The sequence below is a fragment of the Anolis sagrei genome, chromosome 7, assembly GCF_037176765.1.
Source record: "Anolis sagrei isolate rAnoSag1 chromosome 7, rAnoSag1.mat, whole genome shotgun sequence".
NCBI classification, from domain to species: Eukaryota; Metazoa; Chordata; class Lepidosauria; order Squamata; family Dactyloidae; genus Anolis; species Anolis sagrei.
In genome coordinates, this window is record NC_090027.1 from 39562018 (window position 1) to 39634106 (window position 72089).

Consider the following 72089-nt stretch of genomic DNA (forward strand, 5'->3'; position numbering starts at 1 on the left):
GAAAGAGAGAAGGAAGGAAAGACAAAAGGGAGAAAAGGGGGAAGGCAGGAAGGAAGGAAGGAAGGAAGGAAGGAAGGAAGGAAGGAAGGAAGGAAGGAAGGAAGGAAGGAAGGAAGGATAAAATGATGAGAAAGAGGAGGGCTTGAGAAAAGATCCCAAGGGCCTGCATCTGACCCAGGCCTGGGTTTGCCCATACCTGGTCTACACTAATGCAACTAAACTGCCATGCTTCAATGCTATAGATCCTTGGGACTTGTAGTTTACTAGGTCAAACCAAAGTACAAATCCCATCATTGAGCCATGGCAAAATGGTGCCAAACTGCATTAATTCTATGATGTAGATGCTTCCTTTGACTAACATCCCAATGGAGGTCTAAAGAAGCTTATATTCTAACAATTTAGCCCTTATGTTGTCCCATCTGCATCTACCCTGTGAAACTGCATTTCCCAAGATTCGTAGCATTGAGTTGAGGTAGTTAAAATGGTGTCAAATTGCATTCATTCCACAGTGTAGATGCACCCTACATCTCTATTTAAAGCAAGCCAAATGCTTACGTAGGGTTGGACTAAAGGGAGGGATCACACCGGGATGTGGTGAAGAGGAACATTTCCCGATTTTCCTGTTCTTGCTTATTTGCATGAATTAATTACACAACAGCCAATCTCTCGTTTGTGTAATTCTTCCTTCTTACTCAAAGAAGGGAAGAGGTGCAGAGAAAGGAAACTGGGATGGCAGGAATCATCAGGATTCAGGACTTTCCCTGCCAAATTGGGATGTTGGATTGTACATTTTTATATACGTTATGGAGTGTGCGTGTTGGGTAAGGATGCTGGGAGTTGCGGTCCACAAAGTCACATTCCCAAGCGGTGGCAAAATACAAGGACAGGTCCAACGATGCTCGGCGATACCTTCTTCCTCTTAGGTGCAATTTCAAAAATGCCCAGGAGCCAAAGACAAAGTTACAGTATAAATATAGTTTTTATTAATAATGTGTGAAATCCAACAGAAGGCCTTGCGTAAACCTTCGAAATGAACAGCAAAGACCAGCCACGTTTGCAACTCTCAAGGGCCCATCTATTGAAAACCCAGCATCCAGGGAAATACGAGAAGTTTTGAACCTAGACAATATGGCATAAGAGTTTGAATATAGGGCTATGGCTTAGGAGACAAGGGTTCAAATCACTGCCATTCAGCCTTGGAAACCTACTGTGTGACCTTGGAGGAGTCACACTCTCTCAGCCTCAGAGGAAGGCAAGGGTAAGCCTCCTCTGACCAAAGTTTACCAAGGAAGCAAATTCCTAAATGTGTGTTGCCCATTGAAAGCCCTCAAAGCTAGGAGGGGTTGGCTTATGTCCCTATATTATGGTGTTTGACATTTAAGAGCCCTTTGACCCCATATAGCAGCTGAAATTGAAACTGGAAACTGGCACAAACTCTTCCAAAGTTTTCTAGAAGCGAACCAGGGGCACCCAGAGGTGAAATCATATATATTTCCATATTGCACCCCCCCCTCTCTCTCTCTCTCTATATATGTATATACATATATACACACACATGTGTATATATATATATATATATATATATATATATATATATAGATACACACACACATACATACACACACATACATATATATACACACACATATACACATGTATATATTTATACATACACATACATACGTATATATATTAGGCATGGGCAATCCATGGTTCTAAATGGTTCTAAAGTACTTACAAAACTAAAGTTCTGGTAGTGAAAACTAGGGGGCGCTGGTGCTTTGCCTCTACAATGTTGCTAAAGGTCTGGTGGTGAAAATTTCAGAACTCTAACAAAACTTTCAAAATGTTATTATTTCCATATTGGCAATTTTTATGACAGAACCAATTAGGTACTTCCATTTATAATGAAATTTTGGAAGTTTTGTTAGAGTTCTGTAATTTTCACCATCAGAACTTTAACAACACTGTAGAAGCAAAGCACCAGTGCCCCCCGACTTTTCACCACCAGAACTTTAGTTTTGTAAGTACTTTAGAGCCATGGATTGCCCATGACTAATATATACATACACACACACGTACACACACGCACACACACACACACACACACATATACATACAGACAGAACCAATTAGGAACTTCCATTTATAATGAAATTTTGGAAGTTTTGTTAGAGTTCTGTAATTTTCCCCATCAGAATTTTAACAACACTGTAGAAGCAAAGCACCAGCGCCCCCTACTTTTCACCACCAAACTTTAGTTTTGTAAGTACTTTAGAGCCATGGATTGCCCATGACTAATACACACACACACACACACACACACACATACAGACAGAACCAATTAGGAACTTCAATTTATAATGAAATTTTGGAAGTTTTGTTAGAGTTCTGTAATTTTCACCATCAGAACTTTAACAACACTCTAGAAGCAAAGCACCAGCGTCCCCTACTTTTCACCACCAGAACTTTAGTTTTGTAAGTACTTTAGAGCCATGGATTGCCCATGACTAATATATACATACACACACACACACATACATATGTGTATATACACATATACATACACACGTATATATACACATGCACACACACACACACACACATATTGCACCACGATTCCACTTTAACTGCCATAGTTGTATCCCATGGATTTCTGAGATTTGTCGTTTGGGGAGATGCTACTGTTCCCTCACTGAGTGTTTCAAATGGCACTCCCTATACTACAAATCCCAAGGTCCCATGGCCTTCCCTATACTATAAATCCCAAGAATGGCAAAGTAGAATTATAGGGCTATATGACATCACAGAATGACATGATCCCCGAAGATGCTTCTTTTGTAAGAATCCGCATCAAGACTGATTTCAAAACCTGTCAGGTTGCCATCCTAAGCATAGCTACATAGTGAGTAAACCCCATTTGCACATGAGTAAGCGTATATATGTCATTGCCTTCTTCTTAGATTTCCCATTTCCAGTTTTCAAACAGGTTTGATGCTTTTCTGGCACAACCAATCCCCTTTGGCTGCTTACATGTATTAAAAGACACAATTTTCTTTCTCTGATACGATACACACAGTAGATCTAAATCCACCCACAATGCTAAACACTGAGAAGGAAAACCAGAGCTAGGTTTATTTCCAGACACTGAAATGACTGGGAGAGAAGAGCTGCAGGCAAAATTTGGAGGAAAACACACACAGATTTGTTCATGACTGATCCGCACAAAAGGTCAAAGAGAAACCCTTTGCTTATTGCATGACTTTGGAGGGAACGCAGGAAGGAGCAGAAGAATGGACCTTAACACACTTTGCCCCAGATCCCCGCCTCCTCTGTCTTAGCACCAATGGTTAGGATTGCAAATCCGCTTCTTAGATGCATGGAAGGAGAGTTTGTGTATGCAAACACACTCTTGAGAACGGACTCAATCTTGTATACATTCATACATAGGGGAAGAGAGGAACCCGGGCTTGGAAACTTGACTTTTGAATGGAGTATTGGGAGAATCCCTTACCAGCAACTTCCAAAAAGGTAACTTTTCTGGTTGACTGTAATTCAAGGAATTACAAGTTCTGGTTGAGTGTAATTCAAGGAAGAATACCTGGAGGAGCCATCGAGGGAGAGCACTTTGAAGAACTATCAGAGAAAACCATCAAGGCAGAGAACTTTGAAGAGCTATCCCCACCTGTACGAAGGGAAGCTGGAACCATCAAGGAAGACTACTTATAGGGACCATCATGGAAATAGGAACCATAATGAAAGACCACCTGTGGGAACTATAAAGGAAAACTACTTGTAGGAACATTCAAGGAAGGTCATCTGCAGGAACCATCAAGTTCTTAAGCCATCACTGAGTTATGCTCATTGGCTAGGACTTGGAAAGGTTGGGTTTTGGAGTGGGCTAGCTGGGAGATTATGGGAGTTGGACTTAAAAAACAATATGAGCCATGGAAGGGGTATTGCCTTAGAAAAATCACCTGTAGGAATCACAAAGGAAGACTACCTGTTGGCATAATCAATGACAACTACCTGAATGAACCATCAAGAAAATTCACCTGGAGGAACCATCAAGGAGGACTATCAGAGGAACCATCAGGAAAGACCACCTGAAGGAAATATCAAGCAGGGTAACCCAGAGGAACCATCAAAGAGGATTATTTGTAAGAACCATCAAGGACGTCCACCTTGAGGAACCATCAGGGAAGACCACATGAAGGAACCATCAAGGAGGATTATCTGTAGGAACCATCAAGGAATGTCCACCTGGAGGAACCATCAAGGAGGACTATCTGGAGGAACCATCAAGGAAGACCACATGAAGGAACCATCAAGAAGGACTATCTATAGGAATCATCAAGGAAGTCCACCTGGAGGAACCATCCAGGAGGACGACCTGGAGGAACCATCAGAGAAGACCACCTGGAGAAACCATCAAGGAGGACTGTCTGGAGAAACCATCAGAGAAGACCACCTGGAGAAACCATTAAGGAGGACTATCTGGAGGAACCATCAGAGAAGACCACCTGGAGGAGCCATCAAGGAGCCATCTGGAAGAACCATCATGGAAATCCCCTGGAGAGAAAAAACATCAAAGAAGACACCTGATGGAGGATTACTTAGAGGAACCATCAAGGAAGTCCACCTGTAGGAACCATCAAGGAGGATGGCTTGGAGGAACCATCAAGGAGGACTATCTGGAGGAACCATCAGGGAAGCTCATTTGGAGGAACCATCAAATTCCTAAGTCTTCCTTTAGTTATGCACATTGGTTAGAGCTTGAAAAAGTTGGATTTTTTGAGTGTGCTGGTTGGGGAATTCTAGAAGCTGGATTCCAAAACGAGGATGAGACACAGAAGGGCCACCACCTTGGGTCTTCTGTACAAATCCTTGCTCTAACAGGAACAAGATATCAGTGGTAGTGGCCAAGTAGCCTATGTCGATGTCCTGGCTAAAGGGAAAGAAATAAACTCCAGGTGAAGCATAGATTCCCCTGAGAAAATAGACTCAAAAATCTGCCCTCAATGTTCAACCATATTTGGTTACATGCGTTAAAACACAACTTGCTACCCTTTCCCGTATCTTTGGTTCTTAATCTGATGCCAGTGCTGATAAATGCTTCCATACAGTCATGGAGATAAAAGGCCAGACGTTTCCTTCTAATCCATGCATCTATGGCTGAAAAATCTTTGGTGGTCCTTCAGGTATTCCTTATTCTGAGACTACAGTTCCCATCATCCATGTTATAAGAGCTGGAGTCAAATACATTGAGAAAGGCAAAGGTTTCTGCCCTCTCTTGGTTTCTGAGACTACAGAGGAAGAATGCATTGGCGCTTGCAGGACTTTGGTTTCTATACAATGGGAACAACAGCAACCTCCCATAAGCATCAATGAGGCTAAAAATGGATACTTGCCCATCCTGTCCCTTAGGAAGAACCAAGTGCCGATTAGAATACTGCTTTAGGTCAAAAGACATCCAGATAGTCTCTAATCCTGGCAATGCTCAAAATACTGATTGAATTTGGTAATGATTGTATACAATATATCAGTTTCCATACCTTTTGTTTCCAAACCTACCCATCCATTTGAAATATATATATGTATTCATATATTATTCCTTGCTTAGCAGCAATTAAAAGTGCCATTTGGGAAAAGGTGAGACTGGAAATGTGCACAATGAAAGGCTTCCATGTCTCCGGGGCAGTGAATCCGCCCCAGGTTTTCCCTTTAGCTGTGAAAGGATCTCTCCAAGGTGCTGAAGCTATTTGGGGAAAAGAAGCCAGCAACTTAGAGAGTGCTTTTAAACTTCGGACTGGAACCCAAAGCGGATTCGTAGAGAACCCACCAGCTGCTGCTTTTTTTTGTTCGACCCATTAATAATTTCATGCGGTAATGCCACCAAGCAGAAAGAACACGTGCAAAACAATATTTTGTAATTCGGGTCACACTGAGCACTTCCACAGCAGCAAGTGTATTATTATTATTATTATTATTATTATTATTATTATTATTGGTTTTGGTCTTAGCTTTGGGTTCTCGAAAGGAACAACTGAATAACCCAAGGTCAGGCATGGGCAAACTTCGGCCCTCCAGGTGTTTTGGACTCCAACTCCCACAATTCCTAACAGCCTACCGGCTGTTAGGAATTGTGGGAGTTGGAGTCCAAAACACCTGGAGGGCCGAAGTTTGCCCATGCCTGCCCATGCCTGCCGAATCTCTCCTTGCTTCTACCTCATAAAATGCAAATAGCTGCTGCCTGTCTCCTCCTCGAAGGGCAGTTGTCCAAGCTGGCCCCAGTTACACTCTATGGCATTTCTGCAAAGATGAGAAACACTGGAGAGGCCACGAAATAAGGCAGCAGGGAGGAAAGAGCGAGGGCGCAGCAGTGATTGTCTCAGCACTCAAGGATTGCATCCCCATAAAGGACAAACGCCAAGCCTGACCTATGGCTTGGAGGTACCACAGAAAAATGTCAAAATCCCAGCTGCAAACCAGTTCTAGGAAAAGCTATGAAGCTAGCATGATGGAGCTCTTGTTTAAAACGATGTGACCCCTGATTTATTTCCTCTGAATCCTTAAAGCTCATGGGTGGACCAAATTGTGTCCATGGATCCAATAAAATAAATGATATGACATTGCCCACCTTGCCTTTAAATGGCACCAATTTGAGAAGAGCTTGGGAAACTTTGCAAGGGGACAAGATGGGAGTGAACATACCCAGGAATTGCTCTCTAGCAGAGGTGGGCAATGGGCTAATTTTATTGCCAGGACACCCCAAATGTCTTCCAGGTGGAATTGCCACCACATTTTTGGACCCTGAAGGCATTTTAGGCTGACTTTTGTATACTTCCATCATTTCAAACAGCCTAAAATGGCCTAAAGGTAAAGGTTTCCCCTGACATTAAGTCTAGTCGTGTCTGACAGTTGGGGTTGGTGCTCATCTCAATTTCTAAGGCGAAGAGCCAGCGTTATCCATGGACACCTCCAAGGTCATGTGGTCAGCATGACTGCATGGAGTGCTGTTACCTTTCCAAGGTAGTAATAGCCCCCAGTGGCGCAGTGGGTTAAACCCCTGTGCCGGCAGGATTGAAGATCGACAGGTCACAGGTTTGAATCCAGAGAGAGGCGGATGAGCTCCCTCTATCAGCTCCAGCTCCTCATGTGGGGACATGAGAGAAGCCTCCCACAAGGATGATAAAACATCAAAATCATCTGGGCGTCCCCTGGGCAACATCCTTGCAGACGGACAATTCTCTCATACCAGAAGCAACCTGGTTTCTCAAGTCACTCCTGACATGACAAAAAAACCAAAAAAAAACCCCTTCCCACAGAAGTGGTATCTATTGATCTACTCACATTTGCATGTTTTCGACCTGCTAGGTTGGCAGAAGCTGGGGCTAATAGCGGGAGCTCACCCTGCTTCCCGGATTTGAACCACCAACGTTTCAGTCAGCAAGTTCAGTAGTGGTTTAACCCACTGTGACTAGAAAGGCTGAAAATAGGGTGAAAATAGGTCATTCGAAGTCTCCAGAGGAATAAAGTGTTCCCTAACTCTCCTCTATGTCATTCATCTCAATTCTCATGATTGTCTTTCTCAAGCCTATACATGCCCAAGGGTTTGTTCAACCTGAGCTTACATTCTGCTCACGCTTTGGTTAGATTTCCATGCCAAGTATAAGTAAATTCGGCAGCCTATGTATAATTATTTGACTGATTTGCACCTCCCGTTTCCTTTTGCAGCATTTCTTTTACAGCTTTACACCACGATTTCCAATCCTCTGCTTTTGAGAATCATGCCCCTCTGCTTTCCCAATAAGCCAAAGAGGAGATTCTCAAGAAGTTGACGATGCCACATTCGGCACAACGTTCTGCGCTTTGGCAGAATCACGACCATCTCTGACGCACCACAGTCTGCAGCTCTCCAAAGTGCTACAATACATCTAAGCCCAGCTTCAACCTATATGCACAAACTCTGGAAAATATACTTTTCTGGGGATTGCAATTCCCAGAATCCCTTGGCCACTTTTTTTTTTTTGCAGTTTATGCTGGCTGTTAAATTATGCAGTTTTAAAATGAGAGTTTTCCAAGTTCTGGGGAGCTGACCTTTTTTGTCCTGCTTGCAATTCTCAATCCCACATTGAGTTTCTCCTACAAACACCAGAGAGTTTTGGGAAGGGAAATAAGGGGCAGGGAAGACCCAAAACGCCCTCCGCTCCCCTTCTACGGTTATGGTAAGCATTCAAAGCCTTGTGCAACACTCCTAATACGGCTCTCGGTTTCGTAATATTGAGACACATGCTACAAGTCAATGTCCGTGAAAGCGAGCAAGTCAAAAACGGCACTGGGGCAAACGGCGCTAGAAAACTGTGCTTTGTAGAGGATCTCTCCGCCCGTGCTTTCCCACCCGCCTATAGATCCTAGCGTCCTCCCCTCGCCCAAAAAACACTGTTATCCCTCTTTCCATCTTCTTCCCAATGGACCAGAAACCAAGCTTCCTTGTTGGTTAGCGTCCCTTTGAGACAATGTTCCGTGAAGACATAATGTGGATTTTTGCGGAGGTCGCAAGTTCCTTCCGACTGATATTGCTCCGGGAAGAAAGTTTTGACACGTTCCAGAATTGTACCAAAACACAGAGAGAAAGAGAAAGAGAGACCAATCTGCAATGCTTGGAAAAGTTAAAACTGTTTGGAGACATCTCCGTCAAGTCTTCTCAGCTGGTCGTCCTCTCCCCAAAGATCCGACGAGCCCCTTCTCTGCCCATTGTTTTCCGGGAAATGTTTTGTCGCCCATCCCACGGTGTCCGCCCAAAGTGTCCCCGAGTTCTCCTTCCTATCTTTCAGATTTCACCTTGTACTTGAGGGTGAGGTAGGCCAGAAGCCGGAGGCAGATGAAGAAGATCCCCAGGACAATGAAGTCTAGGTAGAGCTTGGCTTCCTCCACGTCCAGCTCCTTGAGGATCTTCATGGGGTCCTTGAAGGGACACTCGGGCAACTTGCACTCCAACTCTTCACGCTCCAAGGAGTAGATGGTGAGGATGACGCCTTCAAAGCCGTACCTGATTGGAAAGAACAGCCTCATCAGAGTTTGGAAACTTATTTTCAAAAAACCATCAATTCCTGTTATCTTGTAGAGTTGGCCCTCAGAATCCAAGGGTTCTGCATCCATGGATTCAGCCAACCATGGGTCATAAATGCTATTATATCATATGTATTGATTCTGTATAACAATGACCTATAGTCTAAGCTAGGGGTTCTCAAACTTTTTCTGCTGTGGAGCCCTTTTTGAAGCAAAAGTTTCTCATGGAGTACCAAGAAATATTTATATATTATACTAGCTGTCCCCTGCCATGCGTTGCTGTGGCCTAGTGTGTGATTATGTGCTTTGTGTGTGTATATATTTGTGTATATGTGTATATATGTGTGTATGTAGTTTTGCGCATTCATTGTAATGTATTTTTTTATTTTTTGGCTTTTAAAGTCTCTTCTGCTGTGTTTTTCAGTGTTTTATGAGTGATGGTCACTCGTTGGCCTGATACGTGTATTCTGTCCAAATTTGTATCAATTCGTCCAGTAGTTTTTGAGTTATGTTAATCCCACAAATGAACATTACATTTTTATTTATGTAGATTATATTACAAGCCATCCCCTGCCACGCGTTGCTGTGGGCCAGTCTGTGTATATGTGTTTTCTGTGTGTATATGTGTGTGCATATATTTGTGTATATGTGTATATATGTGTGTTTGAATATATATGTGTGTGTGTTTGGTTTTGTGCATGCGCTGTAATGTTTTCTTTGTTTTTTTGGCTTTTTAAGTCTCTTCTGCTGTGTTTTCCAGTGTTTTTATGAGTGATGGTCACTTGTTGGTCTGTTAGGGGTGTAGTGTCCAGTGTCAGTTTGTCCAGTGGTTTTTGAGTTATGTTAGTCCCACAAACTAACATTACAGTTTCATTTATATAGATATTATATTATATGTGTGTGATATGTGTGTGTGTGTGTCCGTCTATCTATCCATCTCTCTCTCTCTCTCTCTCTCTCTCTCTCTCTCTCTCTATCTCAATCAGGAATGGGCAAACTTCTTGACCAACATAAACTTAATAGTATTTCAATGAAAGACCCCAGGGGTCATCCAGTTCAACTCCCAAAAGCCATACAGGAAAAGCACAATCAAAACACTCCCAACAGATGGCCATCCAGCCTTTGTAGTAACAACAATAATAGTAATAATTACAACAATAACAACAGCAGCAGCAGAAACCCCAGGGGGCATCCAGTCCAACCTTCTGCTGCCATTTAGGCAAAGCACAATAAAAGCACCTCTAATAGATGGCAATTCAGGCTCAGAGCCCCAAAGGGTTCCATTCAGGTTAATAGTAATAATAATAATAATAATAAGAAGAAGAAGAAGAAGAAGAATAGCAGCCATCCAGCCAAGCCCCTTCCGCCATGCAGGAAAAGCACAATCAAAGCATCCTCCAACAGATGGTCACCCAGCCTTTGTTGTAATAATAATAATAATAATAATAATAATAATAATAATGGGATTTAAATACGGAACTGCAAAGACTGTTGCACAAGCCAGTCAATGTGGTCCCAGTGGTGATCGTCACACTGGGTGCAGTGCCTCAAGACCTTGGCCTGCACTTAAACACAATCGGCGCTGACAAAATTACCACCTGCCAGCTGCAAAAGGCCACCTTACTTGGATCTGCACGCATTATTCACTGATACATCACACAGTCCTAGACACTTAGGAAGTGTCCAATGTGTGACTGAATACAAAAGCCAGCACAGCGATCTTGTCTGCTGTGCACTAACCATGTTGTGTATCAAATAACAACAACAACAACAATAGTAAAAACCCATTGAGGAGCCCCTCAGTATGCTTCTCAGAGCCCCAAAGGGTTCCCTGGAGCACACTTTGAGAACTTCTGGTCTAAGCATTAAGAAGCCACTACTAAATTGATAGGCATGAATATTTTTCTGTAGAGGCTCACCATTTCACAGATCCTCAGGTTGTGATATGAGCCATTCATGCCATTTTACCATGTCCTGGTATATAATGGGAGTTGAGCAAGCATCCATAACTTTTGGTATTTGGAGAGGGGGTCTTGGAATGAAACACATATGGATTGTAGGAACCAATGGTATAGAAACAGAATCCCCCCTTTATGAGCCCATAAAAGCTCTGAAGTCATGTGGGGAGGTCTTTTTCTCTAATGGGGGAAATGTGTGTGTGAAAGAAAGATAGGTATAGATATAGATATATAGATAGATATTGGAGAGACACATGGGTAGAGTGCATGCCCTCCAATATTTCAAAACTGGAATATGTGGTCAAAAATGACAAACGGAAGGCATGAATAGCTATGACCAGCAGCACATAACACATCCTGACCAGTGCAGCAAATAGTAAAGTGAGCAAGAAAGCAGGAGATGCCCCACCTGACATAAGAGACGTAGGAACTCCACTGCAAATACGTTGGGATGGTCTTGAAGCTGACGAAGAAGCCAGAGAAGAGAAGGACCGGGATGGCGGTCACGGGACCCACGAATGTGGCCACCTGGGAGGGCAATCGCAATAAAGAGTCATGAAAACCCCATTCCAATAAGACCTGACTTTTGCAACCCAGGGGCCTCTGGGAGTCTTGGACTACATGTCCCACCATTGGTGGACACTGGGTTTCAGAAAGTTAGGTCAGGTGGACTTCAAGTTCTTTTTTAATTGTGTCAGAAGGGACTTGAGATAACTGCAAGTTGCTTCTGGTGTGAGAGAATTGGCCATCTGCAGGGACATTGCCCAGGGGATGCCCAGATGTGTTACAATCCTGTGGGAGGCTTCTCTCATGTCTTCATGTGGGAAGCTGGAGCTGACAGATGGGAGCTCACCCCATCTCGCGGATTCGAACCACCGACCCTCAGGTCATCAATTCAGCCAGCACCCATTGTGCCACAACAATAAATCATAGAATCATAGAATCATAGAATCATAGAATCAAAGAGTTGGAAGAGACCTCAAGGGCCATCCAGTCCAACCCCCTGCCAAGAAGCAGGAATATTGCATTCAAATCACCCCTGACAAATGGCCATCCAGCCTCTGCTTAAAAGCTTCCAAAGAAGGAGCCTCCACCACACTCCGGGGCAGAGAGTTCCACTGCTGAACGGCTCTCACAGTCAGGAAGTTCTTCCTAATGTTCAGATGGAATCTCCTCTCTTGTAGTTTGAAGCCATTGTTCCGCGTCCTAGTCTCCAAGGAAGCAGAAAACAAGCTTGCTCCCTCCTCCCTGTGGCTTCCTCTCACATATTTATACATGGCTATCATATCTCCTCTCAGCCTTCTCTTCTTCAGGCTAAACATGCCCAGTTCCCTAAGCCGCTCCTCATAGGGCTTGTTCTCCAGACCCTTGATCATTTTAGTCGCCCTCCTCTGGACACATTCCAGCTTGTCAATATCTCTCTTGAATTGTGGTGCCCAGAATTGGACACAATATTCCAGATGTGGTCTAACCAAAGCAGAATAGAGGGGTAGCATGACTTCCTTAGATCTAGACACTATGCTCCTATTGATGCAGGCCAAAATCCCATTGGCTTTTTTTGCCGCCACATCACATTGTTGGCTCATGTTTAACTTGTTGTCCACGAGGACTCCAAGATCTTTTTCACACGTACTGCTCTCGAGCCAGGCGTCACCCATTCTGTATCTTTGCATTTCATTTTTTCTGCCAAAGTGGAGTATCTTGCATTTGTCACTGTTGAACTTCATTTTGTTAGTTTTGGCCCATCTCTCTAATCTGTCAAGATCGTTTTGAATTCTGCTCCTGTCCTCTGGACTATTGGCTATCCCTCCCAATTTGGTGTCGTCTGCAAACTTGATGATCATGCCTTCTAGCCCTTCATCTAAGTCATTAATAAAGATGTTGAACAGGACCGGGCCCAGGACGGAACCCTGCGGCACTCCGCTCGTCACTTCTTTCCAAGATGAAGAGGAAGCATTAGTGAGCACTCTCTGTGTTCGTCCACTTAACCAATTACAGATCCACCTCACTGTAGTTTTGCCTAGCCCACATTGGACTAGTTTCCTTGCCAGAAGGTCATGGGGGACCTTGTCGAAGGCTTTACTGAAATCCAGGTACGCTACATCCACGGCATTCCCCTCATCTACCCAGCTTGTAGCTCTATCGAAGAAAGAGATCAGATTAGTCTGGCATGACTTGTTTTTGATAAATCCATGTTGACTATTAGCGATGACTGCATTTGTTTCTAAGTGTTTGCAGACCGCTTCCTTAACAATCTTTTCCAGAATTTTGCCCGGTATCGACGTGAGGCTGACCGGACGGTAGTTGTTTGGGTCGTCTTTTTTTCCCTTCTTGAAGATTGGGACCACATTGGCCCTCCTCCAATCTGCTGGAACTTCTCCCGTTCTCCAAGAACTCTCAAAGATGGTTGCCAATGGTTCCGAAATGACTTCCGCTAGTTCCTTCAATACTCTGGGGTGTAGTTGATCTGGCCCTGGGGACTTGAACTCATTAAGAGCGGCCAGGTATTCCTGGACGACTTCTTTCCCAATTTGGGGTTGGATGTCCTCCAATCCCTCACCCACTCCATCTTGCTGAGGTTGAAGACTCTCTTTTTGTGAGAAGACTGAGGCAAAGAAGGCATTAAGTAGTTCTGCCTTTTCCCTATCCCCTGTCAGCATTGCCCCATCTTCTCCTCGAAGAGGTCCTATCGCCTCCTTGTTTTTCCTTTTTCTACTGACATAAGAATAGAAGCCCTTTTTATTGTTTTTAATGTCCCTGGCAAGTCTGAGCTCGTTTTTTGCTTTAGCCTTGCGGACCTTTTCCCTACAGGTGTTGGCTATTTGTTTGAATTCTTCTTTGGTGATTTCTCCCTTTTTCCACTTCTTGTGCATGTCCCTTTTGTGTCTTAGCACAGTTAGAAGTTCTTTGGACATCCATTCTGGCTTCTTTGCACTTGTCCTATTTTTTCTCTTTGTTGGCACGGTTTGCAATTGCGCCTTGAGTATTTCACTCTTGAGAAATTCCCATCCATCCGTAGCTCCCTTGTCTTTTAGTATCTGTGTCCACGGAATGCTGCTCATCGTTTCCTTCATTTTTTGGAAATCAGCTCTCCTAAAGTCCAAAATGCGGGTTTGACTTGTCTTAGTTTCGGCCTTCCTTTGTACCTCAAATTGCAGGAGCACATGGTCACTTGCCCCTAAGGATCCTACCACTTCGACCGCATCGATCAGGTCCTCCGCATTTGTTAGGATGAGATCAAGAGTAGCCAATCCCCTTGTTGCCTCTTCTACCTTCTGGACCATGAAATTGTCTGCAAGGCAAGCGAGGAATTTGTTGGACCTTGTACTCTTGGCCGAGTTTGTTTTCCAGCAAATATCGGGATAGTTGAAATCGCCCATGACTACTACATCTCTTTTCTGTGCCTGTTTGGTCAACTGTTGGCAGAAGACTTCATCAAGATCTTCCTCCTGGCTTGGGGGTCTGTAGTAGACGCCTACAACGACATCTTTTTGAGTCCCAGTTCCCTTGATTCTTATCCAGATGATTTCAAGCTGGTTTCCTAGATTGCCGTCTTGAATTTCTTCTGCAGCATAAGAGTTTTTGACATATAAGGCTACTCCGCCTCCTCTCCCCTTTGTTCGGTTTCTGTGAAAGAGGTTATACCCCTCGATATCTACATTCCAGCGATAGGAGTCATCCCACCAGGTTTCAGTTATGGCTATGATATCATATTTGTGGTGTTGTGCTAGAAGTTGGAGTTCGTCTTGTTTATTTCCCATGCTCTGTGCATTAGTGTAAAGACATGTGAGCCCCTGGGATCTTCCCTTGAGCTGTTTAATTGGGATTATTGTGCTTTTGGTACTTGGTCCTTGTTGTGTTTGTGCAGCCCTCCGTTTAGCCTTCTGGCGATTCCCAGACATTATGGGTAAAGTAGTGTTCGCAAGGCTGTTGTCCCCCTCCCCCGGTGGACCTAGTTTAAAGTGCGTCTAATGAGGTTTGCGAGTCTGTGAGCAAAAAGGTGTTTTCCTACTTGTGTGAGATGCACCCCATCCCTTGCCAGTAGGCCATCCTCCTGGAAAAGCAGGAGGTTATAAATGACATTTATAACCCAGGAACAAAAATCATGTTAGATTGTGTTATTAGTGGTTCTTCAGACCATGTTTTTTCCTGTTCTAATGACTTTTCGTTGACTTTAGCAACCTCTCCAAAGTTCGGTATGGATTATAATGGTATCTGTAGGAACCCTGAATGCCCTTTCTCCACTTCCCTGGGTGCCTTACCTGCAAAGAGGTGGATGCCGCTCCAATCATGAGCCCCAAGGACTGGGCCACCAGAGCGGTGGAGGTGGCAAGTGCAGAGAAAAGGAGGAAGCGCGTGGCTTCAGGAGGTTGTCCCGTCATCCAGTAGACGATGCTGCAGTAGGTGATGGGGCAAATGACCTGCAAAAAGAATCAGAGGGGTAAGTCAGCATGGTATTGAAAGTACAGGGTGTCGCCTCCTCTTCCTCCCCTTCCTTCTCTAGGTACAGAGGTGAAGTATCCATTGGGCTATAAAGCCCAGTTTAGGTGGTTCAGTTCATCTTGGAGCAGGAATGCCCAACCACGAATCAAGGAACATGGAAGGCACTGCAGACTACTTCAACCAGAGAAGTCAGCCATAGCAAAGCACCTGATGAACCAGCCTGGACACAGCAGATTATTTGAGAACACAGAAATGCTGGACCACTCTCACAACCACCATGTCAGACTACATGGAGAAGCCATTGAAATCCACAAGCATGTGGACAATTTCAACAGAAAGGAAGAAGCCATGAAAATGAACAAAATCTGGCTCCCCGTAATAAAAAAAACTCCAAAATTATAACAGTAAATAAAAAACAAAACTCAGACTCCAGCCAGGAAACAATCAGGAACACCTGGCCACCTCTCAACAAGGAAATTTCCCAGGCAGTAACAAGCCACACCAAAAAAACTGCCAGACCATTAAATGCTAATCAAGTTGGCCAATTGAAACATTCATGCCTATGGGTTGTTGTAGGTTTTTTCGGGCTATATGGCCATGTTCTAGAGGCATTTTCTCCTGACGTTTCGCCTGCATCTATGGCAAGCATCCTCAGAGGTAGTGAGGTCTGTTGGAACTAGGAAAGTGGGTTTATATATCTGTGGAATGACCAGGGTGGGACAAAGAACTCTTGTCTGTTGGAGCTAGGTGGGAATATTTAAACTGACCACCTTGATTAGCATTTAATGGCTTGGAAGTGCCTGGGGGAATCTTTTTTTGTTGAGAGGTGATTTGATGTGCCTGATTGTTTACTCTCTGTTGTTTTGCTGTTGTAATTTTTGAGTTTTTTTTAATACTGGTAGACAGATTTTGTTCATTTTCATGGTTTCCTCCTTCCTGTTGAAATTGTCCACATGGTTGTGGATTTCATTTTCTTGGTGGGTCTGTAGGTGGCTTGTATGTTGTGTTTCCTCATCAGCTTCCCTATGCGGTCAGTGGTTCCCTTGTTGTATGGCAAGAACACTTTTCCTCTGGGTGGATCTTCATCTTTACTCTCTACAGAGAAGCCATTGAAATCCACAAGCATGTGGACAATTTCAACAGAAAGGAAGAAACCATGAAAATGAACAAAATCTGTCTACCAGTATTAAAAAAAACTCAAAAATTACAACAGCAAAACAACAGAGAGTAAACAATCAGGCACATCAAATCACCTCTCAACAAAAAAAGATTCCCCCAGGCACTTCCAAGCCATTAAATGCTAATCAAGGTGGTCAGTTGAAACATTCACACCTAGCTCCAGCAGACAAAAGTCCTTTGTCCCACCCTGGTCTTTCCACAGATATGTTGTTGTTCACTCGTTCAGTCGTCTCCGACTCTTCGTGACCTCATGGACCAGCCCACGCCAGAGCTCCCTGTCGGCCGTTACCACCCCCAGCTCCCTCAAAGTCAGTCCAGTCACTTCAAGGATGCCATCCATCCATCTTGCCCTTGGTCGGCCCCTCTTCCTTTTGTCTTCCACTTTCCCCAGCATCATTGTCTTCTCTAGGCTTTGCTGTCTCCTCATGATGTGGCCAAAGTACTTCAACTTTGTCTCTAGTATCCTTCCCTCCAATGAGCAGTCGGGCTTTATTTCCCGGAGGATGGACTGGTTGGATCTTCTCGCAGTCCAAGGCACTCTCAGCATTTTCCTCCAACACCACAGCTCAAAAGCATCGATCTTCCTTCGCTCGACCTTCCCTAAGGTCCAGCTCTCACATCCGTAGGTGACTACAGGGAATACCATGGCTTTGACTAGGCGGATCTTTGTTGAAGGTGAAACGTCAGGAGAACATGGCCATACAACCCGAAAAAAACCTACAACAAACCATTTCAAATCTCCCTACTTGAGCGGTGATGGCATGATCGTCAGCATAGATGAAACTCTCTATTCCTTCTGGCAGTGGGGGACATGAGAGAAGCCTCACACTAGGATCATAACACATCCAGTTGTCTCCTGGGCAACGTCTTTGTAGATGGCTGATTCTCTCACACCAAAAGCGACTTGTAGTATGCAATCAACTAACCAACTAAAAAGTGGGATGACAGAAGAATAATGGGGAATGTCTCTGAGATGGTTCAAGGAAATGGAGATTGCAATTCCTCACTCACTCTGCTGGGAAAGAAGTGGGGTGATTTCAGACACCAGTCTAGGTTAAAGCTGACCTGCTCATCCCTTACCTGAAAAGGAACATCCGCCATGGTTTTGGCCAGGAAATAGGCCTTCAGGCTGTACCAGTAGTTGAGGTGCTCTCTCAGAAATACAGACATCTCCAGCGGAACTGAAACAGCAAAGAGATGGAAGAGATGGGTGAAAAGGCACAAAGGGTTGAAGGCTCTAGGCTAGATGGTTGCAGGCTTAATCACCCTTGAGTCTTCCTTGACTAAAAAAACCCTAAGCCAGTGTTTCTCAACCTGGGGGTCGGGACCCGTGAGGGTCGCAAGGGGGTGTCAGAGGGGTCGCCAAAGGCCATCAGAAAACATAGTATTTTCTGTTGGTCATGGGGGTTCTGTGTGGAAAGTTTGGTCCAATTCTATCATTGGTGGGGTTCAGAATGCTATTTCATTGTGGGTGAACTATAAATCCCAACAACTACAACTCCCAAATGGCAAGGTCTATTTTCTCCAAACTCTACCAGTGTTCACATTTGGGCATATTGAGTATTTGTGCCAAGTTTGATCCAGATCCATTATTGTTTGTATCCACAGTCTGGATATAGGTGAACTACAACTCCAAAAACTCAAGGTCAATGTCCACCAGACCTTCCCAGTGTTTTCTCTTGGTCATGGGAATTCTGTGTGCCATGTTTGATTCAGTTCCATCATTGATGGAGTTCAGAAGGCTCTTTGATTTAAGGTGAACTATAAATCCCAGCAATTCCAGCATTACCAAATGACAAAATCAATCACCCCCAACCCCACCAGGATTCAAATTTTGGGCATATCAAGTATTTAGCCAAATTTGGTCCAGTGACTGAAAATACATCCTGCATATCAGATATTTACATTACAATTCATAACAGTAGCAAAATTACAATTATGAAGTAGCAACGAAAATAACCTTATGGTTGGGGGTCACCACCGCATGAGGACCTGTACTAAGGGGTCACGGCATTAGGAAGGTTGAGAACCACTGCCCTAAGAGATCCACGAGTGAACTTACACGTGAGGACGGTGGGCATCAGAGCGGCGAACATGAGGAAGAGCATGGAAAAGAAGAGGAACCCCGTGTTGTTGAAGACCTTGGCGGCATCGTTGCCGATGTGCAAATAGAGCAACCCGATCAATACGCCGATGCAGATGTGGGACATGAACCGCAGGTGAGTCAGCACCTACGCAAAATGAAAGGCAATACATTTACTCTTACTTTGTATTGTCGAAGGCTTTTATGGCTGGAATCCCCAGTGGCGCAGTGGGTTAAACCAAAAGGTCGCAGGTTTGAATCCGGGGAGAGGCGGATGAGCTCCCTCTATCAGCTCCAGCTCCTCATGCGGGGACATGAGAGAAGCCTCCCACAAGGATGATAAAAACATCAAATCATCCAGGCGTCCCCTGGGCAACATCCTTGCAGACAGCCAATTCTCTCACACCAAAAGCGACTTGCGGTTTCTCAAGTCGCTCCTGACACGACAAAAAAAAATCGCTGGGTTGTTGTAGGTTTTTCGGGCTATATAGCCATGTTTAGAAGCATTCTCTCCTGTGACGTTTTGCCTGCATCTATGGCAAGCATCCTCAGAGGTTGTGAGGACCTCACAACCTCTGAGGATGCTTGCCACAGATGCAGGTAAAACTTCAGGAGAGAATGCTTTTAGAACATGGCCATATAGCCTGAAAAACCTACAACTACTCTTACTTTCTTTGCATCTTCTGGCAATCATTTGGAAAGGCTGAATTTGACTTTCAATCCTCAAATAGATAAGACCAACTTGCTATTATCATTATTATTATCATTATTGCCAAGAGAGAGTCAAATTGTTCTCCAAACTGTTCCCTTGATCTTTTTTGCTGGCTGCTGTTCTTGAGACCTATCTCCAGTTTTTGTGGATCATCTCCAAGAGGGAGGTCAAGCTGCAAATCTTCCAGTTTTGCAGAGAATCATCTCCAAGGAAGAGCTGCCTGCAAATCTTCAATTCGTTTAGTAAGCCAGGAGACATATACAGCTGAAAAGACTTCACTGTTTGGTAGTTACAGCTTGCAAAGACTTTCCAGGTAAGTCTATATAAATGTCTAGCTTCCACATTCCCTGCCAGGACTCACCTTCCACTCTGCTTTGCAATCCACTAGAAGCATGTTGCTTAGATTAAATCTTGGCTACATCTACATTGTGGAATGAATTCAGTTTGACACCACTTGAACTGCTATGGCTCAATGCAATGTAATCCAGGGAGTTGTAGTTTTACAAGGTCTTTAGCATTCTCTAGGGCCCCCTGGTGGTGCAGTGGGTGTAATGTAATGTAATGTAATATATTGTATATTCATATAATATTTATAATATTACAATGTAATGCAATATCATGCTACTAATAATATATTATAATTATGTATTCATATTACATGTAATATTACTAATAATATTACAATATAATACAAAATACAGTATAATACAAAATAGTAATAATTAATACAGATATTGTACTATGCTAATAATATAATATATTGTATGTATATATATCTTGTAAGCCGCTCTGAGTCCCCTTCGGGGTGAGAAGGGCGGCATATAAATGTCGTAAACAAATAAATAATATAAATAAATTAAACCACTGAGCTGCTGAATTTGCTGACTGAAAGATTAGTAATTCGAATCCGGGGAGCAGGGTGAGCTCCTGCTGTTAGCTCCAGCCTCTGCCAACCTAGCAGTTCAAAAACATGCAAATGTAAGTAGATCAATAGTTAACAGCGCTCCATACAATCATGCTGGCAACATGACCTAGGACGTGTCAATGGACAGCACCAGCTCTTCGGCTTAGAAATGTAGATGAGCACCAACCCTCAGAGTCAGACTCAACTAGACTTAATGTCAGGGGAAACCTTTATCTTTACTCTACTATAGTATTCTCTGCCAAAGAGTGCAGATGCCTAGCCAAACTACAACTCCCAGGATTCCACAGCAAGGAGCCATGGCAAAGAAAGTCGAGTCGAACTGGATTCATTCTACAGTGTAGGTGCATTCCAAGTTAGAAGGAGTAATTTTCTCATTTTGGTTGGTCTGGGAACAGTTAAGGGCCATCATTGGTCTCAGGGTTAGACTCAAGACAATCTCGAATGAGCAGCTCTACCCACTGCATCCTAATTGTAGGCTCTCTGCTCTGGGCTCAAGGACCTACTGCTATTTTCCCCTTCAACTCACTGTATCTTCAGTTCTTGCACAAACATTAATACACATCTTATGGGACCCTCACCGTGTCTCGCATGATGGAGATGAAGGTCCTCTTGAAGAGAATGCAGAACTGGGTCATGGTGCTGGTAGCAAACGTGTGGCTCTCGATGTGGTCCAGATCCTGAGGATGGCCCACAGCCAGAAAAAAGAGAGAGATTAAATAAACAAAGGTTCCTTAAATAGATGAGACCTAGTTTGCTTTTATTATTATTGTTTTCATTATTATTATCATCCTCCTCCTCATTGCCATTCTGGCTGTCACTGGCCATGAGAGTCAGTGTGATTTAGTAGTTTGGGCACTGGATTGTAACCGGAGACCTGGGTTCGAATCCTCACTTGGCCGCAGAAACTCAATGGCTGATCTCAAGCAAGTCACACTCTCTCAGCCTCAGAGACAAATGCTCATAGAACAAACCTGGCCTATGATAGGTTTGCTTCTGCAAAGATATTTAGAGCATACAAGAAGCTCGGCTTCTCATTGAACATCAAGAAAACCAGTGCTCTTCTAGCAGTCACCAGCCAATCCTTCTCCAATGCCAGAAATAAAGCTTAATGATGTAACATTAGAAAACGTTGACCATTTCCGCCTCCTTGGCAGCCACCTCTCCACAAAAGTCAACATTGACACTAAAGTACAACACCGCCTGAGCTGTGCGAGTGCAGCATTTTTCTGAATGAAGCAGAGAGTGTTTGAGGACCGGGACATCCGTAGGGATACCAAGGTGCTTGTTTATAAAGCCATTGTCCTCCCAACACTGCTATATGCCTGCGAAACGTGGACTGTCTACAGATGTCACATGCAACTCCTGGAACAATTCCATTAGCGCTGCCTTGTTGTCTGAATGCCTGATCACCGTCTCCCAAAGCAGTTACTATACCCCCAACTCAAGAACGGGAAATGTAATGTTGGTGGACAGGAAAAGAGATTGAAAGATGGGCTTAAAGCCAACCACAAAAACTGTGGCATAGACACCGAAAAATGGGAAGCCCTGGCACTTGAGCGCTCTAACTGGAGGTCAGCTGTGACCAGCAGTGCTGCAGAATTCAAAGAGGCATGAATGGAGGGCAAAAGGGAGAAATGTTCCAAGAGGAAGGCATGTCAAGCCAACCCTGACCAGGACCGCCTTCCGTCTGGAAACCGATGTCCTCACTGTGGGAAAACATGTGGATCAACTATAGTCACAACCATGCGAGGATTGTTACAAAGGGGTTGCATGAGCCAGTGTCCATTACTGATGTTATATCAGCAGGTGGTTATATAAAGAGGATGAAAGAATCCATCTTTCTCTCTCCTATGGGACTCAGTGTGAGTATCTACCTATGTTGTATGTGACTTTTTGATGATTGATTGTTTGCAAGTACATGCAGAGTTGATCTGCATGTCCTGATGGTACATTTGTTTATATTGCAAGGGTGAAGATTAAAGCCTCTGGATATTTTGGATGGAAAAAAAAAAGAATAGAGCTCCACAGCCACCTATCGACCCACCGCCAAGACACTACATCTGGAAGACAATCATGCTAGAGCTATGAGGGATCACCTATATGCATAAGATAGGTTTGCCCAAGAGTCACCGTAGGTAAGAAATGACTTCAAGGCACACAAGAAGGACATATTGTTTAGTGGATTCTGAGAACTGTAGTCCTAAAAGTATTCCCCAACTCCTCAGTAGCTTGGTCAGTAATAAGGTCAATCACTACATTATCCAGTTGAAAAGTGGGGGAACAAGCAAGTTATTTTGCCAATGCAAAACAGGACTGGGAATCCTACAGCCTTCCAGCTACTGTTGGATTGCAACTTCCAGCATTCCTCACCATCTATGATAACAATGGGGTTCATGGAGCTGGGTTTCTTCAAGCAGACTCACCGCCACGCAGGGTCCCGGGCAAGAGGCATCCACTTTGTCCGGGCTGCTCTTCTTGTCTGCCATGGCACACAGGCCATTCTGGACCGCTTGGAACAAGAGCGGGTTGAGGTCGCCATACTCTCCGGAAGCCACTTCGATAACTGCAAGGACACCAGTCAAATACATGAGTGAGTCTTTACATGTGTGAGATTGCACATGAGTTCTCCTCCCAGGGTTTCCATCCCTTGGAGCAATACAATCAGCATCCCATGGGTACCAAAACCTGCAGATGTTTGAGTCCAATTATGTACAATGGACCAGGCTATGGCACTGCTAGTTAGTACCTAACCAGCTGCATTAAATCACTACTGACCGAGAGGTCATGAGTTCAAAGCCAGCCTGGGGCGGAGTGAGCTTCCGACCATTAATAGTCTAGCTTGCTGTTGACCTATGCAGCCCAAAAGACAGGTGCATTTGTCAAGTAGGAAATTTAGGTACCACTTTATGTGGGGAGTCTAATTTAACTAATTTATGACACCATAAAACCTTCCAGCAGCATGCAGAAGAATGAGGAAGTACTCGATCAAGGGCTTGGTGTCCCAAGTGGACAGTGAAGTAGCAGCTCCCCCTGTGGCTGGAATTGAGCATAACCTCACGAAGCCAGAAAGCTGGAATGTTAAATTGCCTCTGTGTGTCTGTCTATATATGTTGTATGTCTAATGGCATTGAATGTTTGCCATGTATACGTGCATTGTAATCCGTTCTTAATCCCCTGCGGGGTGAGAAGGGAGGAATATAAATACTGTAAATAATAAATACAATGGGTATAAAATGGACAATAAATTAGAATTGAGTTGGGTTGTACAAATGACACCTGGGCAATTGCTCCAGCAGCCACAGGAATTGCAAAGTGGAAAAGACCAACTCTTCTTCAGTGAAGCTACTCCTTCAACCAGACCAATGATTGGTTGAATCCACACATACAAAGGGTTAACATCATCCTCATCATCTTCATGGTTTCTCAACCTCTCAAGCCTTTACTGAGTGGCATTCAGTAAGGAGCATCAGAGATTGGGAGAAAGGCAGAACATACAACAACAACAACAACAACAACAACAACAACAACTTATGTTTGTATGAATGACAACAATATGGTTGCCAGTTCAGAATTGAGATCTCTGGGCCAAAACCTGACACTTAGGGATGTCATTAAGCATTGTGCATTCAATTGCACACTGCTTTCTACACACACACACACACACACACACACACACACATTCAGAAAATATATTTTGCAGCTTGGAAAATTAAGACAGGAATCTAAAGACACTATTACTAAATCAAGTTCCTTAAGGATGCAATATGTTTAATATCTACCCTATTTGCAGCTACATGCTAAGCAGAGCAGAAGGTGAGTCCTGGCACCATAAGGACTGAGAAGGAAGGAGGAAATTAAGTAACTATACTGTCTGGAGAATCTTTGCAAGTTGCAACAAATCAGTCAAGCTTTGCATTAGAGAAACAATGTTGTGAATTGAACCATGGAAAAGGAAATGCCTTCAATATCCACCATGACTTACTGAAATCTGCTGGGTTATGGTAGGTAGGGCAATGAAGGCCCAGCCCTTTTAGGTATGGGATGAGGTTGGGCACGGCTCCCTTGAAGATGCATTGACCCTGGCTCAGGATATAGAGCTGGAAGGAAGAGGAGAAAAGGCAACATCAGGACAAAGGTCTCAGTCACAAGGAACCCTTGATAGATTTCCCATCTGGAAGTAGCATCCTCACCTTGTCAAACTTCTCAAAGAGCTTGGCGCTGGGCTGGTGGATGGTGCAGATGATGGTGCGCCCGCCTTGGGCCAGGGATTTCAGAAGGGAGACCACCTGGAAGCAGGATGCACTGTCCAGACCACTGTGGAGATGAAAACACTGGGGTCAGAAAATAATTCCAGAAAGCCAGAGTAGACCTGGGCTGCTTTGTGGTCAATTTCAACCATCTGCCTGCTTCTGGTGGGGTTTTTCAAATATGTGGTGGCCCAAAACATTCTGGGTGTTGTACCCTGAAAAGAGTAATTATTCAAACCACTAATTATCATGGAATGGAGTCCTTGGCTCTGAAGGAGGTCTACAGGATGGATGGATGGATGGATGGACAGTTAGATCAGGTTTTGCTGAAGGAGGTATACAGGATAGGTAGGTAAACAGACAGACAAACAGATCTTTCAGGTCTTGATGAAAGAGACCTACAGGATAGAGGGATGGATGGATGGATGGATATTTGTCTTGCTGAAGGAGACCTATAGGATGGATGGATGGGTAGATAAATAAATAGATACTGTGGATAAACTGCAGAAGGGATAGATGGGTGGATAGATAAGAGATAGATAGATAGATAGATAGATAGATAGATAGATAGATAGAGCCCTTTCATTTTTGCTGAAGGAGATCTACAGGCTGGATAGATAGATGGAGAGATAGATAGATCGATTGATCTTTCCATTTATGCTGAAGGAGATCTACAAGATGGATGGATGGATCCATCATTTTTGCTGAAGGATGTCTAGAGGATGGATAGGTAGATAGATAGATCTTTCAGGTCTTGCTGAAGAAGATATACAGGACATATGGATGGATATATAAGACAGACAGACAGATAGATCTTTCATTTTTGCTGAAGGAGATCTACAGGATGGATAGATAGATAGATGGATAGATAGATCTTTCAGTTTATGCTGAAGGAGATCTACAAGATGGATGGATGGAGTCCTTTCATTTTTTGCTGAAGGAGATCTACAAGATGGATAGATAGATAGATAGATAGATAGATAGATAGATAGATAGATAGATAGATGATAGATAGATCTTTCAATTTATGCTGAAGGTGATCTATAAGATGGATGGATGGATGGAGCCCCTTCATTTTTGTTGAAGTAGATCTAGAGGATGGATGGATGGATGGATGGATGGATGGATGGATGGATAGATAGATAGATAGATCTTTCAGGTCTTGCTGAATAAGATATACAGAACATATGGATGGATAGATTGATTAGATAAGACAGACAGACAGATAGATCTTTCATTTTTGCTGAAGGAGACCTACAGGATGGATGGACAGACAGACAGACAGACAGATCTTTCAGGTCTTGCTGAAAAAGATATACAGGATGGAAAGATGGATTGATGGATAGATAGATTAGATGACACAGACAGACAGATAGATCTTTTATTTTTGTTGAAGGATATCTACAAGATGGATGGATGGATGGATGGATGGAGATAGATAGATAGATAGATAGATAGATAGATAGATAGATAGATGATAGACAGATCTTTCAGGTCTTGCTGAAGAAGATATACAGGACATATGGATGGATGGATTAGATAAGACAGACAGGCAGATAGATCTTTCATTTTTGCTGAAGATCTACAGGATGGACAGATAGATGATAGATAGACAGACAGACAGACAGATAGATAGGACATGTGGATGGATGGGTGAGAGAGAGAGCTCTTCCAGGTTTTGCTTTGGTGTGAGATATCTCCCTCCAACAATGATGGGGGAATATTTAGCTCTTGCTTGCTTTACCCACATGCTGTTTATGGATCAGGACCACAGGGGCCAGGGGAGACTGGTTCCTACCTGGTGGGTTCATCAAAAAACATGACCGGAGGATTGTTGACCAGCTCCAGAGCAATGGCGAGGCGCTTGCGCTGCCCTCCGGACAGGGACATGGTTCGGGTGTAAGAACACTCCAGGAGGCTCAGCGCCGTCAAGATTTCGTTTACCTACATCCAGATGAGGGAAAGGGAAAGGGTTAAGGGGAAAACCAAATCAAGCCTAAAATCTCTCTACAAAGCAAGTTACCTGTCTAAATCCATACTGATTTTCAAAGCAGAAAGCAGGAATGCTTACCAGTTCTTTCTTCACCTCCTGCTTCTCATTCAGCTTCAGGTTTGCAGAAACCTACATGAGAAGGAAAGCCAACAAACACATCACCCAGGAGGTAAACCAAGCAGTCTCGCATCGTTGAAATAAACTTTCTTGAGCATACGGCTCTGACACAAGCCAGGAACCATGCATTGCTTGGAAAAGTTTGGTTTTTGGAATGCAACTCCCATAATTCCTTAGACAGCAGAGGTTTCCGTGATTTGGAGTGGAACTATTATTTCCCCTAATATAGGCACTATATCCCTATCTATGCAACCTTAAAATTGTATTGGTCTTCTTAGCTACTGCATCTCACTACTGACTCACGTTCGGATTCTTCAACCTGGAGTGGATTCCCACTCCATTGACACAAATCCATTGGCTGCTCCTGTCTGGTACAATGGGGGCCCAACCCTGCAGAGCTCCATTCTCGCTTACCATCATGGCCTCGCGGACGGTAAGATGGGGCAACAGCATGTCATCCTGCATTATGTAGCAAGACATCTTGCGGAAGGTGCGCAGCTCCCTCTGCCGCCCGTTCACCAGGATCTGGCCCTTCATGCCCGTCTCCCTGAAAGGAAAGGAGAGGTTTGGTTTAGGAGCAACAACAGGCTTGCAACATCCATTGCAAATGGTCATAGTATTATGTCCATCTAGAAAAAGAGAAGGAGTTGTTGTTGTTGTTGTTCTTAGGGTCCAGGACACTGTGAATGGTTGAAAATAAGAACCTTTTAAACCTGAAAATGGCTGAAAATTAGAACCTTTTAAACCTGCAAATGCACAATTGACCACTAGATGGGGATAGGTCAACATTTTATTTATTTATCATGTCAGAAATGAATTGAGAATGCAGAAAATTGAGAGTTGAGAATATAGAAACCACAAACAAAGCTAAAGTATTATACTAGATTCACTTTGACCAGTAGCTGGCCACTTGGAGTGTGTCTGGTGTCGCTGTAAGAAGGTCCTCCATTGTGCATATGGTAGGGCTCAGGTTGCATTTTAATAGGTAGTCTGCGGTTTGCTCTCCTTTACACTCGCATGTTGTGGACTCCACTTTGTAGACCCATTTCTTAAGGTTGGCTCTGCATCGCGTGGTGACAGAGCACAGTCTGTTCAGCACCATCCAAGTCACCCAGTTTTCTTTGTACTCAGGAAGGAGTTTAATATCTGGTATCAGCCACTGACTAAGGTTCAGGGTTTTAGCCTGCCACTTTTGGACTCTTGCTTGCTGAGTTGTTCTTGCAAGTACCTCTGTAGATCTTAGGAAGCTATTTCTTGATTGAAAGTGTTGGCAAACAGAGGATGGACTGGAGATGTCAATACCTTGGTCCTTTCATTACTGGCTGCTACTTCCTGGCGGATGTCAGGTGGTGCAATACCAGCTAAATAGTATAATTTCTCCAGTGATGTAGGGTGTAGACATTCTATGATAATGCAGCATGTCTCATTAAGAGCCACATCCACTGTTCTAGCGTGATGAGATGTATTCCACACTGTGCATGCGTATTCAGCAGCAGAGTAGCAGAGCACAAGGGCCGATGTCTTCACTGTGTCTGGTTGTGATCCCCAGGTTGTGTCAGTCAGCTTTCGTAGGATATTATTTCTAGCACCCACTTTTTGCTTGATAGTCAAGCAGTGCTTCTTGTAGGTCAGAGCACGGTCCAGAGTGACTCCCAGGTATTTGGGTGTGCTGCAATGCACCAGTGGGATTCCTTCCCAGGTCATCCTCAGAGCTCGAGATGCTTGTCTGTTCTTAAAATGAAATACACATGTCTGTATTTTAGATGGATTAGGAATCAACTGGTTTTCCCTATAATAGACAGTAAAAGCACATAAAGCTTCTGTTCAACCACTTCAAAGCTTCCTGCTTGGGCGGTGATGGCACGATCATCAGCATAGATGAAACTCTCTGTCCTTTCTGGCAGTGGCTGGTCATTTGTGTAAATGTTAAACATCGATGGAGCAAGCACGCTCCCCTGAGGCAGGCCGTTCTTCTGTTTTTGCCATCTACTTCTCTGACTCAGAACTCAACAAAAAAGCTCCTGTTTTGTAGCAGATTTCTTATGAAGCAGGTCATAGGAGTCAACATAGGAGTCAGCAGAGAGATAGAAAAAAGAAGTACAGCATAGTCAAAAAAGTGGACTGAGGATTGAAAGTTGGGTACATGGTTATAATTTAGATAATTTATGTGTGTATAATAGATCTATTGAAACCAGTGTGTCACTGAACGGCAAGCAAAGCCTGTACATTGCACAATTGACGGTAATAGCATTTCCCAATAAAACAGAAGAATCCAGTGGCCAAAGTGCAACATGCGTTAACTACATGCCACTTGGATGACTGTAACACATTCCATATAGGTCTGTCTTTGAAAACTACCCCAGGTCCAGCGTGCTTGAGCCCAAAGGCTGAGTAAGGCTGGTTAGAGGAAATATACATGACCCTTTGCTTCCAATTCATTTCTAAACATGTTCAAAGTACTAGTTATGGCCAATAATGCCTTTTATGGCTTGGGTCTGGACTAGAGGACTTTATAACTTAGCATACTTACACAGCCATAAAGAGCAAGAGCAATCAAGCTCCGTTTTGGGACATGCAAGTGAACAAATCAGTGCAATATCAGTTAACTTGAGATGATTTGGCCTCTCACCGGTATCCAGCCAGGATGTTCATCAGGGTCGACTTCCCAGCTCCCGAAGGCCCCATAATCCCAATGAGTTCTCGCCGGCAAAACTTCCCGGACAGACATTTCAGCAGCGTCTTGTACCCTTGGAGGAATGAAAAGAGGGAACGAGGATGAGACAACTGACATTTCGTATTTGCTGCATATTCATATTTACTATCTATGCTTTGCCAGAAGTTAGAGATGGCTGACCGTGATGCTGTCAAAGGGAACAATTTGTTGGTGCATAATTGAGAGCAAGGGAGCAGAAAGCCTGGGTTTCACAATGGATGGGTGAGAAAGAGTTGTGTCTGGAATGCCTTTTGACCCACGTATTTCCTGTCCGAACTTGCAGGGATCATGTGACAACATTGGGAATTGAGAAATTGAGAATTGAGGGAATTGAGAAAACTTCAAAAGGGTTCGAATTGGAGGGGAAAGCCCTAGGTGGTCACTCTTGGAGAATGCCAACCTGCTGCAAGAACAGATACAGTCCTTGCATCTCTCATTGCTAACTTTGTATTAAGTGGCTTGTCGCACAATGGAGAGGCATGATGTGAGATCTACGGGGAAAGCAAGCTGGAAGGAATGAAAGAACCTGGGTAGAGAACAGCCACGAGTTTGCAACGCTCTTGAAAAAACTGACACAGTTTCCTTTGGATCTCCTCATCTGATTCTTGTTCTCGAGTAGCCCGCTTAACTCCCCTGCTTTCCTCTCCTTCCCCCATTTCACAATCTGAGAAACCCTCGAAGGACTCAGAATCAGTTGGAGCCATGAATATGTCTCTAATCCGCTTTCGCTGCTGCTGCTCCTCCAACACCTGCGCGCAGTCTCTTCTCCCTTCTACCAGTAGTTACTACTACTGGTAGAAGGGAGAAGAGGGCTGCGCAGGTGTTGGAGGAGCAGCAGCAGCGAAAGCGGATTAGAGACATATTCATGGCTCCAACTGATTCTGAGTCCTTCGAGGGTTTCTCATGCTGTCATGCTGTACTACAACACTTACACTGTACGAGGTTTGAATGAAAAGTAATGCCTCCACCTTCATTACTTCGGTTTGGATGGTAATATTTTAATAAATCAAACGCAGAAATCATCCTTAGAATGTGCTCTTTAACTACCACTATTCACTTTTCCACATAATCACCAGACAAATAGATACATTTCTACCAATGATGAACAAGTTTTCTGAAGCCATCACAGAAGAAGTTGACACTCTGTTTCCGCAACCAGCGTCTCACAGTTCTCTCATCCTGGGTACCCATCATGCACAGATTTTCCGAGAGCCAAGCAAAGAAATAATGTGACCGACACATTCTTGTGAAATGCCAATTATGCTTGAAATTTCTCTCTGAGTGATACGACGATCAGCCTGAATCAATCTATCAACCTTTTGCTTGTGAAACTCAATGGTTGCCATCACAGGATGTCCAACTCTTTATTTGTCATGCAAGTCAGATGTTCCCACCTCAACATCTTTAAACTTTCTCGCCCAACGATGTACAGTCCTCACATCAACACAATCACCATAAACAGCTTGCATTCTTGCATGAATCTCCTTTGTGGTGACACCTTCTGCACCTTGCTTAAGTCGAATTGACCGACCGTCTGTGCAGGGTTCCCTACTTTGCACTTTAACAACACAACCATTCAATGCTAAGGTTTCCCACCAAAATGGAACTGTAGAGGTGAGTCTACTGACCAAGCCAGTAACTGCCGCATACCAGGACTGCCATCTGTTGAGGAGTTATGAAGGTGGAGGCATTACTTTTCACTCAACCCTTGTAGAATTAATTCAGTTTGACATCACTGTAACTGCCATAGCTCAATACTATGGAAGCCTGGATTTTGTAGTTTGGTGAGGCATCAACAAACTTTGGCAGGGAAGGCAAAAGACCTTGTGCTACAACTCCCAGGATTCCACAACATTGAGTTAAAGTGGGATCAAATTGCACTCATTCTACAGTGTAGATGTGATAGCCTCAGTTTAGTTACCTTTAAGCTTATTTTGCTCTGGGGTGCATTCATTGGCCTTTCTCTTCCAGGACCACATTATAGATTTCCTTTCTTTACTTTCCAAATGTGAATAGAAATGAGAAACACTGCAGCCTGGATGATTCTGACTTCAGCATTAAATAATGTCAACCATCTTGCACAGTTGTCAGGATGAAAACCCATTACAGCCTGTTACACTCAAAACATATTGGGCCTTGGATGGTCTTTTAAGAGGTAAACAAAATGGGTTGTTGTGGGTTTTTTCAGGCTATATGGCCATGTTCTAGAGGCATTCTCTCCTGACGTTTCGCCTGCATCTATGGCAAGCATCCTCAGAGGTTGTGGGGTCTGTTGGAACTAGGAAAATGGGTTTATATATTTGTGGAATGACCAGGGTGGGACAAAGGACACTTGTCTGTTGGAGCTAGGCGTGAATGTTTCAGCTGATCACCTTGATTAGCATTCAGTGGCTTGGAAGCGCCTGGGGGGAATCTTTTGTTGAGAGTGATTTCATGTGCCTGTTTGTTTCCCCTCTGTTGTTTTGCTGCTGTAATTTTTGAGTTTTTTTAATACTTTTACTAATGTTAATGTAATACTAATGTTTTATAATTGCTGTTGATATATGTTTTTGTCTTATTGTTTGCGTTGGCATTGAATTGTGCCTTTTCTAAGCCACCCTGAGTCCCCCCTCGAGGGTTGAGAAGGGCGGGGTAGAAATGCGTGAAATAATAATAATAATAATAATAATAATAATAATAATTGATAGCCTTGCAGTGCCTGGGGCAATCTTTTATTGAGAGGTGATTAGATGTCCCAGATTGTTTTCTCTCTGTTGTTTTGCTGTTGTAATTTTTGTAAACAAACTGCTAAGTGAAAGTGTGCACGAATGTAATAAATGCCCATGGGATATGGAAGGGATCCACTTAATAATATCTCCTGTGGTTCCTCTTTGTCCAATTAGCAGCCTCCGCAGGGTGTTTTCAAGACTGGGGAAAAGTAGCTTTGGGAGAAACGTTTAACCCTTCTGCCCTACTTATCATTGCAAAGCACAATGAATGGTGTGCATTGGCGCAACTGAAGGAAGTTGAGGACCAAAACAGAGGGAGGATAGAGACGCTACAGTGGGATGGCAGAGGATGAATTGGGTCTTTGGTATTAATTAACTTTGCCATATCAGCCACATGAATCCTGGCTTTCATGTGCAAAATGTTGGGAGGATACAGAGGTTACTTGATAATCACCACTAGATGGACCCAGAATATAAGATATTTTCCTTTCCTTGGATTTTTCAGAAGAATTTATTTATTTATTTAGCAGTTTTGTATACCGGTCTTCTCACCTCCGTTCGAGGGACTCAGGCCAGTTTCCAACATCAATATTACAGAAAGTCATTAAAACATCATATTCTAAATCACACTAAAACATTAAAATAGCAAAATACAATCATATAATTACAGTGGTCAGTCATCATCAAAAATCATTATTCGTTGTCCTCCATCCATATCACAGGATCATGGCTCATTCGTCGAATGCCAATCCCCAAAGCCAGGTTTTCACCTGTTTCCTGAACATTAAGATCGAAGGGGCAGTTCTGATCTCCAGTGGAAGGGAGTTCCAGAGTCGAGGGGCCACCACCGAGAAGGCCCTGTCCCTCGTCCCCACCAGCCGCGCCTGTGAGGTCGGTGGGATCGAGAGCAGGGCCCCTCCAGACGATCTTGATGGTTCATAGGGGAGGATACGTTCGGACAGGTAAATTGGGCCGGAGTCGTTTAGGGCTTTATAGGTTAACACCAGCATTTTGAATTGTGCTCGGAAGCTGACTGGCAGCCAGTGGAGCTGGTGCCACAGAGGAGTAGTATGCTCCCTGTACCCCGCTCTTGTTAGTAGTCTGGCTGCCACATGTTGGACTAATTGAAGCTTCCGGGCAGTCTTCAGAGGCAACCCCACGTAGAGAGCGTTGCAGTAATCTATTTATTTATTTATTTATTTCAGTTACTTCTACCCCGCCCTTCTCACCCCCAAGGGGGGACTCAGGGCGGCTTACAAAAAAGGCACAATTCGATGCCTATATCAAATATACATACATACATAAAAGCAATTAAACAGTTAACAAGTTAAAAACATCAGTACATAACACAGTAGTATGCTCAGTGTTCAGAGTTCCATAAATCCATTCCGTTCCGTCAATTCCTGCCCATCATCAAGGTCTTTCCTTTAGCTGCCAGAATGTCCAAAAGCCTGGTCCAACATCCAGGTCTTCAATTTTTTTCTGAATGAAAAAAGGGAAGTTGCTGATCTAATCTCCCCGGGGAGTGAGTTCCACAGGTGAGGGGCCACCACCGAGAAGGCCCTGCTCCTCATCCCCGCCAGCCTCACTTGTGATAGAGGAAGGGTCGAGAGCAGGGCCTCCCCAGAAGATCTTAAACTCCGAGGTGGGACGTAGAGGGAGATGCGTTCGGACAGATACACTGGGCCGGAACCACATAAGGTTTTGTAGGTCAAAACCAGCACTTTGAATTGTGCTCGGAATTGGATCAGCAGCCAGTGGAGCTGACGCAACATGGGGGTGGTGTGCTCCCTGTATGCCGCTCCGGTGAGCAATCTGGCTGCCTCCCGCTGGACTAGTTGGAGTTTCCGAGCAGTCTTCAAAGGCAACCCCACGTAGAATGCGTTGCAGTAATCCAATCGGGATGTAACAAGAGCGTGGACCACCGTGGCCAGATCCGACTTCCCAAGGTACGGGCGCAGTTGGCGCACAAGTTTTAATTGTGCAAAAGCTCCCCTGACCACCGCTGAAACCTGGGCTTCCAGGCTCAGCGATGAGTCCAGGATCACTCCCAGGATGCGAACCTGTGCCTTCAGGGGGAGTGTAACCTTGTCAAGCACCTCATCATCCCAATTCAGCAACTTGGTACAAGCGAAGATGCTCCAATGTTAAGCCCCAGTTGGTAAGCTAACTTTTCCCAACTTTGGATACAGACACTCATTAATTGCTCCCATCAATTGGAAGAGGACTAGATTATTTAAAACAGGGTGGCATTGTGGACATTGCATCCTGCAAATCTATCTATTTTTCTTGCAAAGGGCAATGGGATACAGCAATGTCTCCAATTTGTTTCACAAAGTTGTGCGTTCAAGGAGGCTGTATTCAATGGCTGGAATCCCCAAACAATTCCCAAAAGAAGAGGTGCCTTTCGAACACATGAGCCAATTATTCATGGAGGAGCCTAATAACAATTACTGAAGCAAGACAGGAAATTACAGTAATGTCAGAAATATCAGAAACAGACAGGATCTGGAGTCGTTTAGGTTATATTCAAACATTATTTTCATGGCTACTTCACAACTGTAATTTTGCCACTGTTATGAAACGTAATGTAAATATCTTTTATGCAGGATGCATTTTCATTCACAGGACCAAATTTGGCACAAATACCCAATATGCCCTAATTTGAATACTGGTGGAGTTGGGGCGGATTTATTTTGTCATTTGGGAGTTGTAGTTGCAGGGATTTAGAGTTCCCCTACAATCAAAGAGCATTCTGAACTCCACCATGGATGGAATTGAATCAAACTTTGCACACAGAACTTCCATGACCAACAGAAAATACTGGAAGGGTTTGGTGGGCATTGACCTAGAGTTTTGGAGTTGTAGTTCACCTACATCCAGAGAGCACTATGGACTCAAACAATGATGGATCTGGACCAAACTAGGCACAAATACTCAATATGCCCAAATGTGAACACTGGTGGAGTTTAGGGAAAATAGACTTTGACATTTGGAAGTTGTAGTTGCTGGGATTTATAGTTCTCCTACAATCAAAGAGCATTCTGAACTCCACCATGGATGGAATTGAACCAAACTTTGCACACAGAACTTCCATGACTAACAGAAAATACTGGAAGGTTTTGGTGGGCATTGACCTTGAGTTTTGAAGTTGTAGTTCACTTACATCCAGAGAGCACTATGGACTCAAACAATGATGGATCTGGACCAAAGTAGGCACGAATACTCAATATGCCCAAATGTGAACACTGGTGGAGTTTGGGGAAAATAGACCTTAACATTTGGGAGTTGTAGTTACTGGGATTTATAGTTCACCTACAATCGAAGAGGATTCTAAACCCAACCAATGATAGAATTTGGCCAAACTTCCCACACAGAACCCCCTTGACCAACAGAAAATACTGTTTTTTCTGATGGTCTTTGGCAACCCCTCTGACACCCCGTAATGACCCCCCCCCCGGACTCCTGACCCCCAAGTTGAGAAACGCTGATAGCATGATACTACCTGCTAAAGAGGGCTGGAACCTCTCCAAACTACAACTCCCATCGTTCCATAGCACTGAGCCATATATTAATTCAGACTGTAGTTGCACTCTGAGATAATAAAGGTGGAAGCCTTTGTTTGCGTAGGTAGACAAAGGACTACGTCTGATGAAATGGATTTAAGGCTAAGAGAGCTTATGCTAGTACCAACTTTATTCTCTCCATTCTTCTTAGATCCCTTTGCATACTGATGGCGACTGAGTTTGGATGTCTTTGCGATGCGCTCCAGGATTTGTTGTTGGCACCCATTTGGATGTTTTGTTTGTTGGTTTGGAATAACCACAGTAGGAATGCCTGTGTTGCGCTCCTTTTGGGGAACTGCCGTTTCCAGATTGCATCCACGGTGCTCTTTATGGGCACCAACCAGGGCAATGTCCGAGAGTGACCTGCCTCCGCATACATTCCAGGGACATCATTAGCCACGGCTAATCGCACCTAGCATTAGTTAGGACTTAAGGCTCCGATGAGCTCTTTCTTTCACTCTCCGCAGGCGGTCGGTTGGCCGGAGGGCAGGGGACAAACAGCTGCCACTTATCTCTTGTGCAAAAGGAACCTTTAGGGCCAAGCTTTCCAAATGGTGTGTCGAAACACATGAGTGTGTCACCTGTGGTCCACAGGTGTGTCACATAGAAAACGCTCCCCCTTTTCCGCCTCACAAACAAAGGGATAGTCGGAAGAGATCCCCAAAGGGGATCTAGTCCAATTCTCTTCAACCAGATAGGAATGCCCAGTCAAAGCCCTCCCAACAGATGACCATCCAGCCTTGATTCAAAACCCTCCAGAGAAGAGGACTCCACTGGACTTCCAGGTAGTCAGTGCTTCACTAGAGTTGGAAGGGATTCCCAAAGGGCATCTAGTCCAACAATCTTCAACCAGATGGAAATGCACAGTCAAAGCCCTCCCAATAGATGACCATCCAGTCTTGGTTCAAAAACCTCCAGAGAAGGGGATTCCACTGGACTCTCAAGCAACCTATGCTTCACTAGAGTTGGAAGGGATCCCCAAAGGGCATCTAGTCCAACCTCCTTCAGCCAGGCAGGGACACAATCAAAGCTGTCCCAATAGATGGCCATCTAGTCTTGGTTCAAAAACCTCCAGAGAAGGGGACTCCAGCAGACTCCCAGGTAGTTTATGCTTCACTAGAATTGAAAGGGATCCCCAAAGGGCATCTAGTCCAACTCTCTTCGACCAGATAGGAATGCCCAGTCAAAGCCCTCTCAACAAATGACCATCCAGCCTTGGTTCAAAAACCTCCAGAGAAGGAGACTCCACTTGACTCCCAGGCAACCTATATTTCACTAGAGTTGAAGAGATCCCCAAAGGGTATCAAGTCCAACCTTCAGCCAAGCAGTAAGGCACAGTTAAAGCCCTCCCAACAGGTGACCATCCAGCCTTGGTTCAAAAACCTCCAGAGAAGGAGACTCTACTGGACTCCCAGGCAGCCTACAGTTGAAAGGGATCCCCAAAGGGCATCTAGTCCAAACTTCAGCCAGGCAGTAAGGCACAGTTAAAGCCATCCCAACAGACAAACATCCAGCCTTGGTTCAAAAGCCACCAGAGAAGGAGGCTCTACTGGACTCCTAGGCAGCCTATGCTTCACTCGATTTGGAAGGAATCCCCAATGGGCATCTAGTCCAACTCTCTTCAACCAGACACAGCCAAAGCTGTCCCAACAGATGGCCATCTAGCCTTAGTTCAAAAACCTCCAGAGAAGGAAACTCCACTGAACTCCCAGGCAGTCTATACTTCACTAGAGTTCAGAGGGATCCCCAAAGGACATCTAGTCCAGCCACCTTCAACCAAGCAGGAACACAATCAAAGCCCTCCCAACACATGGCTACACAGCCTCAATTCAAAAACCTCCAGAGAAAGAGACTCCACTAGCCCCCCCCCCCCCAGCCAGCCTGGCGTTGAAAGGGATCCCCAAAAGGTATCTAGTCCAATCTCCTTCAGCCAGACACAGTCAAAGCCCTCCCAACAGACAACCACCCAACCTTACTTCAAAAACCTCCAGAGAAGGAAACTCCACTGGACTCCCAGGCAGCCTATATTTCACTAGAGTTGGAAGAGATCCACAAAGGGCATCAAGTCCAACCCCACTCAGCTAGGCAGGAACACGGTCAAAGCCCTCCTAACAGATGGTCATCCAGCCTTCATTCACAAACATCCAGAACGAGTTAATCCATACAGAAGTGGAGTGATGTCACTGTTCAATTGTAACTACTACTAGAACTTTTCTAATGTGCACAGTTTGTTGGGGCTTCCACATATCCCTTAAACAATTGAGGCAGCCTTCGATGGAGCCCTGGGATTAGTAGTTTAGCAAGGGGCACTCAGAATCCACAGCCAGTCCCCAAACTACAAATCCCAAGATTCCATAGCAGCTTGGAATTTGGTAGTATTGGCGGCTAAAGCGGAATCACAAGGTTGTTTCTTAATGTATGGCAATAATAAAACAACCTGAGAAGCTGATTGGTTGATTCTGGGAGTTGTAGTTTCCCCAAAAATTTTCCCCCCCAAACTCTATAGATTTCGTCCTTATATCGCTTCTGTGGAGATGCATTCATTACCGATTGATTGCCATTTAATTACTCCCTTCCTGCTCCCAAGGGGCAAAGAAGGCAGGATTGCAAGCAAGAAGGATCCCGTAACTATAGTCATTCAAGTGCTATCAAACTGGGTTGTTGTACATTTTTCAGGCTGTCTGGCCATGTTCCAGAAGCATTCTCTCCTGACGTTTTGCCTACATCTGTGGCTGGCATCCTCAGAGTTTGGGAGGTCAGTTGGAAACTAGGAAAATTGGTCGAAGGCTTTGTATTGTCGAAGGCTTTCATGGCCGGAATCACTGGGTGTTGAAGGTTTTTTCGGGCTATATGGCCATGGTCTAGAGGCATTCTCTCCTGACGTTTCGCCTGCATCTATGGCAAGCATCCTCAGAGGTAGTGAAAAAAAGGGGCCCGAGGCTGTTAGGAATGGTGGGAGTTGCAGTCCAAAACACTTGAAGGGAAGACCCATGTTTGCCCATGCCTGTGCTCTAGCATAGTTGCACTGCAAGATGCACCTGGAATATGAATATGCAAGATATCCCATGAGCCTGTTGTATTTCTTCTGTACGGACGGGGAATGCATTGCCCAAGGATTGCACTCAGGGGAAAGCCATGTCTATAAATGGTTCCATTTAATGGGGAAGGGGAAAGCTATGCCAGGCTGCTGCTGCTGCAACCCATTTCCCTCAAACAATCCAATCATTTAAAGGGATAGTGCCTTTGTAATCCACCTAATCTCATCTCCCTTCGGAAAACCTCTCTGTCCTGCTAATCCTCGTTTCCTAAAGGCTTCGCAATCCAATAGGCGTTGGGGTTGAAAGTGTTATGTCTACACCAGGAATGGGCCAACTTGGGCCCTCCTGATGTTTTGGACTTCAACTCACACAATTCCTAACAGCCTATCGGATGTTAGGAATTGTGGGACTTGAAGTCCAAAACACCTGGACTTCATGTACATGTACATAATAACACAGCACACATGCGCATTAGGTCCAAGAGTCAGGAGGAGCCCTCAGTGGCGCAATGGGTTAAACCCTTGTGCCCCTAGGACTGCTGACCAAAAGGTTGGCGGTTCGAATCTGGGGAGCGGGGTGAGCTCCCATCTGTCAGCTCCAGTTTCTCATGCGGGGACATGAGAGAAGCCTCCCACAGGATGGTAAAACATCTGGCCGTCCCCTGGGCAATGTCCTTGCAGAAGCTTATTTCTCACACACCAGATGCAACTTGCAAGTCGCAAGTTTCTCAAGTTGCTCCAGACACGAAACAAAAGTGTCTGGGATTCATCTCTGAATATCAGTGCTTCCTAAGGGCCTAGGAGCTGGGGCTAACAGCGGAAACTCATGCCGCTCTGTATAATATGGATTATATGGCCCTATATTATTATTATTATTATTATTATTATTATTATTATTATTATTATTATTATTAGAAGCACCACAAGATGAGTTCACAGCAGACACTCTGCTGGCTGTTGTATTGGATCACACGTCGGACACTTCCCAAGTGTCTAGGACTGTGTGATGTATCGGTGAATAACGTGTGCAGATCCCAGTAAGGTGGCCTTTTGCAGCTGGCAGATGGTAATTTTGTCAGCACCAATTGTGTTTAAGTGCAGGCCAAGGTCTTTAGGCACTGCACCCAGTGTGCCAATCACCACTGGGACCACCTGGACTGGCTTGTGCCAGAGTCTTTGCAGTTCGATCTTTAAATCCTCATATCGTGTCAGCTTTCCCAGTTGTTTCGCTGTCACCTGGGATTGCGACATCGACAATCCATACTTTTGTTTTTTAACACGATTGTGAGGTCAGGAGTATTATGCTCCAAAGCTCTGTCTGTCTGAATCCGGAAGTCCCAGAGGAGTTTGGCATGTTCATTCTATGTAACATTTTTCCGGCTTGTAATCCCACCAGTTCTTTGTGCAGGCAGATGGTATTTGTGGCACAAGTTCCAATGAATCATCTGAGCAATGGTGTTGTGCCTCTGCTTGTAGTCTGTCTGCGTGATCTTCTTGCAGTAGCTGAGGATGTGATCTATTGTTTCATTATTATTATTATTATTATTATTATTATTATTATTATTGACACAAAACCCCAGTATGTCACAGCAAATGAGATATCTATGCTGGATTTCGTATCACAAAATCAGAAGTCGAACACTTCCCAAGCATCTAGGACTGTGTGATGCGTGCAGATCCAAGTCAGGTGGCCTTTTGTAGTCGACAGATTGTGATTTTGTCAATGTTTATTGTTTTCAAATACCGGCTGAGATTATTATTATTAAACTCAGGACAGTGTCCAGAGGAGGGTGACTAAAATGATCAAGAGTCTGGAGAACAAGCCCTATGAGGAGCGGCTTAAAGAGCTGCGCATGTTTAGCCTGAAGAAGAGAAGGCTGAGAGGAGGCCATGTATAAATATGTGAGAGGAAGTCATAGGGAGGAGGGAGCAAGCTTGTTTTCTGCTGCCCTGGAGACTATTATTTATTTATTTATTTATTTATTTCAAGCATTTCTACCCCGCCCTTCTCAACCCCCGAAGGGGGACTCAGGGCGGCTTACAAAAGGCACAATTCGATGCCAGCAATACACATAGTAAGATAAAATACATAGCAGCAACAATGATAAAACAATTAAAACAATCCAGTTATACAGTACAACTAATCAAAACCAATCTAGTGATCAACATTCACCAAGCTCAAAATCCATAAGTTCATTCCGCATTGTCTTAATCCTATCCAACTCTAGTCGTCATTGTCCTTTGTCTATCTGCCAGATTACCCAAAGGCCTGGTCCCATATCCATGTTTTTAGTTTCCTTCCGAAAGAGAGGAGGGATGTTGATGACCTAATTTCCCCGGGAAGCGAATTCCACAGGCGAGGGGCCACCACCAAAAAGGCCCTGCTCCTCGTCCCCACCAACCTCACTTGTGATAGAGGTGGGGCCGAGAGCTGGGCCTCCCCAGAAGATCTTAAACTCCAAGGCGGGATGTAGAAGGAGATGTGTTCGGACAGGTACGCTGGACTGGAGCCGTATGGGGTGCAATGGAGCAATGGATTCAAACTACAAGAAAGGAGATTCCATCTGAACATGAGGAAGAACTTCCTGACTGTGAGAGCCGTTCAGCAGTGAAACTCTCTGACCCGGAATGCTGATCCTTGGAAGCTTTTAAGCAGAGGCTGGATGGCCATCTGTCAGGGGTGCTTTGAATGCAATATTCCTGCTTCTTGGCAGAATGGGGTTGGACTGGATGGCCCATGAGGTCTCTTTCAACTCTTTGATTCTATTATTGTTGTTGTTGTTGTTGTTCTGCCCTGAGTTACTTGGCACAGACCTAGACAGACGTAAAACCAGGCCAGTGCAATAGCTCAGTGTTGAGCCTTGATGCCTCCAAAGCTCAACCCAGAGTCCCCTGAGCTTTGCAAAGAGGAGTGGGTTTTGCAATTGCAAAAGGGAAGCCTGGGGGAGGCCTGTTTTTGCAGCCACTGCTCGACTGACTGTGGGAAAGTGCTCAGCCGAGGCTGCACTGCTGCACCATGGCGGTTGCGCCGGCTGGCCTGCCACTCAAAGCGAGATGCGGCGCCGAGGTTACTCCAGTGCATTGACTGCCAGTAACCTGCCTCCCGCTCGGCGGCAGAGAATCCAGCACAGGAACGCCAGCGAAGGCAGGCGGCAGCATCCTTTCCCTCTCTGCAGCATTTTCCTAGTTTGCCATACAGCCAGGATGTAGCCCATGGCCTCTATTCCCTTCCTATGCATCTACACCTGCCTAGAATCCTAGAGTCGGAAGAGACCCCAAGGGCCATTCAGTCCAACCCCTTTCTGCCAGAAACAATCAAAGCCCTCCCGACACATGGCCTTCCAGTTGTCTAAAGTCCTCCAGAAAAGGAGGTTCCTAGGAGGCAGCATTTTCCACAGCTCTCACCAGCAACATCTTCCTAATGTTTAGATCAGTGGTTTTCAACCTTCCTAACGCCACGACCCCTTAATACAGTTCCTCATGTGGTGGTGACCCCCCAACCATAACATTATTTTCGTTGCTACTTCATAACTGTAATCTTCCTACTGTTATGAAACATAATGTAAATATCTGATACGCAGAAGGTATTTTCATTCACTGGACCAAATTTGGCACAAATTTGAATCCTGATGGTGTTGGGGGGAGATTGATTTTGTCATTTGGGAGTTGTAGTTGCTGGGATTTATAGTTATCCTACAATCAAAGAGCACAAATAACAGATACATCCACTTTTGAATACTGGTGGGGTTGGAGGGGGTGTTATTGAGTTGTAATTGCTGGGATTCATAGTTAATCTATAATCATAGAGCACTCTGAACTCCATCAATGATGGAACTGAACCAAACGTGGCAAACAGAACTCCCATGGCCAACAAAAAAATACTGGAAAGGTTTGGTGGGCATTAACCTTGAGTTTTGGAGTTGTAGTTCACCTACATCCAGAGAGTATTATGGACTCAAACAATGATAGATCTGGACCAAACTTGGCACAAATACTCAATGAACCCAAATGATGGAGTTTGGGGAAACTAGACCTTGACATTTGGGAGTTGAAGTTGCTGGGATTTATAGTTCACCCACAATCAAGAGCATTCTGAACTCCACCAATGATGGAATTGAACCAAACTTGGCACACAGAACTCCCATAACCAACAGAAAATATTGGAAAGGTCTGATGGGTATTGACCTTGAGTTTTGGATTTGTAGTTCACCTACATCCAGAGAGCACTGTGGACTCAAACAATGATGGATCTGGACCAAACTTGGCACAAATACTCAATGTACCCGAATGTAAACAATGGTGGAGTTTGGGGAAACTAGACCTTAACATTTGTGAGTTGTAGTTGCTGGGATTTATAGTTCACCTACAATCAAAGAGCACGCTGAACCCAGCCCACAATGGATCTGCACCAAACTTGTCACACTACTTACATGGCCAACATTGACTACTGGTGTGGTTAGGAGGAAGCTGTTTTTCAATTCTGGGAGTTGTAGTTTACCAAGACCAAAAAGAAGGAGAAGAACAGACAGAGAGATCTTCACCCTTCTCTGCCAAAAGAATTCCTAAGGCCATCAGAAATATGTCTTTTCTGATGGTCTTTGGCAACGCCTCTGAAACCCCTTCGTGATACCTCCCCAGGGGTCCCGATCCCCAGGTTGAGAAATACTGGTTTTGATGGACACAGCCATGTTCCAGGTGAGGTTTCATCGAAGCAAAACAGAGAGTGAGACTATGATCCAGACTACTCTTCATGAAACCTAGAATGGCATTGGCCTTTTGAGTTGTCGCATCACACTATCGACTCATGTTCAGCTTGTGGTTTGCGAAGACTTCCATGGACCGTTTTCAAGCCAAGTGCCACCCATCCAAGAACTGTGCATCATGCATTTCTCCTTGTGGAAATCCACGGAGACATAAATGCAAGGACCAAGCTGGAAATATGCATGCCTAAAACCTTTGGCGGTTGTTTATAAGGAAGCCAGCTTCCCTCATCATCAATTTGATCATTATTTGAGAGTATTGGAGCGAAGCAAAGGCCTCAGGATCCAACCACCATTCAAACCAATTCCTCCAAACTCCATTCAAATGTTTCCATGGGTTCTCTTTCCCTTTTCGCTCAACTTCACTAAAGAGGCAAGGATGGAGTAGCAGAGCCGCCTTCAAGGGCTTCGCAAAGTCAGTTCCGAGAGGGATTAACCTGGATCTGTCTGGCTTAAGGAGCGCTATATCTCCCGGAGATCAGTGATAGAAAAACCAAGGCTGACTCTCAGGTCCTTCCCAGCTCCCTGCCCTTCTCTCTTCCACAGAAGGAAGATGTGCCAAAGTGCAGGAAAACTCACTTTTTGACCCAAAGCCAAGCTATAAAATTCAGCTGCAAACTATGACTGTAGCCAAAGGGTTGCATCTGCACTGTACAATATATGCGGTTTGGCCCCCACTCTAACTCAATGCTATGGAATCCTGGAAGCTCTAGTTTTCCAAGGACTTTAGTCACACCAAAGTACAATTCTCAGGATTCCGTAGCACAGAACCATGGCAGTTAGAGTAGTGTTAAACTGCATTACTTCAGCAGTGCAGAGCCAACCTTGGAGAGCTTAGTCAGCTCAAGCATACATATCCGGCATTCGTAGGCTGTAATAGATCGTACAGCACTAAATTCCCTGGAGACTAGGACACAATGGAGCAATGGCTTCAAACTACAAGAAAGGAGATTCCATCTGAACATTAGGAAGAACTTCCTGACTGTGAGAGCCGTTCAGCAGTGGAACTCTCTGCCCCGATGCGTGGTGGAGGCTCCTTCTTTGGAGGCTTTTAAACAGAGGCTGGATGGCCATCTGTCAGGGGTGCTTTGAATGCAATATTCCTGCTTCTTGGCAGAATGGGGTTGGATTGGATGATTCTATGATTCTATGAAATGAAGGCTTGGAGAGTCTCTTTTCGTGCCAGGAATATAGGTACTACTTGCATGGCATAGTACTTTGAGCATTGGGCTACAACTCTAGAGACCTGTGTTCGAATCCTGGCTCAGCCATGGAAACACAAGTCACATTCTCTCAGCCTCAGAGGCAAATCTTGCCAAGAAAACCTCATGATAGGTTTGCGCCCATCTCATAGAATCATAGAATCATAGAGTTGGAAGAGACCTCATGGGACATCCAGTCCAACCCCATTCTGTCAAGAAGCAGGAAAATTGCATTCAAAACACCCCCGACAGATGGCCATCCAGCCTCTGTTTAAAAGTCTCCAAAGAAGGAACCTCCACCACACTCTGGGGCAGAGAGTTCCACCACTGAACGGCTCTCATAATTAGGAAGTTCTTCCTAATTTTCAGATGGAATCTCCTTTCTTGTTTGAAGCCATTATTCCATGTCCTAGTCTCCAGGGCAGCAGAAAACAAGCTTTCTCCCTTCTCCCTATGACTTCATCTCACCTATTTATATATGGCTATCATGTCTCCCCTCAGCCTTCTTTTCTGCAGGCTAAACATGCCCAGCTCTTTAAGCCACTCCTCATAGGGCTTGTTCTCTAGATCCTTGATCATTTTAGCCGCCCTCCTCTGGACACATTCCAGCTTGTCAATATCTCCCTTCAATTGTGGTGCCCAGAATTGGACACAGTATTCCAGGTGTGGTCTAACCAAGGAAGAATAGAGCATGGGGACTCTAGACTCCTATTGATGCAGGCCAAAATCCCATTGGCTTTTTTTGCCACTGCATCACATTGTTGGCTCATGTTTAACTTGTTGTCCACAAGGACCCCAAGATCTTTTTCACATGTACTGCTCTCGAACCAGGCATCATCGCCCCCCATTCTGTATCTTTGCATTTCATTTTTTCTGCCTAAGTGGAGTATCTTGCATTTGTCACAGTTCAACTTCATTTTGTTAGTTTTGGCCCATCATCTCTCTAATCTGTTAAGCCCTCTGAACCACCTCCTTCAACAGAAAGGAGGAAACCATGAAAATGAACAAAATCTGGGTACCAGTATTAAAAAACGCTAAAATTAGAACAGCACAACAACAGAGAGGATACAAACAAGGACATCTAATCACTTCTCAACAAAAGTTTGCTCCAGGCACTATCAGGCCATTATATGATAATCAAGGTGGTCAGTTGAAACATTCACACCTAGCTCCAGCAGACAAGAGTCCTTTGTCCCACCCTGGTCATTCCACAGATATATAAGCCCCTTTTCCTAGTTCCAACAGACCTCACTACCTCTGAGGATGCTTGCCATAGATGCAGGCGAAACGTCAGGAGAGAATGCCTCTAGACCATGGTGATATAGCCCAAAAAACCCTACAACAATCCAGTGATTCTGGCCATGAAAGCCTTCGACAATACATTAACGTTATTGTTATTATGTTTATGTTTATTTACACCCTGCTTTTTCTCTCCACAAGGAGTTTCAAAGCATTGTCAAAGGCTTTCATGGCCGGAATCACTGGGTTGTTATAGGTTTTCCGGGCTATATGGCCATGTTCTAGAGGCATTTTCTCCTGACGTTTCGCCTGCATCTATGGCAAGCATCCTCAGAGGTAGTGAGGATGCTTGCCTCACTACCTCTGAGGATGCTTGCCATAGATGCAGGTGAAACGTCAGGAGAAAATGCCTCTAGAACATGGCCATATAGACCGGAAAACCTACAACAACCCAGTTTCAAAGCAGCTTTTTGACCAGAAACCTCTGAACCTGGGATGGTCCTTATTTGAGAAAATGTCAACAGACCCCTTCCTTTCATTAGGAAGATTCAGTATGCCAAAGGGCACGACGCATCTCATTGAAGAGGCAATCCCATAAGCAGGATCCCACCCGTTTGCCTCCCCCAGTTTCCTGCAGCACTGATTTATATGCGAGGAGCACTGGAGCCGCCTACGCAGAAACGCATTCCCCCGGAGAGCTCAGAGAAAAGAGATACCTGAGGCTGGGACATGGAAGGGATGCTAAATTTATCTCCTCATTATCATAGGCCTTCTTTGCCTCCTTCCTGCAAGGCCTGGGCTCTTCGCGAGGGTGGAATAAAACCAAGAAAACCCTAGGCATACCTTTGACTGGGGAGTCCCTTTCCAAATATGGAACGGGATTTGGGGCTTCCTAGCTTCCAATATGGGGTGAAAGTTTGGGAAAGTTGCAACAGTGGCTATGGCCATGGCAGAAGAAATGAAAGCCATTGAGGGTCTGCTCTGGTACTCTCCATGGTGCTGAACCTTCCTGGTAAATAAATTCAGCACCATGGATAGCGCCGCCAATGAAAACATGGCTTGGATGCATCATCCCACTGATATGGACTACATAACCCATATGTCCCCCAGTCAGCCTATGTGGCTGATGGGATTCTTGGTGTTAGAGTGCCCCTAAAACAGTGTTTCTCAACTTTCCTAATGCTGCGACCCCTTAATACAGTTCCTGATGTTGTGGTGATCCTCAACCATAAAATTATTTTTGTTACTACATCATAACTAGAATTTTGCTACTGTTATGAATTGCAATGTAAATATCTGATATCACTGGACCAAATTTGGCAATGGTGGGGTTCGGACAGGTTGATTTGTCATGGGGGAGTTGTAGTTGCTGGGATTTATAGTTCACCTACAATCAAAGAGCATTCTAAACTCCACCAATGATAGATTTGGGCCAGACTTGGAACACAGAACTCCCATGGCCAACAGAAAATACTGGAAAGGTTTGGTGGGCATTAACCTTGAGTTTTGGAGTTGTAGTTCACCTACATCCAGAGAGTATTATGGACTCAAACAATGATAGATCTGGACCAAACTTGGCACAAATACTCAGTGTACCCGAATGGTGGAGTTTGGGGAAACTAGACGTTGACATTTGGGAGTTGTACTTGCTGGGATTTATAGTTCACCCACAATCGAAAGCATTCTGAACTCCACCAACGATGGAATTGAACCAATCTTGGCACAAAGAACTCCCATGACCAACAGACAATACTGGAAGCGTTTGATGGGCATTGACCTTGGGTTTTGGAGTTGTAGTTCACCTACATCCAGAGAGCACCGTGGACTCAAGCAATGATGGATCTGGATCAAACTTGGCACAAATATTCAATATGCCCAAATGTGAACACTGGTGGAGTTTAGGGAAAATAGACCTTGACATTTGGGAGTTGCAGTTGCTGGGATTTATAGTTCACCTACAATCAAAGAGCATTCTGAACCCCATCAAGGATAGAATTGGGCCAAACTTCCCACACAGAACCCCCATGACCAACAGAAAATACTGTGTTTTTTTGATGTTCCTCGGTGACTTCCTGACTGTGAGAGCCGTTCAGCAGTGGAACTCTCTGCCCCGGAGTGTGGTGGAGGCTCCTTCTTTGGAAGCTTTTAAGCAGAGGCTGGATGGCCATTTGTCAGGGGTGATTTGAATGCAATATTCCTGCTTCTTGGCAGGGGGTTGGACTGGATGGCCCATGAGGTCTCTTCCAACTCTTTGATTCTATGATTCTATGACCCCTTTGACACCCATTTATGAGCCTCCCAGGTGTCCTAAAAGAATTCATACACTTCCAAGGCAGAAAATGGGGAGCAATTGGCACAAAGGGTCCTAAATTCAATCATTGGCATCTCCAAAGGATTTATTTTGTCTAAGCTTGGAAAGATCTCTCTCTCTGAAATTTTGGGGAGATACGACCTGTCACAACTGACAATGGCAGCTGGAAGATTTAAGTTCTGCAGGAAAAGGTATTCATTATGGTACATTTCCAGACTTGTGATCCAATAGGACACAAGGAGTATCCAAAAATTGAGACGCTTGTGTAAGTTTGTGTCCATAAACCAGTCCTAAACATTGCCATTTTGCTCAGGAGAGATATGTTAATTGGTCTGCATTGCCACTCAGGGCTGAACCATCACAATATGGTTGCATTTCTCCAAAAAAAAAGTAGCTGACAACATTACCTTCTTGCTTGGAAAGCCTTCTCTCCCCAGAATTAATGTCCAGGATTGCAGCAAAGCTCAGAGGCAGCAAGGTGAATGGCAGGCGATGTCGTCATCTTTGCTAATCGATACATCACAGTAAACCTTGACTCTACCAACCCTCTCTAGACTGTTCTGGGCTCAATAGATCAATATTGTTGGACTCGGTGTGCATCCTACGTGCAGCCGGCCAGTATTTTGCCAGTAAATCCATCTCCTGTCACATCGTCCATCCCATCTGGACATGAAAATCATTCTGTAAACCAAGAGCAGGTGAGACACACCTGTCTTTGAAGGAAATCCCCGGCTGAAGCTCAGGGCTTCCCCAGAATCTAGGAAATGAAGGCTAAGAGCGAAGAGATTTGTCTCAGAAACAGCCAATCTTGCACAGATGGGCCAAGCCTAAAACATAAGCCAGAACTCCATCCATCACTATGTTTCTTCCATGCACTATCCACTCCTCCCATCTCTGCCCAAATCATAGAATCACAGAATTGGAAGGGACCCCAAGGGCTATCCAGTCCAATCCCAGTCTACAATGCAGGAATACCCAATCAAAGCAATCCCAACAGATGGCCATCCAGTCCATGTCTGAACACCTCCATAAAAGGAGACTCCATCTCACAATGAGGAATCGGACACAGTTAAACAGCTCTTACCATCAGGGATTTCTTCCTAATGTTTCGATGGAATCTCTTTTCCTGCAGTTTGAAACTCTTCTTGCTTATTGGTGTTATTAATATTATTTGATAGACAACAAGATTAGTACACAGCAAACAAGATCACTGTGCTGGCTTTTGTATTTGATCACAAATCAGACATTTCCCAAGTGTCTAGGACTGCGTGATGTATCGGAAAATAATGCATGCAGATCCGAGTAGGATGGCCTTTTGCAGTTGACAGATTTTGTCAGCGCCGATTGTTTTTAAGTGCAGGCCAAGGTCTTGAGGCACTCACCACTGGGACCACCTTGACTGGCTTGTGTCAGAGTCTTTGCAGTTCGATCTTTAAATCCTCATATTGTGTCAGCTTTTCCAGCTTTTCTTCAATCCTGCTGTTGCTTGGGATTGCAATGTCGACAATCCATACTTTGTTTTTTAACACAATCATGACAAACTCTGTCCGAATTCAGAAGTCCCAGAGTAGCTTCCCTGTAACTTTTTCTGGCTTGTGATCCCACCATTTCTTTGTCACAGGCAGATGATATTTGTGGCAGAAGTTCCAATCTGAGCAACGGTGTTGTGCCTCTGCTTAGAGTCTGTCTGCGTGATCTTCTTGCAGCAGCTGAGGATGGGATCTATTGTTTCATCTGCTTCCTTGCAGAGTCTACACTTGGGTTGTCGTCATCATCATCATCATTATTTATACCCCATCATACCCGTATTTAGATACTCTTTTCTAGTTGAGACCTGCCTTGCGACGCATGGATACGAGAGAACCTTTGGAGAAGATTTCAGCTTCCAGTTGGAGGATGTGTGGCGTTAAGAGGCAATTAGAATACCCGAACATCAATGGACTGCAAAAGAGGAAGGCAGCATGACTCTTTGCTTCCTGCTCTGCCATACTCTTGCTTTTCACACTTTCAGGAGCCTGGATGCAGGAAATGAAAGTTTGAAAAGTTCCGGGCTAAGTTGAACTACGGGAGGGCAGCATTCACCTTGATATTTCTGCATCAGGAGAAGGGAGAGAGTCTTCCCATTGTGCCAACTTTTGAAAATGCCAAAGAGAGGTTTGGCCTCTTCCTGCTTGCCTTGCAGAGGGACCAAGTTGCCTTGCAGAGCCCTGCACATTGAAGCAGCAAGCTCAGCTATAAGGAAGCTTGCCGCCCAGCTTGGATACTTGGTTCTTCCATCAGAAAAAAATCCCTGCTTTTTGGGGAATGAAGACAGCACTATTTGGTGGACTTCAAGAAAAATCCTATTTGTATCATCAAGAAGGAACCAATTTGGGATGGAAGAACCAAGTGGAACCGTCACCTTGTTATTGTTACTTTAACTGCCAGAAAAGGAGAATTAGCTGAGAATTAAGTGTCAATTCATTCACTAGATGAATTTCACCTTAAGAACAGACAAGCATCCCGAGCTCTGAGGATTACCTGGGAAGGAATCCCATTGGAGCATTGCAGCGCACCCAAATACCTGGGAGTCACTCTGGGCTGTGCTCTGACCTACAAGAAGCACTGCCTGAACATCAAGCAAAAAGTGGGTGCTAGAAACAATATCATACGAAAGCTGACTGGCACAACCTGGGGATCACAACCAGACACAGTGAAGACATCTGCCCTTGCGCTCTCCTACTCTGCTGCTGAGTACGCATGCCCAGTGTGGGACACATCTCACCATGCTAAAACAGTGGATGTGGCTCTTAATGAGACATGCCGCATTGTCACAGGGTGTCTGCACCCTACACCACTGGAGAAATTACACTGCTTAGCCGGTATTGCACCACCTGAGATCCACCAGGAAGTAGCAGCCAATAGTGAAAGGACTAAGGCAGTGACATCTCCAGCTCATCCCTTGTTCGGGTATCAGCCAGCACGTCAACGACTTAAATCAAGAAATAGTTTTCTAAGATCTACAGAGACACTCACTGGAACACCTCAGCAAGCAAGAGTCCAAAAGTGGCAGGCTCAAACCCAGAACCTCAACCAATGGCTGATACCAAATGAGAGACTCCCCCCCGGGCACACAGAAGACTGGGCGACTTGGAAGGTGCTGAACAGACTGCGCTCTGGCACCACGAGATGCAGAAATGGGGCCACAAAGTGGAATCCACGACATGCAAGTGTGGAGAAGAGCAAACCACTGACCACCTGCTGCAATGAAACCTGAGACCTGCCACATGCACAATGGCGGACCTTCTTGCGGCAACACCAGAGGCACTCCAAGTGGCCAGATACTGGTCAAAGGACATTTAATCAACTACCAAGTTGCAACCTTTGTGTTTTTTTTTAAACTGTTTGTTTGTTTTGTTCTATTAGAAATGTAATACAATGGTCTGGTTGCCCCTGACACGATAAAAAAAATAAAAATAATAATTCACTAGATCACACAATATGAATTATGTTGTCCTCCAGATGTTGCTAGACTGCAACTCCCAGCATTCAGCATCATTAGCTTTGCTCCTGCTGGAAGTTGTAGTCCAACAACACTTGGACAGCAGTAAGGTTTCTGTCCATTCACCAGATCAACGCAAAACACTCCGAAGTGCCATTCAGCTCCAACTCTGTGATCTCCAACGCAGATGGCAATTGCATGGCTTCTCCAGATATTGTTGCACTACAAATCCCAGCAGAGCCAACCCAAGTCCATTAAAAATGCACCTACTTGGCATTCCCCAACACCAGAAAGGAGTAACTTGCTTTTGAAGCCAGAAGTGAGACAAGTCAAAGAATGTACATCTTTGGGGCAAATGGGTGAAATTTTCCCTGTGTCCCTAACACAGTTGACTCACGTTTACCATGCATTCATGGAGTCAATGGAACAAATACTTGGACTGGGCCATGCATATGTTCAGTGGGTAGGAAACAGTTGCAAAACAGAATGGAAAAAGGCACAAAAGAAGGAACTGTGGGGAGCATCAAAGACCAGAATGGTTTTCTGCCGCAATATTTTAGCAGCGGCTTTTAATTCTCTATTCAACCAAACCTTAAATTCCCCTATTTCGCATGGAAGAAGGGAAAGATATTCTCCCCAAGCAATGTGTCCTTGCCAGCCTGTTCTTGTGACTCAGAAGCAAAGGCAGCTCAGTGGGTACATTAGTCACGTTTCTGGAGACCGTTGTTCCCTTCCGTTACGTTCCGGCTGGAAAGGGACACCAACCAAGTCTCCTTTGCACATATAACATGCACAACACGTGCACAAAGGCATGCATGTGTATGTGTAGCGTAGCCTGCATAGCCTGAGGATCAGACCCAGACATTGAACCCCAGTATATGGAGTCGTACTAGTCTCCCAAGCATCTCTAGTCTGAGAGAAGACATGACAGCCCTGTCCTAAGGAAGAGGGATCAGGCTTACTCTGGAAACTAGGACTCAATGGAGCCATGCATTCAAGTGACAGGAAAGGAGATTCCCCTTGAACATTAGGAAGAATGTCCTGAACTTAAGAGCTGTTGAGCAGTGGAACTCTCTGCCTTGGAGTCTGGTGGAAGCTCCATCATTGGAGGCTTTTAAACAGAGTGTGGATGGCCATTTGTTGGTAGAGCATTAATTGTGCTTTTCCTGCCTGGAAGAATGGGGTTGGACTAAATGGACTCTGAGGTCTCTTCCAAATCTATTATTTGCTTGTGTTGTGTTTTTTTTTACATCGTTATGGTGTTATGCTGCGACACTAGAGACCTGGGTTCAAGTCCCTGCTTGTCCATAGAAACTCAATGACCTTAGGACACTCTGAGGAAATACTGGAATACTGTGTCCAGTTCTGGACACTGCAATTGAAGGGATATGTTGGTTTGTTTTAATACATAAGATTGTGCTAACAGGTTATGTTTATATTGGCGATGCAGTGGGTTAAACCCCTGTGCCAGCAGGACTGAAGGCCAACAGATTGCAGGTTCGAATCCGGGGAGACCGCAGATGAGCTCCCTCTTTTAGCTCCAGCTCCTCATGCGGGGATATGAGAGAAGCCTCCCACAAGGATGATAAAACATCGAAAACATCCAGGCATCCCCTGGGCAACATCCTTGCAGACGGCCAATTCTTTCACACCAAAACAACTTGCAGTTTCTCAAGTCACTCCTAACACGACATACATACATATATATATATATATATATATATATATATATATATAGCTATTGTGTATGTTTTATGTTTGCTTTGCGGAAACCGCCCTGAGTTCCTTAGGGGGGGATAGAACAGTATATAAATATTTATTTATTATTTTATTTATTATGTTGACAAGCTGGAATGTGTCCAGAGGAGGGTCAAAGGTCTGGAGAACAAGCCCTATGAGGAGCGGCTCAAAGAGCTGGGCATGTTTAACCTGCAGAAGAGAAGGCTGAGAGGAGACATGATAGCCATGTATAAATATGTGAGGGGAAGTCATAGGGAGGAGGGGGCAAGCTTGTTTTCTGCTGCCTTGGAGACTAGGAAGCAATGGAGCAATGGCTTCAAACTACAAGAAAGTTGATTCCACCTGAAGATGAGGAAGAACCTCCTAACTGTGTGAGAGAGAGCTGTTCAGCAGTGGAACTCTCTGCCCCAGAGTGTGGTGGAGGCTCCTTCTTTGGAGGCTTTTATACAGAGGCTGAATGGCCATCTGTTGGGGTTGCTTTTAATGTGATTTTCCTGCTTCTTGGAAAAATTGGGTTGGATTGGATGGTGAACAAGGTCTTTTCCAACTCTAGGATTCTATGAAAGCAATGGCAAAGCTCTTCTGAACAAATCCTGCCCAGAAAACCCCACAATAGGTTCAACATGTCAGAAATGACTTCAAGTCATGGAAGAAATGTGCCCAAAGCGGCTCACCTCTCTTGCGCCACCAGGACCCTTCGCGGACGGAGTAGGACAGGTCGGCGAACTCGATGTCCACGGCGGAGCGTTTGGGGAGGTGGGAGAAGCGCTGGGCATCCGTGATGTGGTTCTCCACCTTCTTCAAGTGAGTGGTCAACAGAGGGGCGTCCTGGGCCCCCGAGTTGCAGACGGCGTCCTCCAAGGCGATGGAGACGCAGGCGGGGTCCAGGGTCTTCTCAGCCATAGTTGCCGGGCTGTAAGTCCCACAAGGAGAAGAGCAAGAGAAACCATCAGGGCAGAAGGAGGCTCCTACAACTGAGCAGCCTTTACTTTTGCAGACTGGATTACCATGTTCTCTCTATCACATTGAGAAATTTCCCTCTGGTAGGACACTTCATCCTCTTTTTAAGCATGGAGAGCCACGGAGCTCATCACATGTGTTAAACTACTTTCGGCCATTGTGCATAACCCTCCGTAGTTGGAAAGAGTCAGAAATGTCCTGAAAGAAGGGAACTTCAGCAACCATATTGAGATATTTTCCACTAGTAGGACACTTCAGCCTCTTTTCAAGCATGGAGAGTCACGAAGCTCATCACATGAGGTAAACTACTTCCAGCTGTTATGGATAGTCCTCCATGGTTGAAAAGAGATCTAAGTGTCCTGAGAGAAGGAAACTCCAGCAATCACATTGAGACATTTCCCCCTGGTAGGACACTTCAACCTCCTTCCAAGCATGGAGACTCATGAAGCTCATCACATGAGGTAAACTACTTCTGGCCATCATGAGGTAAACTACTTCCGGCCATCATGGATAGTCCTCCATGGTTGGAAAGAGACAAAAGTGTCCTGAGAGGAGGGAACTCCAGCAATCACATTGAGACATTTCTCCCTGGTAGGACACTTCAGCCTCTTTTCAACCATGGAAGGCTATGCACAATGTCAGGAAGTAGTTTAACTCATGTGATGAGTTCAGTGCTTCTCCATGCTTGAAAAGAGCCTGAAGTGTCCTGAAAGGAGGGAACTCCAGAAATCGACCTCATAACATTGTGACATTTTCCCCTAGTAGGATACTGCGGTGGGATGAAAATCATGCATAGTTCACCTTTTACCAGTCCACACACTGTCTTGCCAGAGAAATAAAATATGCCACACAGATGATCAGTAAAGAACAGGAAGTTTACACTTTGTGATGCCGAGCAACATATATACAGTTGTGAGAACAGTTGCATTGACTCACACAATGACTTTTGAGAGAGATTCAAATGGTACTGTGACTGTGAGTGTCAGCTGCATTAAGATCACTTATGACCGAAAGGTCATGAGTTCGAAGCCAGCCCTGGTTGGAGTGAGCTTCCGACCAATTGTGTAGCTTGTTGTCGACCTTTGCAACCCAAAAGAAGTTGCATCTGTCAAGTAGGAAAATTAGGTACCACCTATGTGTGGGGAGGCTAAATTAACTAATTTACAAGGCCATAAAAAAGACTCCAGCAAAGCACGCGGGGAATGAGGAAGTACTTCATCAGTGTCGCAGATGGATGATGAAAGCGACAGCTCCCCTGGCGGCCAGAAAAGTTAAATAGCCTCTGCCTGCCTGTCTATATGTGTTGTGTGTCTTTGGCATTGAATGTTTGCCATATATGTGTACATTGTAATCCACCCTGAGTCCCCTGCGGGGTGAGAAGGGCGGAATATAAATAATGTAAATAAAGAAATGTTTAGGTGTCCATGTGGAAGACCCTTTTCCAGCAGCTCATGAAGCAAGAACTGTCTCTTTCTCTCTCTCTGAGTTCCTGCACAGCTAAAGCCTAAATATGTAACTGTTGCCAAAACTCCCAGGCTCAGCTAGCTGGTTTTCGGATATGGTTGTTGCTCTTGATTTAAAACAAAAAAAAGTAATACTGACTGTGTAATGAATGCAAGATGAACGTATTGCTAGCTCTCAAGTTTCCAAGTGTGAGTCTGATGGGAGGTAGAACCCAAAACAAGATGTCTGATAATATTAGAGGGGCGATTCCCTATGCTAAAAGGATGGTCACCCACACTTTCCCTTCTCAATGTGATGAGATTGTAGGTCGAAAGCATCAATCTCATTATCATAGACGGCCACCATTAGCCTTATTATAAGTGCCTTCAAAGGGCTGTCAAATCCATAGATGGAAAATCCGTGGTAACAAAGGGCAGGCCATAATTTTGCTAAGATAATGGTTGGTACTGTTTTGTTTCTACCCAATTTGGGACCCCATTGGTCACTGGATGACAACCCCCATCACTTTTGATGACTGGGGATCATGGAAATTGCAACCCAACAGAACTTGTGGCTCTGAAGTTGTAGGAAAGGTTAAAGGACGTTTTCAAGTCAGGCTTCATATCCACAAGTCTTGTATCTCAATCGCTCTAGCTCAGATATGGGCAAATTTGGGTCCACCGGGTGTTTTGGACTGCAACTCCCATCATTCCTAACAGCCTCAGGCCCTTTCCTTTTCCCCCTCAGCCGCTTAAGCGGCTGAGGGGGGAAAGGAAGGGGCCTGAGGCTGTTAGGAATGGTGGGAGTTGCAGTCCAAAACACTTGAAGGGAAGACCCAAGTGCTATGCAGTCATGGGAGTTGGAGTCTGACAAGTTTGGCCCTCCCTGCCCAATATTTCATTTACAAAATATGTCCCCTGTAGTCATTTTTCTAGGTCCTCCAGAGAGATGCATTATCTAACCAGCGTCCCTCCTTCTGACTTAATGGCAACTCGCCTTGGCACGGATCAGCGAAGAATCTTCACCTTCCTTGGCAGGAGGCTCGCTCTTTCATTTCTCCTCCATCCTCCGCCCCATCCCAGCATTCGAATTTCATTAATACAGCTCCAATCCAATACTGGAGCATCCATTCCACATAAAGGCATTCCTCCAAATACCAAAGGAAGGAAGGAAGGAAGGAAGGAAGGAAGGAAGGAAGGAAGGAAGGAAGGAAGGAAGGAAGGAAGGAAGGAAGGAAGGAAGGAAGGAAGGAAGGAAGGAAGGAAGGAAGGAAGGAAGGAAGGAAGGAGAGAAAAAGGAGGGAAGGAGAAAGAAAGGGGAGGAGAAAGCAAGGCAAGATATGGAAAAGAAGGAAGGAAGGAAGTAGAGAGAGGAAGGAAGGAAGGAAGGAAGGAAGGAAGAGAAAGAAAGGGGAGGAGAAAGCAAGGCAAGATATGGAAAAGAAGGAAGGAAGTAAGGAGAGAAAGAAAGGAAGGAGAGAAAGAAAGAAAGGTGAGAAAGAGAGATAAAGAAGGAAGAAAGGAAAGAAAGAAGACAGGAGAAAGAGAGAAAGAAGAGAAAGAGAAAGAAAGGGAAGGAGAGATAGAGGAAGGAAGGAGGGAAGGAGAAGGAAAGGAGGGAAGGAGAAAGAAAGGGGAGGAGAAAGCAATGCAAGATATGGAAAGGAAGGAAGGAGAGAAAGGAAGAAAGGAAAATAGGAGAGAGAGAAAGAAGAGAATGAAAAAGAAAGGGAAGGAGAGATAGAGGAAGGAAGGAAGGAAGGAAGGAAGGAAGGAAGGAAGGCAAAAGAGAGAGAAAGAAGAAAATAAGAAAGAGTTCGAAAGAAGAGAATGAGAAAAAGGAAAGGGAGATAGAGGAAGGAAGGAAGGAAGGAAGGAAGGAAGGAAGGAAGGAAGGAAGGAAGGAAGGAAGGAAGGAAGGAAGGAGAATGAGAAAGAAGAGAATGAGAAAGAAAGGGAAGGAGAGATAGAGGAAGGAAGGAAAAAGAAAGGTGGGAAGCAAAAAGATAGGGGAGGAGAAAGTAAGGCAAGATATGGAGAGGAAGGAAGGAGAGAGAGGAAGGAAGGAAGGAAGAGAAAGAAAGGGGGGAGAAAGAAAGGGGAGTTAGGGGAAGGAATGAAGGAAGGAAGGAGAGAAAGAGAGAAAGAGAGAAAGGGAAGAAGAGATAGAGGATGGAAAGGAAAGGAAAGGAAAGCCAGACTAGGATTCCAAAATAGTCCCACTGGCCAATGGACAGTATTCTTTTACATTTGGTTTCCCATATTGGGATTTTAAAAAGTGGGACAGAAACAAATCAATCAGTTGATTAGATTAGATTTGGCTCCAGTTTTTCTTCTGTTTGGAGGTGTGGTTTTAGATTTATCTCTCATTTCTCCTCAACAATTAACATTATAAACACTTTACCACCTTATCTCCTTTGGGTCTAAATCCAGAGAGAAAAGCAGGGTGCAAATAATAATAATAATAATGTTATAAGAATGCTCTTTTAGATCAAGCAAAAGGCTGAGCAATCTCAAAGGTTTGCCCATCTTGTAAAAGCATGCATTTAGTCACAGTGAGTAAATAATAACAACAGCAATAGCAAGAAAAACAACATTTTTAAAAAGTGTCTTTTTCTCAATGGGAATCTTTGAAATCAAAGCAAGTCAACTTACGGATGGAAGAATTCAAGCAAAGGGGGGTGAACCCAACCCAAGTTAAGACAGGCACAGGGTGCATCCACACTGTAGAATTAATGCAGTTTGACACCATTGCACAATGGCTTAAGAAAAAAAGATAGGAGGGAGGGAGGGAGGGAGGAAGGAAGGAAAGAAGTAAAGAAGGAAGGAAGGAAGGAAAGAATGAAAGAAAGAAGGAAGGAAGGAAGGAAGGAAGGAAGGAAGGAAGGAAGGAAGGAAGGAGAGACATAGAAGGATGAGGAAGGAATGAGTTGTAGGTGTAGTTTGGTGAGGATTCAATACTCTTGGACAGAAGAGGCTTGAGACATTATTAAACGACGAATTCCAGGATTCCATAACACTGAGCTGTGGCCATTAAAGTGGTGTCAAACTGCATTAATTCTGCAGTGTAGACATGCTCCCAATCAAGGTGAACACAACCAAGGTGAGAACTTCACAGTGGTAGGAACCAAGGTGAATGTACTGAGGAAGGGCATCAAAATGGGGTCTTGCAATGACCCTCATCGCAATCCTCTGACTCTTGGATGAGTCCCTTTTGCACAATCAGGGGAAGAAGGCGGACTAGATCTCTATCAGAATGTGGAAAATGCCGGCGTCTCCACCCCCCTGAACAAATGTCTCCATTTCCGTAGGAGACCAGGCCAAAGGTTTCCATCCTGGATCATCTCATTGAGCCGAATCCCAAACACAACCCACCAAGGGAGCACATTTGCAATCAATCAATCCCTTCCCCAAGGAGGGTTCCAAAAAGTTTGATGCATCGGAGACATCCAAGGGTGGGAAATTGTCCAATGGAGATGTCCAGGAAGCTTGGCCCTCCATTTCACCTTGATCCAATTTCCCCCATCCTTCTTCACCTTGTTTTTTGAGAAGGAAATGAGCAGATTCGTTCTCATACATCCCTAATAATTCCCCCTTTTCGCCAATGGAACAAACACAAGGGATTACTTTTGGAAGAAACCATAATTGCATGTTTACAAACATCTCCCTCCGCACAAACACTTGAGAGACTCACCTCTGCCTTCCTTTGCCTGGATGCCAAATCAGGGAGCGCCTCTTGGCTCCTTCGGTGCAGCCTCTGCTTTCCCCCAAGCTGCGGACATAGGTGTGTCCAGGTTTTCCTGTTGCAAAAATAATATATATAGCAAAGCAGCAGCCCTGCCAATCCCCTCAGAGCCGCAGCGAAGAGACAAAGGATGCTGAGAGTGAGAGAGGAAGGGATGCTGAAAACAGAGGGATGCTGGCTCTTTCAAAGGATGTGGGCATGGACCACTTCTGGCCTCTTTTTGCCAAAGACTGCGGAAAGAGAGAGACAGCCGATGCCTCAAGTCCTTTTTGCAAGAGCTGCAGCAGAAACTGATTTCTCCTCCATCCTGTCAGTCACTAAGCAAGCCAGGGGTGTGTGTTTGTGTGTTGTCTAAGGATGGATAGATAAAAAGAGAGGGCCTTTCCCTGCTGCTTCTTCTCCTTCTCCTCAGCCCATCTGGAGAGGCCTCCCTCTCTTCCATCTGCTTGCATTCAGAGGCTCTTTCTCCTCCCTTCCTTCCAGGTTCATCTCTCTCTTCTTTGCTGAATGTCACAGAAGCATTAAGGGAGGGGACACGGGGAAAGGGAGGGCTGGGCTTCCCGGCCAGGTTTCTGCTTTCTCAGCCCGGCATCATCCTCATCACAGCTTCCCTTAAAGGGGCCCACGGGATTATCCTCTTAAAGGAGGACTAGAAGCAAGCCGGCCAAGGCCAGCAGTGTCCAACCCATTTTCTGCAAGGCACAGACAGTTTCAGGGCTCTTCCTTGCCCTTTATCCCCAGCTGGATCAGCCACCAAGTTGCTAGTCCTCAGCGAGGTCAGATGCACGGCACAAGCTCCAAAACGTTGCAATTGGTGATTATGAGGATGTGCTTCACTAGTCACCTTTTGGTTTAATCTCAATTTTAGTATTATTGTTCGCCTTGTACTTTAATCGTATTGAATTTAATAAGTAAAATCTACATGTGGATCAGCCACTAAGTTGCTAGTCCTCAGTGAGATCAGATGCACAGTACAGGCCCCAAACAGTTTGCAGTTGGCGATTATGGGGATGTGCTTCTCTAGATATATTTTGGTCTAATATCAATTTTAGTATTATTATTCCCTTGTATTTTAATAGTATCGAATTTAATAAGCAAGATCTAAAAGCGGAGCAGCCACCAAGTTACTAGTTCTCAGCGAGGTCAGATGCACAGCACAGGCCCCAAAAAGGTTGCAATGGATGGTTATGAGGATGTGCTTCGCTAGCTACATTTTGGTCAAATCTCAATTTTAGTATTATTGTTTACATTGCACTTTAATAGTATTCAATTTAATTGACTGGTTGCCCTGACACGACAAATAAATATTCAATTCTATAAGCAAAATCTAAATGCAGATCAGTCACCAAGTTGCTAGTCCTCAGTGAGGTCAGATGCACGGCACAGGCCCAAAACGGTTGCAATGGATGGCTATGGGGATGTTCACTAGTCAAATTTTGGTCTAGTCTCAATTTTAGTATTATTGTTTATATTGTATTTTAATAGCATTCAAGATCTAAACGCGGATCAACCACCAAGTCAAATTTTGGTCTAATCTCAGTTTTAGTATTATTATTTACATTGGATTTTAATTGTATTGAATTTAATAAGCAAGATCTAAATTCAGATCAGCCACCAAGTTGCTAGTCCTCAACGAGGTCTGATGCACGGCACAGGCCCAAAAAGGATGCAATGGATGGCTATGGGTATGTGCTTCGCTAGTTACATTTTGGTCTAATTTAAGTTTTAGTATTATTATTTACATTGTATTTTAATTGTATTGAATTTAATAAGCAAGTTCTAAATGCGGATCAGTCACCATGTTGCTAGTCCTCAGTGAGGCCAGATGCATGTCACAGGCCCAAAAAGGTTGCAATGGATGGCTTTGGGATTTTGCTTCACTAGTTGCATTTTGGTCTAATCTAAGTTTTAGTATTATTATTTACATTGTATGTTAGTAGTATTGAATTTAATAAGCAACATCTAAATGCGGATCAGCCACCAAGTTGTTAGTCCTCAGCGAGATCAGATGCACAGCACAGGCCGAAAAAGGTTGCAATTGTAGATTATGAGGATGTGCTTCGCTAGTTATATTTTTCTCTAATCTCAATTTTAGTATTATTGCTTACATTGTATTTTAATAACATTGAATTTAATCAGCAAGATTTAAATTCAGATCAGCCACCAAGTTGCTAGTCCTCAGTGAGGTCAGATGCACAGCACAGGCCCCAAAAAAGGTTGCAATGGCTGAATATGAGGATGTGCTTCGCTAGTTGCATTTTGGTGTAGTCTCAATTTTAGTATTATTGTTTACATTGTATTTTAATAGCATTGAATTTAATCAGCAAGATCTAAATGTGGATCAGCCACCAAGTTGCTAGTCCTCAGCGAGGTCAGATGCACAGCACAGGCCCCAAAAAGGTTGCAATGAATGGTTATGGGGATGTGCTTCTCTAGATACATTTTGATCTAATATCAATTTTAGTATTATGATTACCTTATATTTCAATAGTATTGAATTTAATCAGCAAGATCTAAATGCGGATCAGCCACCAAGTTGCTAGTCCTCAGCGAGGTCAGATGCATGGCACAGGCCCCAAAAAGGTTGCAATGGCTGAATATGAGTATGTGCTTCACTAGTTGCATTTTGGTGTAGTCTCAATTTTAGTATTATTGTTCACATTGGATTTTAATAGTATTGAATTTAATAAGCAAGATCTAAATGTGAATTCTTTTGTGTCGTATTATTTATGTAAAAGTACTTATATTGTTTTAAATTGCATTGTATTTATTGATCTGTATGCAAATTGCCTAAACACGGGCCAGTTACTCAATGGGGTTTCCTTGCAAAATATCTTCAGGTTCTTGTGGGTTTTTTCGGGCTATATGGCTATGTTCTAGAGGCATTTTCTCCTGACGTTTAGTCTGCATCTATGGCAAGCATCCTCAGAGGTAGAGAGGTAGACCTCACTACCTCTGAGGATGCTTGCCATAGATGCAGGCGAAACGTCAGGAGAAAATGCCTCTAGAACATGGCCATATAGCCCGAAAAAACCCACAAGAACCTATTGATTCCAGCCATGAAAGCCTTCGACAAAATATCTTCAGCTAATAAAAGACGGGTAAACATTGCAGTTTGATGGCACACAACAACAACAACAACAACAACAACAACAACAACAACAGCATGCCTATTCTAGAAGTCAAGCTTTCATCTCTTGTCTTTCTTGCATTTTGTTGCATTCACTGTTCTTTCCTTATTGCAAAACAACATGATATGGAAACAGCCTTCCCTGTTGAACTTCTGCCTGCCATATTCAAGATTGGGATGAAAGGTTTCCCAAGCACAGAAGGTGCTTCCAGGTGAAGCTTTTACTGGGCATCTTGCAAGCCTCTTTCTGCAAATGAATAAAACAAAAGGCAATTCTGCTTGCGGCTTGCAAGAAAAGCAGTGATAGGAAATGCGTCTGGGTGCAATTTACACCTGGGAGGACTTTTAAGCAGAATAGGAGCCAACGTGGTGTAGTGGTTTGAGAACTGGACTAGGCTCAAGGTCCAGATCCTCACTGAAAACCATTAGGTGACTTTGGGTCACACTCTCTCATCCTCAGAGGAAGGCAAAGGCACAAGAAAACTCAAAGATAGCGTCACTATAAGTTGGAAACCATTGCAAAGGACATCAACACCCTGGAATTGGTCCAAAGAAGGGCAAACAAAATGACCAAATGTTTGGAAACCAAGCCGTACGACTGACATGAGGTCTGGCTTCTTTCATTTGGGGAAGAGGAAACCGAGAAGTGACACGAGAGCTATCTGCAAATAACTGAAGGGATGTCATGGGGACAAGAGAGCAACTCCGGAGTTTGGGATGTCAGCCAATGGATTCAAATTACATGAAAAGGGATTCCAAATAAATATTAGGAAGAGCTTCCTGGTGGGAAGAGTTGTTTGGCAGAGCGATGGGTAGTGGACTCTGCTTCTTTGGAGGCCTTCAAGCAGAAGTTTTGTGGCCATCTCTCAAGAGTTGTGCTTGGAACTGGGTGGGACTAGATGGCCTTTCTGGGAGTCAAGTCTTTCATGGCAAAAAATAGTATCCGTTACTATTGACCCAGAGCCCCCGATGGCACAGTGGGTTAAAGCACTGAGCTGCTGAGTGTGTTGACCGAAAGGTTGCAGGTTTGAAACCGGGGAGTGGCGTGATCTTCCACTGTCAGCCCCAGCTTCTGCCAACCTAGCAGTTCGAAAACATGCAAATGTGAGTAGATCAATAGGTACTGCTCTGGCAGAAAGGTAATGGCGCTCCATGCAGTCATGCCGGCCACATGACCTTGGAGGTGTCTATGGACAACGCCAGCTCTTCGGCTTAGAAATTGAGATGAGCACCAATCCCCGGAGCCAGACACAACCAGACTTAATGTCAGGGGAAAACCTTTACCTTTATCTAATGGGTTGCTGTGAGTTTTCCAGGCTATATGGCCATGTTCCAGAAGCATTCTCTCCTAACGTTTCACCTACATCTATGGCAGGCATCCTCAGAGGTTTTGAAGTCTGTTGGAACCTAGGAAAATGGGGTTTATATATATAACAACAGAGAGGAAACAAACAAGAACATCTAATCACCTCTCAACAAAAGATTGCTCCAGGCACTGCCAGGCAATCAAATGCTAATCAAGGTGATCAGTTGAAACATTCACGCCTAGCTCCAACAGACAAGAGTCCTTTGTCCCACCTTGGTCATTCACCTTGATTAGCATTTGATTGCCTGGCAGTGCCTGGAGCAATCTTTTGTTGAGAGGTGATTCGATGTCCTTGTTTGTTTCCTCTCTGTTGTTGTGCTGTTCTAATTTTAGAGTCCTTTGTCCCACCCTGGCCATTCCACAGATATATAAACCCTTTTTCCTAATTCCAACAGGCCTCACTACCTCTGAGGATGCTTGCCATAGATGCAGGCGAAACATCAGGAGAAAATGCCTTTAGAACATGGCCATACAGCCCAAAAAAACCTACAACAACCCAGTGATTCCGGCCATGAAAGCCTTCTACAATGCATTATTATTATTATTATTGGAGCCCTCGGTGGCACGGTGGGTTAAACCCTTGTGCCAGCAGGACTGAAGACCGATAGATCGCAAGTTCGAATCCGGGGAGAGGCGGGTGAGCTCCCTCTATCAGCTCCAGCTCCTCGTGCGGGGACATGAAAGAAGCCTCCCAGAAGGATGATAAAACATCAAGTCATTTGGGCGTCCCCTGGGCAACGTTCTTGCAGACGGCCAATTCCTTTACAACAGAAGCGACTTGCAGTTTCTCAAGTCGTTGTCCGTAGACACCTCCAAGGTCATGTGGCCGGCATGACTGCATGGAGCGCCGTTATATAATTATTATTAAACAATGCTGAGGCATCACCAAGTCATAGAATCCTAGATCCAGAAGAGACCCCAGCGGGCCATTCAACCCCATTCCTGCCAGGCAGGGAAACACAATCAAAGCACCCCTGACAGACGTCCATCCAGCCTCTGCTTAAACCCCTCCAGATGTTCTGCTCCATTTGTCAAAAGGACAAGATGGAGTTATTATTAAACAGAATGGGCAGATGAATGGTACTTTTTCTTGTGATGTGAATTAGTTGAGATCTTAATCCCCGAAACGGCAGAAAACAAGTCCAGATCTTTAAAGATGGCCTTCACCTCACCTCGTGGTTTTCTCTCCTCCGGGCGAAACAGACCCAGCTCTCCAACTTTCCCTTGCAAGGACTTGCTTTCTAGAGCTTTTGGCCTGGACCTGCTCCAGCTTGTCAATGTCCTTCCAAAACCTGCAAAGGAGGAGAGTTTCCATTCTTTGGAGGTGCTTCATTGCACCATCGAACTGCTCTTACTGTCAATAAATCCTTTAGGTGGAAGGTCTTTCCTCTGGTTTTGTGTCCGAAACTCCAGAGCTGCATAAAACAAGCACCTAAATGACTGTAGGCAGGGGTGGCTCAACCATTACGCAAAGTAAGCATTTGCAGTATTGCTGATTTTGCCCAGGGATGCTCTTAAGGTGGTCTTGGAGGAAAATAGACCTTGACATATGCGAGTTGTAGTTACTGGGATGTATAGTTCACCTACAATCAAAGAGCATTCTGAACTCCACCAATGATGGAATTGAATCAAATAGGGCACACAGAATTCCCACGATGTAACCGAAAATACTACGAGGGTTTGGTGCGCATTGACCTTGAGTCTGGGAGTTGTAGTTCACCTACATCCAGAGAGCACTGCTCTCTCAAGAATTCCTCATAAGCTTGGTTGCCTTTTTCTGTGTATATGAAATGGTTGTAAAAAAGCTCTTGAGGCGCTCTTGAGGGAAAAAAGACCTTGACATATGCGAGTTGTATTTACTGGGATGTATAGTTCACCTAAAATCAAAGAGCATTCTGAACTCCACCAAGGATGGAATTGAACCCAACTTGGCACGCAGAACCCCCATGACCAACAAAAAATACTGGGAGAGTTTGGTGGGCATTGACCTTGAGTTTGGGAGTTGTAGTTTACCTACACCCAGAGAGCACTGTGGACTCAAACAACGATGGATTAGGACCAAACTTGGCACCAATACTCAATATGCCTAAATGTGAACACTGATAGAGTTTGAGGGAAACAGACCTTGACATTTGGGAGTTGTAGTTGTTGGGATTTATAGTTCAACTATAATCAAAGAGCATTCTGAATCCCACCAACAATAGAATTGGGCCAAACTTCCTACACAGATCCCCCATATTGTTGTTGTTTCTGTAAGTTGTAGTTATTGGGATGTATAGTTCATCTACAATCAAAGAGCATTCTGAACTCCACCAATGATGGAATTGAACCAAATATGGCACACAGAACTCCCATGACAAACAGAAAATATATATCAGTGATTGGTTGGGGGGGGGGGCACCAAAATACTGTTTGCTTACTGTTGAAAATTACCTAGGGCCGCCTCTGACTGTAGGACGGAAGTTCGAATGGCAAACACTACTACTATTCTGTTGTTTCGTTCCAATGAGATCCATTTTATCGGACCCGTTCTTGAATGGTGTGCCGAAAAATCGGTGAATCCCACAGATGGAAAGGGTCCAGCCTCACAAATAATGGTTCCTCCAAATAAGGCTTCGACTATCCATTCATCCTGCTTCATTCACAAAATTATTCGGAGAGGAGGAATGCAAATAGATCTCGGTATTTTCCCAAGTCTTTCCCTCCACTTATCACAGAAGAGCCATTGAGAAGGAAAAGAAGGGACAGCTGCACAGTGTCTTTCGATGGCTTCCATCTGGGAGAAGGACAAGACCAGAGCTTGGGAACGAATCCCTTTTTTGGACTTCTTGTTCATTCATCCAGTTGTTTCCGACTCTTTGTGACCTCATGGACCACCCCACACCAGAGCTCCGCGTCAGCCGTCACCACCCCCAGCTCCTTCAAGGTCAATCCAGTCACTTCAAGTATGCCATCCCTCCATCTCGCCCTTGGTCGGCCACTCTTCCTTTTTCCTTCCACTTTCCCCAACATAATTGTCTTCTCTAAGCTTTCCTTTTATTTATTTACTAGCCGTCCCCTGCCACACGTTGCTGTGGCCCAGTCTGGTGATCTGGAAAATAAAGTAATTAGAAAGTGCTGTTTTCTAATATATGTAATGTGTTTATGCTTGTGGGTAAACAGTATTTCTTGATATTTCTTTGACAGTGTTGACATAGAGATTGTCTGGCTTGCCTACTCTGGAACATGCAACATATTATTGTCCATGTTTAGGAGTCCCTTTCAAATCTATAATACTTTATCTCTCTGTGTGTGAATCATATATATCTATTAGGCCTGGGTAACAACGGAAAAATTTGTTTCTAAAATCGATTCGTTTTTTGGGGGTTTTTTGCGTTCCGTTATTTAAAATAATTACAAAATTTTCCTTAAAAAAAGTTCGATATTTACGAAATTTCGTAAATGGTAAAAAAATTACGAAACAATAACGAAACAATAACGAATCGATTCGTTAATGGCGGCCGCGATCGCACAATACGCTAAAAAAACTTCTGAAGCTTCCCTCTCCCTCTGTTGTTGACTGTTGGTGTGATATTATAATTTTTTTCACTAATTAAACAAAAAACAACTATAAAACTTGCCCCAGACATGCGGAAATAATAACGAAACGACCTCAAACCAATAACGAAACGAATACAAAACGAAATACGAAGCATTTACAAAACGTATTTAAAAATTCGTTTCGTTTTTAAGTTGTTCCAGAATGGTTCGTTATCGCTTCGTTATTAAAAAATTAATGAATTTTTAACGAATTACGAATTAACGAAACGCAACCGCCCAGCCCTAATATCTATCCATATCTATGGCTGGATGGCTCTCTGTCAGGAGGGCTTTGATTATGTTTTCTTACCCTGGTGAAGGGAGTTGGACTGGATGGCCTTAGGTATTTTCTGTTGGTCATGGGGGTTCTGTGTGGGAAGTTTGCCCCAGTTCTGTCATTCGTGGGGTTCATTCAGAATGCTCTTTGATTGTAGGTGAACTATAAATCCTAATAACTACAACTCCCAAATGCTTTTTTTGCTGCCACATCACATTGTTGGCTCATGTTTAACTTGTTGTCCACGAGGACTCCAAGATCTTTTTCACACGTACTGCTCTCGAGCCACATATCCCCCATTCTGTATCTTTGTATGTCATTTCCCCCCCTGAAATTGACTTCTCATATTTTGAAACTCAGCATCCATTCCACCTTCTTGCTTCTCTATTCCCAGACATGGCCCTTCCTTGGCTTCTCTCTCTATATGTATAGAAATAAAGTAAAATAAATAAATAAATAAATAAATAAGTGTGTAATGTGTGATGTGATTTTAACTCCACTAAACCAAGGGTTCAGGGCCCGGTGTGCCAAGCTTCCAAAAGACCAAATGAGACACAGATGGGCTGGAGGCAAAATCAGAGGCTTTATTCTCAGTGGCCAGAGAGGATGTCAGCAAAGATAGCATTCCAAATAATAATAATAATAATAATAATAATAATAATAATAATAATAATCTTTATTTGTTACCCCGCCACCATCTCCCCAATGGGGACTTGGAGCGGCTTACATGAGGCCAAGCCCAAATGACAATTACAATAAAGAAAACCAAAACCACAAACCGAAAACGCGAACAATAAACAACAACATCATAGGTAAATAAAACACATGAATACATAACAATATGAAAAATAAAAAAAATATGCACAGGCACTATAATAATGGGCGGTCAACATGTAGTAATCAAGAAGACAAACTGATTAAAACTAATTAAAAAGAACTAACATACCGTAATTGCAAATACAGAGCATATTTGGCAGATATTCAAGAATACTGCGCTGGCTCCTGATTGGTTCAGGAAGTGTCCAGCTAGGGTCGACTCCCCTCATCTCTTATTGGTTTTTGCTTTGCCGGGACACTTCAATAAACTGTCTTTGGACTGTGCCAGATAGACAATGGGTGCTTGAGGTGTTGGCTGTCTAAATGGGTGTTTCAAGGATGGGTCTGGTCTGGGGCATAGAAGAGGAAGCGTTCCCAAAGATATCCCAGATCATATCCCAGATCCCAGGGGCTGTAGCACAAACTCATTGTGTCCCTCATTGTGCCCCTTCCCCCCCCCCCCCCCAAATCTCCTGATACACTGTGAAAGTATTATGATAATTTGGGGAATCATTTTCTGAAGTTCAAGGTGTGAAGCCACATCCCAAGGAAACTGATGAGAGGTTATTACAGGACAAAATGGAGAAGGCAGTGCAGGTACGCTTGTAAGTCTCTTTCATAATTCATAATTTTGGGGGTCTAATTTTCGGTAACACCCATATCCACCCCTACTGCACTACAGAACTGATGCAGTTTGACGCCACTTTAACTGCCATGACTCAATGCTATGGAAAGCTGTTGTTTACAATCTATTTATCATTCTTTGCCAGGGTGTTGGGGCAAACTACAACTCCCAGAACTCCAGAGCATTGCCTCGTTGCAGTTAAAGTGGTGTTTATTTATTTATTTATCGTGTCAGTATCAACCAGACAATTGTATTACATTTTTAACAAATTTTTAACAAACAGACAAAACAGAGTTTGCAAGCTTGGTAGTTGATTAAATGCCCTTTGACCAGTAGCTGTCCACTTGGAGTGCCTCTGGTGTTGCTGCAAGGAGGTCCTCCACTGTGCATGTGGCAGGGCTCAGGTTGCATTGCAGCAGGTGGTCAGTGGTTTGCTCCTCTCCACACTCGTGTGTCGTGGACTCCACTTTGTGGCCCCATTTCTGAAGGTTGGCTCTGCATCTCGTGGTGCCAGAGCGCAGTCTGTTCAGCACCTTCCAAGTCGCCCAGTCTTCTGTGTGCCCAGGGGGGAGTCTCTCATTTGGTATTAGTCATTGATTGAGGTTCTGGGTTTGAGCCTGCCACTTTTGGACTCTCGCTTACTGAGGTGTTCCAGCAAGTGTCTCTGTAGATCTTTTGAAAACTATATCTTGATTTAAGTCGTTGACGTGCTGGCTGATACCCAAACAAGGGATGAGCTGGAGATGTCTCTGCCTTGGTCCTTTCACTATTGGCTGCTACTTCCCAGCGAATGTCAGGTGGTGCGATACCAGCTAAACAGTGTAATTTCTCCAGTGGTGTAGGGCGCAGGCACCCCGTGATGATGCGGCATGTCTCATTAAGAGCCACATCCCCTGTTTTAGCGTGGTGAGATGTGTTCCACACTGGGCACGCGTACTCACCAGCAGAGTTATCACTTTAACTGCCATGACTCAATGCTATTGAAAGCTATTGTTTACAATCTATTTATCATTCTTTGCCAGAGTGTTGGAGCATCACCAAACTACAACTCCCAGCACTCCAGAGCACTGCCTCGTTGCAGTTAAAGTGGTATCAAACTGCATTAATTTGACAATGTAGATGCGTTTTTTGCTTGGTGAGGCACCAGCATTCTTAGGCAGAGAGGACTAAAGGCCTTGTCAAACTACCACTCCCAGTGTTCCATAGCCTTAAACCATGGCAGTTCAAGTGGGGTCAAACTGCATTGATTGGGCATCGCATCAATGCACTCCCTGAAAAATCCCTATTAGTTCCCTTGAGCTCATTAGAGAAAAAGCGGGATAGAAAATGTGGCTGATAAAACATACAGCAGGACCTTAGTATATATTTAGGTTTGTTTTCTGATTTTATTTTGTACTGCCTTCAACTTGTATTGTTTTGAATAAGTTGTTAGTCACTTTGAGTCTTTTTATTGGGAGAAAGGCAGGATATAAATGGATAATTATAACAACTGAAGTTTTAATGCAATTTGGACACTGTTTGGAAATAATAATAAAAGTAATAGATAACAATACATAGTTATTGATAATTATTAATAATCAATAATAATGTTCCCAGTGTTGATAAAAGATGGAGTAATAATAATAATAATACATAACAATACATAGTTATTGATAATTATTAATAATCAAAAATAATATTCCCAGCATTGATAACAGATGGAGTAATAATAAAAATATTAATACATAACAATACATAGTTATTGGTAATTATTAATAATTAATAATAATGTTTCCAGCATTGATAACAGATGGAGTAATAATAAAAATAATAATAATACATAACAATACATAGTTATTGATAACTATTAATTATCAATAATAATGTTTCCAGCGTTGATAACAGATGGAGTAATAACAAAAATAATAGATAACAATGCATAGTAATTGATAATTATTAATAATCAATAATAATATTCCCAGCATTGATAAAAGATGGAGTAATAATAAAATAATACATAACAATACATCGTTATTGATAATTATTAATAATCAATAATAATGTTCCCAGTGTTGATAACAGATGGAGTAATAATAAAAATAATACATAACAATACATAGTTATTGATAATTATTAATAATCAATAATAATGTTCTCAGTTGATAACAGATGGAGTAATAATAAAAATAATACATAACAATACATAGTTATTGATAATTATTAATAATCAATAATAATATTTCCAGCATTGATAACAGATGGAGTAATAATAAAAATAATACATAACAATACAGAGTTATTGATAATTATTAATAATCAATAATAATGTTCCCAGTGTTGATAACAGATGGAGTAATGATAATAATAATAGATAACAATACATAGTTATTGATAATTATTAATAATCAATAATAATGTTCTCAGTTGATAAGAGATGGAGTAATAATAAAAATAATAATTCATAACAATAGAGTTATTGATAATTATTAATAATCAATAATAATGTTCCCAGTGTTGATAACAGATGGAGCAATAATAATAATAATACATAACAATGCAGAGTTATTGATAATTATTAATAATCAATAATAATATTCCCAGCATTGATAACAGATGGAGTAATAATAAAAATAATAATTCATAACAATAGAGTTATTGATAATTATTAATAATCAATAATAATG

The 72089-nt window shown here is 43.9% G+C and overlaps 1 protein-coding gene across 1 annotated transcript; it reads right to left on the minus strand.

The window, feature by feature from the left end:
- Positions 1–3568: 3568 nt before the first annotated feature.
- ABCG4 (ATP binding cassette subfamily G member 4) lies at positions 3569–60268 on the minus strand. Its single transcript, XM_067470782.1, has 15 exons — positions 59583–60268; positions 54161–54399; positions 29359–29476; positions 27144–27276; positions 26691–26741; positions 26418–26563; positions 24563–24686; positions 24355–24469; positions 22796–22935; positions 20951–21049; positions 18715–18883; positions 17733–17833; positions 15293–15451; positions 11440–11558; positions 3569–9052 (listed from the first exon to the last, which is right to left on the minus strand). The coding sequence occupies exons 2-15, from the start codon at positions 54387–54389 to the stop codon at positions 8827–8829; spliced, it is 1929 nt and encodes a 642-aa protein (XP_067326883.1). The 5' UTR covers positions 54390–54399; positions 59583–60268; the 3' UTR covers positions 3569–8826.
- Between the last annotated feature and the right edge of the window lie 11821 nt (positions 60269–72089).

Bases quoted from the DNA above. Each gene is read 5' to 3' on its own strand.
- ABCG4 (XM_067470782.1), bottom strand. From the start codon at position 54,389: ATGGCTGAGAAGACCCTGGACCCCGCCTGCGTCTCCATCGCCTTGGAG. The intron at 29,477-54,160 runs GTGAGCCGCTTT...CATTCCTCCAAG, and splicing joins GTCCTGGTGGCGCAAGAGAG to GGTACAAGACGCTGCTGAAA. The intron at 18,884-20,950 runs GTGAGGGTCCCA...CATTTTGCGTAG, and splicing joins TCTCCATCATGCGAGACACG to GTGCTGACTCACCTGCGGTT.